The 68949-nt window shown below is 59.1% G+C and overlaps 3 long non-coding RNA genes across 3 annotated transcripts; all 3 read right to left on the reverse strand.

Annotated features, from left to right (window-relative positions):
• Positions 1–9580: 9580 nt before the first annotated feature.
• Positions 9581–10339, reverse strand: LOC141940095 (uncharacterized). Its single transcript, XR_012627871.1, has 3 exons — positions 10286–10339; positions 10042–10199; positions 9581–9670 (listed from the first exon to the last, which is right to left on the reverse strand). It is a non-coding gene; the product is annotated as an uncharacterized LOC141940095 (long non-coding RNA).
• A 23362-nt stretch (positions 10340–33701) lies between these two features.
• On the reverse strand, positions 33702–34460 carry LOC141940096 (uncharacterized). The gene is made up of 3 exons (XR_012627872.1): positions 34407–34460; positions 34163–34320; positions 33702–33791 (listed from the first exon to the last, which is right to left on the reverse strand). It is a non-coding gene; the product is annotated as an uncharacterized LOC141940096 (long non-coding RNA).
• A 16945-nt stretch (positions 34461–51405) lies between these two features.
• On the reverse strand, positions 51406–52164 carry LOC141940097 (uncharacterized). Its single transcript, XR_012627873.1, has 3 exons — positions 52111–52164; positions 51867–52024; positions 51406–51495 (listed from the first exon to the last, which is right to left on the reverse strand). It is a non-coding gene; the product is annotated as an uncharacterized LOC141940097 (long non-coding RNA).
• Between the last annotated feature and the right edge of the window lie 16785 nt (positions 52165–68949).

Genomic DNA, 68949 nt, shown 5'->3' on the forward strand with positions numbered 1-68949 from the left:
CCTGTCCCTCTGGCCCAGCTGCTGTGCTGGTGGAGGTGACTGGTACTGCCACTGCCTGTCACTCTGGCCCAGCTGTTGTGCTGGTGGGGGCGACTGCTACTGGCACTGCCTGTCACTCTGGCACAGCTGCTGTGCTGGTGGAGGTGACTGGTACTGGCACTGCCGGTCCCCCTGGCCCAGCTGCTGTGCTAGTGGAGGTGACTGGTATTGGCACTGCCTGTCCCTCTGGCCCAGCTGCAGTGCTAGTAGTGGCGACTGGTACTGGCACTGCCTGTCACTCTGGCCCAGCCACTGTGCTAGTGGAGGTGACTGGTACTGGCACTGCCTGTCCCTCTGGCCCAGCTCCTGTGCTGGTGGAGGTGACTGGTACTGCCACTGCCTGTCACTCTGGCCCAGCTGCAGTGCTAGTAGTGGCGACTGGTATTGGCACTGCCTGTCCCCCTTGCCCAGATGCTGTGCTAGTGGAGGCGACTGGTATTGGCACTGCCTGTCCCCCTGGCCCAGCTGCTCTGCTGGTGGTGGTGACTGGTACTGGCACTGCCTGTCCCCCTTGCCCAGCTGCTGTGCTAGTGGAGGCGACTGGTATTGGCACTGCCTGTCCCCCTGGCCCAGCTGCTCTGCTGGTGGTGGTGACTGGTTCTGGCACTGCCTGTCCCTCTGGCCCAGCTGCTGTGCTAGTGGAGGTGACTCGTACTGCCACTGCCTGTCACTCTGGCCCAGCTGCAGTGCTAGAAGAGGTGACTGGTACTGGCACTGCCTGTCCCTCTGGCCCAGCTGCTGTGCTGGTGGAGGTGACTGGTACTGGCACTGGCTGTCCCTCTGTCCCAGCTGCTGTGCTAGTGGAGGTGACTGGTACTGGCACTGCCTGTCCCTCTGACCCAGCTGCAGTGCTAGTAGTGGCGACTGGTACTGGCACTGCCTGTCCCCCTTGCCCAGCTGCTGTGCTAGTGGAGGTGACTGGTACTGGCACTGCCTGTCCCTCTGGCCCAGCTGCTGTGCTAGTGGAGGCGACTGCTACTGGTACTGCCTGTCCCCCTGGCCCAGCTGCTGTGCTGGTGGAGGTGACTGCTACTGGCACTGCCTGTCACTCTGGCCCAGCTGCTGTGCTAGTGGAGGCGACTGGTATTGGCACTGCCTGTCCCCATGGCCCAGCTGCTCTGCTGGTGGTGGTGACTGGTACTGGCACTGCCTGTCCCTCTGGCCCAGCTGCTGTGCTGGTGGAGGTGACTGGTACTGGCACTGCCTGTCCCCCTGTCCCAGCTGCTGTGCTAGTGGAGGTGACTGGTACTGCCACTGCCTGTCACTCTGGCCCAGCTGCAGTGCTAGTAGTGGCGACTGGTATTGGCACTGCCTGTCACTCTGGCCCAGCTGCTGTGCTGGTGGAGGTGACTGGTACTGCCACTGCCTGTCACTCTGGCCCAGCTGCTGTGCTAGTGGAGGCAACTAGTACTGGCACTGCCTGTCCCCCTGGCCCAGCTGCTGTGCTGGTGGAGGTGACTGGTATTGGCACTGCCTGTCCCTCTGGCCCAGCTGCTGTGCTGGTGGAGGTGACTGGTACTGGCACTGCCTGTCCCTCTGTCCCAGCTGCAGTGCTAGTAGTGGCGACTGGTACTGGCACTGCCTGTCCCTTGGCCCAGCTGCTGTGCTGGTGGAGGCGACTGGTACTGGCACTGCCTGTCCCCCTTGCCCAGCTGCTCTTCTAGTGGAGGCAACTGCTACTGGTACTGCCTGTCCCCCTGGCCCAGCTGCTGTGCTGTTGGAGGTGACTGGTACTGGCACTGGCTGTCCCTCTGTCCCAGCTGCTGTGCTAGTGGAGGTGACTGGTACTGCCACTGCCTCTCCCCCTGGCCCAGCTCCTGTGCTAGTGGAGGTGACTGGTATTGGCACTGGCTGTCCTTCTGTCCCAGCTGCTGTGCTAGTGGAGGTGACTCGTACTGGCACTGCCTGTCCCTCTGGCCCAGCTGCTGTGCTGGTGGAGGTGACTGGTACTGCCACTGCCTGTCCCTCTGGACGGGCTGCTGTGCTGATGGAGGTGATTGGTACTGCCACTGCCTGTCACTCTGGCCCAGCTGCAGTGCTAGTAGAGGTGACTGCTACTGGCACTGCCTGTCCCCCTGTCCCAGCTGCTGTGCTAGTGGAGGTGACTGGTACTGGCACTGCCTGTCCCTCTGGCCCAGCTGCTGTGCTAGTGGAGGCGACTGCTACTGGTACTGCCTGTCCCCCTCGCCCAGCTGCTGTGCTGGTGGAGGTGACTGCTACTGGCACTGCCTGTCACTCTGGCCCAGCTGCTGTGCTAGTGGAGGCGACTGGTATTGGCACTGCCTGTCCCCCTGGCCCAGCTGCTCTGCTGGTGGTGGTGACTGGTACTGGCACTGCCTGTCCCTCTGGCCCAGCTGCTGTGCTGGTGGAGGTGACTGGTACTGGCACTGCCTGTCCCCCTGTCCCAGCTGCTGTGCTAGTGGAGGTGACTGGTACTGCCACTGCCTGTCACTCTGGCCCAGCTGCAGTGCTAGTAGTGGCGACTGGTATTGGCACTGCCTGTCCCCCTTGCCCAGCTGCTGTGCTAGTGGAGGCGACTGGTATTGGCACTGCCTGTCCCCCTGGCCCAGCTGCTCTGCTGGTGGAGGTGACTGGTACTGCCACTGCCTGTCCCCCTTGCCCAGCTGCTGTGCTAGTGGAGGCGACTGGTATTGGCACTGCCTGTCCCCCTGGCCCAGCTGCTCTTCTAGTGGTGGTGACTCGTACTGGCACTGCCTGTCCCTCTGGCCCAGCTGCTGTGCTGGTGGAGGCAAGTAGTACTGGCACTGCCTGTCCCTCTTGCCCAGCTGCTGTGCTAGTGGAGGCGACTGGTATTGGCACTGCCTGTCCCCCTGGCCCAGCTGCTCTGCTGGTGGAGGTGACTGGTACTGCCACTGCCTGTCCCCCTTGCCCAGCTGCTGTGCTACTGGAGGCGACTGGTATTGGCACTGCCTGTCCCCCTGGCCCAGCTGCTCTTCTAGTGGCGGTGACTGGTACTGGCACTGCCTGTCCCTCTGGCCCAGCTGCTGTGCTGGTGGTGGCAACTAGTACTGGCACTGCCTGTCCCCCTTGCCCAGCTGCTGTGCTAGTGGAGGCGACTGGTATTGGCACTGCCTGTCCCCCTGGCCCAGCTGCTCTGCTGGTGGAGGTGACTGGTATTGGCACTGCCTGTCCCTCTGGCCCAGCTGCTGTGCTGGTGGAGGTGACTGGTACTGGCACTGCCTGTCCCTCTGGTCCAGCTGCAGTGCTAGTAGTGGCGACTGGTACTGGCACTGCCTGTCCCTTGGCCCAGCTGCTGTGCTGGTGGAGGCGACTGGTACTGGCACTGCCTGTCCCCCTTGCCCAGCTGCAGTTCTAGTGGAGGCGACTGCTACTGGTACTGCCTGTCCCCCTGGCCCAGCTGCTGTGCTAGTGGAGGCGACTGGTACTGGTACTGCCTGTCACTCTGGCCCAGCCGCTGTGCTGCTGGAGGTGACTGGTACTGCCACTGCCTGTCCCCCTGGCCCAGCTCCTGTGCTAGTGGAGGTGACTGGTATTGGCACTGGCTGTCCTTCTGTCCCAGCTGCTGTGCTAGTGGAGGTGACTCGTACTGGCACTGCCTGTCCCTCTGGCCCAGCTGCTGTGCTGGTGGAGGTGACTGGTACTGGCACTGCCTGTCCCTCTGGCCCAGCTGCTGTGCTAGTGGAGGCGACTGCTACTGGTACTGCCTGTGCCCCTGGCCCAGCTGCTGTGCTGGTGGAGGTGACTGCTACTGGCACTGCCTGTCACTCTGGCCCAGCTGCTGTGCTAGTGGAGGCAACTAGTACTGGCACTGCCTGTCCCTCTGGCCCAGCTGCTGTGCTGGTGGAGGTGACTGGTATTGGCACTGCCTGTCCCCCTGTCCCAGCTGCTGTGCTAGTGGAGGTGACTGGTACTGCCACTGCCTGTCACTCTGGCCCAGCTGCAGTGCTTTTAGTGGCGACTGGTATTGGCACTGCCTGTCCCCCTTGCCCAGCTGCTGTGCTAGTGGAGGCGACTGGTATTGGCACTGCCTGTCCCCCTGGCCCAGCTGCTCTGCTGGTGGAGGTGACTGGTACTGCCACTGCCTGTCCCTCTGGCCCAGCTGCTGTGCTAGTGGAGGCAATTGGTACTGGCACTGCCTGTCACTTTGGCCCAGCTGCTGTGCTAGTGGAGGAGACTGGTACTGGCAGTGCCTGTCCCCCTGGCCCAGCTGCTGTACCAGTATGTTCACTTTCAGATCCTGCAGCCCTTTCTCCCCCTTCAGGGCAGTGAACAGTAGTAAAGGTGACATGGTAAGCATGGGCAAGCCCCCAGCACATTGCAATGAGTTGTGTCTCCCGGGGTTTGTCAGATTGGCAACAGACCTTTTTCAGATACTCCACCAGTTTATCAGGACTCTGCACTTGTTCGGGAGTGAAATCCCAAACCGTTGGAGGTGACCACTGACTCAGGCACTTGCCCATCTTTTCCCACACACCTTGCCATTTATAACTATCTGCCCTCGGGGCAGGTTTCCGGGTGCTGCTCTCATTGGAGAAATACCGCATGGCCCAAAACAAGATCTGGCAGACATTCAGAAAGCATTGTGCCGCAAACACACTGGCCTGGGTGCTCCAAGGATAGCTAAAACTCTGAAAAACCGAGAGGATCTCTTCCCCTGGCTCACCCATAGAGGGGGTGAGACCCCTAACAAAAGCCCAGGCAGCAAACAGGTACCGGTTCACCCCCACAAGCACTGATGCAAGCCCATTATAAGCAGTCAGCAGCCAGTATAGCAAAATAAAACCCTTGACACATTTTCCACCGACAACAAACGCCAGCACTGGGAACACACAGCGGATATAAGGATTAATCCAGCCCCACCACGCAAGCAAGTTGGCCAGCATTGCAAATGTTCCTTATCAAACAATACAAATAAAAACAGAAAAATTGCACCTAACAGATTGCTCTAACACACCTTCTCCTTTTGTCCTTATCTCAACCCTCTCGTGCCCCATGCTGGGCGCCAAAAAGGCTGTGGTGGTTTAGGCCCCGCCGGGACCCGAGACCACGCTGCCGCTGCCCCTCCCCCACCCTCCGACCGGAACGGGGCAGGGAGTGAAATACAAACCCCGGGGTTGAGGTAAGGAGAGGTTTAATACCACAGTGCCACAGCAACAAACCGAACAACAGCAAGAACAAGAACAATAACAGTAATAACAAGAAACAGAACAAGGGATATAGCGATACAGCAGTGAGGAGAGCGACCCCACACCACGCGTTTACCAATCTTCCCGCGCTTGGGCGCCCGGACGTGAAGTCAGCATGGTATTGAATAACCCGGCTAGAGCTCCCTCCCCACTGCTGGGGAAACTTAACCCTATCCTAGCTGAACCAGGACACCTTGGGACAGACATTGGTGCATCCAGCACCAAGGGCCCAGGGCCTGGGGCTGGTGCCAGAGTGTCCCCGGCCTGGTGCCAGGGCCAGGGATGGGGGAAAGGCAGTGGGGCTCTGAGGGTCTTACCGCAACTTGGCGACGACCAGTTCCTCCTGGAGGAGGAGAAGGCGTCTCTCGCTCCTCCTGTGGCCCCGGGTCAGCCACACGTCCGTGCTCAGCACCGCCTCAGCGTCGGTGAGAGCCTCCCTGCGGAGCAGAGAGCGGTGGGCATGAGAAAGGCTGTGGCTGAGGGGCCCGGCCGTGCCCGCCCGTCCCCGAGCCCCGGGGGGAGCCTACCTGGAGTGCCAGCAGCAGTTGGCCTGGCCCATCCTGCCCGGGACAGGAGGACCCCTCGCTCTGCACCAAGGATGTGGCCCAGCTGGCCACAGCGAGGATGGGAAGCAGGGTGCCGGTGCCGGGAAGCGCTGTTCGGCCAGACCCTGCCTCCTCCCAGAGCTGCTCCGTGCCAGCACAGCCCCGTGCTGCCGGCTCTGGTGGCTGCTGGCTCCAAAATGGCCGACGCTGGGAGCCCAACGGAAAGTGGGCGGGGCCTCGTGCTGGGGGTTCTCTCCAGCATGGCCCTGGCTGTCTTGCCCTGGGGAGCCCAGAGCAGGGCAGAGCAGAGGGGAAGCACCCCCTCCCTCCGCCTGCTGCCAGTGGTCTGCCTGCTGCAGCCCGGGATGCAGTTCGCCCCCAATGCCCCAGGGGTACTTTGCTGGCTCCAGGTTGCTCAACTTCGGGTCCACCATCACCCCAGGGCTCTGCACAGCTGCTTTCCAGCTGGGTCTCCCCCAGCACATACAGCTCCAGGGGCTTGTTCCTCCCCAGGTCCAGGACTTTGCTCTTCCCTCTTCCCCTTCTTCAACGACAGGAAGCTCCTGGCAGCCCCTTTCTCCAGCCTGTCAAGGTCCCTCTGGTTGGCAACACAACTCTCGGCTGCAGGAGCCTCTCCTCCCAGTCATGTGCCTTCTGCAAGCTGTCTGAGGGTGTGCTCTGCCCCATCATCCGGATCACTGAATGTGGACAGGGCGCGCATCATGCCGCGCAGGGCTTTGTCACAGAATGATCAGAAATTGAGGGGGAAGATCCACTTTTGTGTGTGTGTGTGTGTGTGTGTGTGTATTATAAATATGGTGCTTCTCCCTGTCATCCCTTCAAGCCATTAAAAGGTGCACAGGCTCTCTCGTTTTTCATTTGAATGTCACACCTCTTCTTAGTACTGACCTTACGTGCAACGTTGTATCGGGCTGTACTCTCGCATAGACTGTTGGATAGTACCTAGCCTAGATTAGTAGAGAGCAGATTAATCTGCATTACCGGTGCTAACACCAGTGACGGGAGGTTGCATCTGGCTGTTCAGCCAAAGGATAAAAATCAAAGGTGTCTCTTGAACTCAGTGGGCTATTGACTGAATTCATCACGCTCAAAAAACAAAAGGTACAGGAGAAAGGCATATTCTATCTTGACTGCTACAATGCATGTTTTAGGAGGTATGAAGATAAACCCTCCATGCCCCTCCGCCCACCCCCTTCCAAGAAAAAGGACTAGAGAAAAAAGATGCAACTTCTAGAGCAATGAGGCTTTTAATAGCCAAGTAAATTTCCCTGTATCATGCCCATTCAATGAGCTACTTTGTCTGACACTCTGCCTTACTCGGTACCAGCATAAGACTCTTCCAGGAAATATTAAACAAAAAAAAAAAAATATATTGCTGTACAGCCAGTTGCCTGCGTTACGCTATGGAAGATGTAGAATTCCTCTCTGATCCACAACTTTCCACCTACAAGCAAAACCGTAGTGAAGCTTTCCTCCATTTCCAATGCGCTCTGATGGCTCTTCCCCAGGGAAAGCCTTTCCTCTGTCACTCTGGGGGCATAGCTGGTCATAGGCAAGGCAAGCCCCGAGCCTCACGCACCATCCGAGGCCACCACCGTCCTCCTGTAGCCATGAGCAAGATCTCAAACTCCTTTTCCGCTGCAGGAGAAGAGTTGTTAATAGAAATGGATGCACATGGCACAGTCTGTTCCAGAACAGTCACAGCTGTTCAAAGCTTTCCGTGCCCTGGATTGGGGGGTTTCAGGACCAGCTCCTGGGTCAGCTTGCACCGAGGCTAGCGACAGCTGTGCTTCATGCAGGTAACTCAGGTTTAACCCTTTGTCCCCTGACCATCCCCACAGGTCCAGCAGCACAGAAAGTCACAGTGGGCTGCGTTGGAGCAACCTGCTCCGCTGGACTTGTGGCAAATGTTGCGTCTGCATCCCTGCCCTTCTGTTCTCCCTGTAGGGTCCTGGTCAATACAACAAGCTGCTCTCCCTGGAAATGACCATCGTGGCGAAAGACAGGCTCCACTGTGAGCCACGACCTTCACCCACCGAGCAGCCAGCACAGCCAGGGACACGTTTGTGCGAAAGTCCCTTCTCATGGCAAAAAGGGGATCCATAGTCAGCTTTGGATGTCGTGTGTCTGGTGTAACTGTTGATACTGTGCAATGCCTTGGTTAAAATAGAAGCGACGAAGAGAGATAAAAACCTGCCCTTTTCAGGAAAAATGCAGGAAATCGGCATCTTTTGGCTATTTTACACTCCAACAAGAAAGATTGTGGGCCCGTGTTTTGCTGATTAGGGATACCAATCAAACTCAGACACCAGAGTGAAAAGAGCAGGCGTATTTTACTGGAAATAGCTAAATCATGTAACAGAATAATACAGAAAACATACAACAAGAAAAGACAGAATAGTGCACTTAAACAAACAGGAAAATACAGGGTAATGCATCAAATCGTTACTACACGAGAGAGAGAATAGTGATTAAGAAAGATCCATCACCACTTGCATATGTTACCATCATCCAGATCCGCAGTCGCCGGGGAGCCCCGGTTACAGCGAGGATTTGGAGAGCCTTTCCCGGCAAGTGGGAAACCCTACGCGGTGCGTCCACCCGTAGGTGAGGCTTCCAAAGTCGCTGTGAGCGGGTCCCGCCTTATATACCCCCAAATCAGCAAGCCAGAATAACTGGCACCTTTGTTTTGAGCGGAACATCTGGTTTCACTCTCACATTAGATTCCCCCGGAGCCTGGCCAGGGCTCAAGGGAGAAGCTAAGGGAGTTTCCCTGCTTATCTAATTTATTTATGTTCTTTTTAGAACAAGGCCACACGTCTGGTCCCAAGGCCGGACAGCTGGCTTCATGGCCTTGTTAACTTACCTGTACGCAAAAAAGAAGATACATACATTCAGGATAGACATGTTTTCATTACATTCATCATCAGTCAGGAGTCTATGATATCTAAGCTACATCTTTCATTAATGAGCATACATATTTCGTTAATGACTACATACTAAGTTAGCAGCTTTGGCTCGGGGCCTGTGGTTCAGGCTTCAATACTTCAACACTTTAGCACTTTTTACATCAGTATAGGCGGTTTGTTATAACCTAGTACAATACCTACTAGCACAACGGTTATCAGTTACAAAATATACAGGATTCATCTATAGGTCAACTCTGGCTTGGGCCTATTGTCCAAGCCTTAGCACTTCAGCCCGGTGGTTAATGCTTTAAGGGAAGTTCAGCACGTTGGGAAAAGGGATATAAGACCACTCTTCTGGACACTGTCTGGACTGGGCTAGGCTGGGCTTGGAGAGCCTGGGAGGGTCCCCGGGGTCCCAGCTTTCCTGCAGTGCTGACTGTGGCGGCTGCGGCCTGTTCTTTCCTGCAGTGCTGACTGCACCCACCTGGTGGGGCTGTCCTTGGGAAGGGCACCAGAGCTGAAAAAGCCCCTGGTAGAGGGGCGGGGAGAAGCTCTTCTCCAGAGATTTGCCAGAAACTCTCCAGAGCATCCCTTTTCCAGCGCATGAGATGCTCTGTGTGACAAGGGAAGGTGCCCATTAGTCCACAGTCCTGGGCAAGCGGGTCTAGGTGACCCTGCTTGAGCAGGCAGGTTGGACCAGAGGACCTTCACAGGTCCCTCCCAGCCTCAGCTGTTCTATGGGATTCTGTGCTTCGTTTGACTCCTCAAGCACCTGAACTCAGGCCCGATGCCTGCTGGAAAGGATTCTGGCGCAAGGGATGATGATCCCAAACTCCTCCACTAGGATTCATCCCAAAACAACTTCTACCTAGTCCAGAATATCGTATGGCACACACAGTCAGAAGGGAGAAAATGTCCTTTTATTGTGGACATCCAGTGCAGGAGCCCAGGAGTCACAGGGGTTCAACCAGTAACAAGAAATCAGCACCTACAACGACAGAGCCAGAAAGCACTGGTAAAGCCACAAAGGCAGGAACAGGCATGGCTTGGTTCCCCTTTCTTTGGGAAACACAGTTGACAAGGAATTGTTGATATCCCAGAAGAGAGCTACTGCTGGCCTTAGCTCCGGGGTGGCTCTGGCACCTTATCCCCTCTAAGGTAATGCCCTTAGAGAGCTGTGCACGTGCAGAGGTGCACAGTGCCCCTGTGCCACACAGCAGGGCTCCCCTGGGGAGCTGCCACGGGGTTATTTCCAAACCCTGCATAGCACCATCCCTCGCCGTCCCTTGCCAGTCAGTTGGACTGACTTAGAGCAGGGTGGAGAGTTGGCAAAGATAGGCAGCAAAGCCTGGTACACACCTGGGGCTTCCTGATCTTTCGCACCTCCCTGCTTTTCTTCTGTCCCCTTCTTTTCCTCTCTTCTCTTCTTTGCTTCGTGGCATGGCCTCTCCTCTGCCCAGGTCTCTTCTCTCTTTCGTTTCCTTTGGCCGTCGTCTTCCTGGCAGGAGCCTGCAAACCTTTCCATCCCACAGCATGGTTAGACAGGGAAAGCCAGGATCAACTGGAATCAGTTCTTGATTTAACCAAAGCTGACTCGTTTTACCTTCTGTGCTCCGAGAGGCTCTTCAGTTCTTCTGCGCATCCCAGGGATTCTACCACGGTCTCAGTGGTGGCTGGAGACAAAGCAACGGGTGCCTAAAACAGAAAGGTCGTCATTAGCAGGTGGCAAGGGATGCCCTGAAGTAGTAAGCAACTGCTTGGCACGTTGCTGCCTTAGCTCTACAGAGGAGATCTCTTTGGCTGGTTTGAGTCAGCCCTTTCTTCCAAGGTTCTCGCTCTGGAACACAGTGTTCACATGGGTGGGGGACAGTCCATCTGTGGGGGCCATTCAGCAGAGAGCCTGCGATCCCCTGCCAGGCAAGGAAAGGCTTGCCCACTTCCTTCTGCCAGCATTTCTTCTGCCCTCCCAAGACAGAGCTCTGCGGATGTCCATTTGGTGCAAGACAACCTTCTGTGGTGGGAGGCTTTGCTTTTGAAATCTATCTTTCTGTGGCGTTTTGTAGGTATTTCCTCTGATTAAGCACATGCCTAAGGCATAGGAGAAAAGACCTTTCCAGTTTTACTGACAGCGTATCATTCCATGGGGGGAAAAATAAAATGCAAAGCCACAAGAGACTGAACGCCAGGAAGAGGCACAGCAGCTACTTGGACTCAACAGCAACTGCCCTGCTCCTGCCTAAGACACATTGTTGCAGCGCTTGTGGAGCTGCCATACCTCCGCCCTTTCTGCTCCCACCACCGCCTCTCCCCCCGCTGCTCTCTGGAGGATGAGCAGAGAGGCTGGTGCATCCAGGCAGGCTTTTGCCTGGTGCTCGGCATCTGCTTCGCCTGGAGGGCCGTGCTGCTTTTCCAAAGGCAACTCTGGAAAGCAAAAGCGTGTGCAGCAAAGTGACTGGTTGGAAGTGGACAACAGCTAAAGCAAAACCCACAGGAAGCCCTACCCCAGCTGTCTGCTCAGGCTGTGACAGCCCTCAGTCCCTCCTCATACCTGTGGGTCTGTCCACGGGCTCAGGTGACGTCTGGCCAGCCATCTCCTCCCCAAAGATGTCGCTGCCGTTTTCAATCAGAAATTCCACCAGCAGCTTCACCTGCACACATCAAAGCCTTGGTTTCAGGGCAGGTGTCTGAAAACACGTCAAGCAGCCTTTCCCGCTCCTGAGCCTTGCTTCTGCGCAGAAGGCTGTGGCTGTGGGGCTGCTCTTCCAGGCAGCCACTCCACCGGCATTTGCGCAAGAGAGGAGCAAGCTCTGAGGGTCCAGGCAGGCTGCAGCCAGCCGGTCAGTACAGCGTACCTTCTCGGTCACCTCCAGCGCGGCCTCGAGGGGGAGCAGCTCCTCGTCAGGTGGGCCCAGCAGGTTTGGCCCCAGGCAGATGGCCAGGTTGCTGGAGGTCATTCTGCTGGTGGACACGTGGTGGCCAATGTTCTGCAGCAGGGAGAGCAGCCGCTGGAGGAGGAGGAGATGGGCTGCAGGCAACTTCTCGGCCACCCTGAGGGAGCAGGAACACAACGTTAAGGAAGCAGATGCTGCCCACAGCTGTCCCTGAAGCTTGCACAAGGCAGGCGGGAGCCAGTGCCTGTGCTGCGCCACTTTCCAGGTGCTCTCAGGCAGCGATCAGGAGGAAAACACACTGTTGCTTCCCAGCTCCTGGTTTCACCCAAGCCCACGCAAGGGAAGGCTCCCTGCCCACGCCCTTTCCCCCCGAAATGCAACCCCAGCCCAGCAAATGCAAGCTGCCAGAAAATGCAACCTTCTAAGGAGCCCGTCCCTTTTCAGGCAAGTCCCAGGACTCTGCCACTCCCTACTCAACAGGCAGGCTGCTGGCCACACTTACACTTTCAGCGCTTCCACCCTGGCCTCCTTGCTCGGCCTCTCCATGGCTTGCATCCAGTCCTGGTAGACGCCGACAACGAGGAGCTTGCCGGGGATGCTGCGTAGAAAGTCCTGCAAGGCCAAGGGCTTCAGGTGAGCCTTTGAAGATTCCAGGCCAGCCAGGAGCTCTTCCAGCTGCAGGGCAGAAGCGCTCACCTTCAAGATGGCAGCTAGCAGGATGACAGGCTGGTTTGCCAGGTCCACATCTGCGCCGCGGTCGAGGTCCTCCTTCAGCTTCTGGAGCGCTGTCCCCCTGTCGGATCTCCGGAATATCCCCTCCGTCGACGGTCCTCTCTGGTACAGGATGTCCAGGAGCTCCTGCGGGAGACGCAGGAGGACAGCTGCTTGGCTGAAGAAACAAGTGACAGCAGAGGCCAGAGCTCTGCCCCAGGCTGGGCTCCCCCCCGCCCCCGCAAAGGGTCTGGCGCCAGAAGCGGTGGCCGTGGGTGAAGAGCCCAGTGCCCCAGCCACCCCCGCAGACGCTGGGGACACTGCCTCTGGAGCAGCCGGAGGGAGGGCTGGGGCTCCCCTGTCCAGGCTGGCCTACCTGGATGGGCCGGGGCAGCGTGCCGGCCTCCTCGCAGAGGGCTGCCAGGGGCTGCCCAAAGAGCGCCCTGCTGCAGCCGGAGCCCGCCTGCCCTGGCGCCGGGGCAGCGGCCGGGCTCTGCCGCAGCGCAAAGGGCCAGGGCAGCCCCCTCCTCCTCCTGCTGCTGCTGCCGCCGCCGCTCCCTCCCGCTGCAAAGGGAAAGAGAGCAAGAGCCCGTCAGTGGGAACCGCCAGGCCAGCGCTCCCGGAGCCTGCCCTGCCCTGCCCTGCCCTGCCTGCAGCGCGGTGCTGAGTGCTGCGGCGGGACGGGACGGGACGGGACGGGCAGGGAGCCGGCAGCTGGAGCCAGGGCTCTGGCTCAGCGGCTCCGGCTCGCAGTCTCCTGAGAGCCAGCGGGACAGCGGGACAGCCCCGCCCAGCCCTCGCCCTGCCCTCCTCCAGGCTGCGAGCAGCAGCAGAGGGAGGCTCCCTGTCCCGCAGAATCACGTCCAGCGGCCGCTGCCCAGCGGGTGTCCTTGCTCGTCCGGGTGACGTCCGTCCTCCCTTGGGGTGCCCGACCTGCGGGGTGACACTCAGGGAACAAGGGAGCACGGCTCCTCCCGGCTCTGGCCGAGGAGCAGGGACCCATCTGCCCGGCTCTGGGGACAGAGCTCAGGCAGGCAGCACCTCGAGTGCTCAGCACTGTCGAAGGGTCCCGAGCACTCAGCTCTCTCCTGCTGCAGTGTGATGGGCACCGATTTCCTCTGGCCAAAGGGCAGCAGCAACAGCATCCTCAGTTGTGCAGACGTGCCGGTCCAGGAGAAAAGAAGGCCCTCCCTGCCCTTCGTTCCCAAACTTACCTGGTGAGTGGCAAAGTCCGCCTCCACTGGTAGACGGGGCTGTTGGAGGCCCTTGCTTGGGGTCAGCCTGCAAGAAGCAGGCTGCACTTAGAGAGCATCCCCGCGGCAGAAAGGGCCACCAGCAAGCGGCCACCCGGCACCAGCAGCCTGAGGGCGGCAGAGCGGGGACCCTCTGCCCTCCCACGCTCTCTACCTCACGTGGCAGGTTTCCTCCCAGCACCACCAGCAAGGACATGCGGCGTTCCTGGTAGCTCCCCAACCCTCTGTGCACCCAGGCTGGCACCGCGGGACCCTCCCTCCCTCCTGCACAGGCTCACCCCACTCGCCGCACAGCCCTGGCACCCCGGCACAGCCAGAGGTGGGTGAAAGGCAGCCGTTCTCACCTCTGTCTGGCCCTCCATCAGCCTCTCCAGGCTCCTGGCGCTGAATGTCCTCCACTGGGCAGGAGAGAAAGAGTGGAAGGAGGTGAGCAGCGATGCCTCTGCTGCTCGGCTGGAGGGCCAGTGCTCGGGGACAGCGGCCAGACTAGAGAGACACTCACTCCATGGCGTCGGCTCAGCTCCTTCTGCAGGAGTTTGATGGACGGGACGTTGGTCACTCGGGCTCCCGTGGCTCCTTCGGGTGTCCTGTCACCAGGAAAGGACAGGGAGAAAGCTGGCTGAGCCCCAAGCCACCTCTTTTCCCTTGTCAGGCAGCTCTGCCCGAGAGCTGCCCACAGCCGCAGCGGCAGCTCTCCCCACCTGGGGAGCTGTGTTCCCCCATCCGGCCGCGCCTGAAGCACCCCCCTAGCTTACCCCAGCAGCTTGCCCAGCCACAGCTGCTTCAGTGCCCGGGAGCTGCAGAAAGAGAGGAGAACCAGCATCAGGCCCCGCTGCCCCCCAGCCCCTGGGCCCCTGCACAGCCTTGCCCCTTGGGAAGGGCTGAGGGGCAGCACGAGGCCCCGTGGGGCAGGACAGGGGTGCTGCCCAAGCCCTGGCTCCCTCGTTGCTGCCAGAGCAGCTGCTCCTGCCCTTCCCTTCTGGGGACCAAAAGGTGACCAGGGGATGCAGGATGTGGGAACGCATCCCCATCCCTCCCTGCCCAGGCTCTGCATGGAGGGCAGAGGCCATTCACAGGGTGGCGTGGGCATGGTTGGGACCCTCTCCTGCCCAGCCGTGGGACGTGGCACCACGACTCACCCGAAAGTGGCAACACAGGTGCCGCTGGGCCAGATGAGGAGGATGGAGGTCCCGTCCTCATCGCTGCCTTCCTCCTCCTCCTCCGCTTTGATGTCCCCCGCTGTCTCCTTCCCGCTGCTCAGCACCCACAGCTGGTCCAGGGCCAGGCGGAGCTGTGGGCGCAGGGTGGTGCCACGTCTGTGGAGAAGAGAGACAGGCAGTGAGCCGGAGGTGGCCGCCTTGGGGTGCCCCCGGGCAGAGCCCTGCCCCCCACCTGCCCTTGTGTGGTGGTTTAGGCCCTGCCGGGACCCGAGACCACATTGCCACTGCCCCTCCCCCACCCTCCGACCGGAACGGGGCAGCGAGTGAAATACAAACCCCGGGGTTGCGATAACGAGACGTTTAATACAACAATGCAACAACAACAAACCAAACAACAACAAGAACGATAACAACAGCAATAACAGTAATAACAATAAACAGAACAAGGGATATAGCGATACAGCAGTGAGGAGAGCGACCCCACACCACGCGTTTACCAACTGAGCAATCCCACACCACTGAGGGATCTTCTGAGAGGCCGGGTAAGGGAGACAATTGCTCAACCTCCTCCAGGGCAGCTATACCAAAGGCTCACCAGTACTCTCTTGGGTCTTTAAATTACCCTCTCCTGAGGTAATCTATACCTAGGATGCACGGGGCATCTGGGCCAGTCACAATGGGGTGCTTACGCCAGTCCTTCCCAGTTAAGCTTACTTCAGCTTCTAATAGGGTCAGCTGTTGGGACCCCCCTGTCACTCCGGAGATACAGATGGGTTCAACCCCACTGTATGGCATCAGGGTGCACTGTGCACCAGTATCTACCAAGGCCTTATATTCTCGTGGGTCTGATGTGCCAGGCCATCGGATCCACACCGTCCAGTAAATCCAATTATCCCTTTCCTCCACCTGGCTGGAGGCAGGGCCCCTCTAATCCTGCTCACCATCACTCACTTGTTGTAAGAGTGACTCCTGCAAGAATGACTCACTTGTCCCCTCAAGACGGTCAGACATAATGTTGGCCATTCTATTCTGTCTGGGGGATTTCCGACTGGACACTGGAGCTGCGTCTCTCTTGGAAGACTCCCCTTTCATGGTGGTCTTCCCTTTCAGCTGCTGTACTCGTGCAGCTAGGGCGAGAGTGGGCTGTCCATCCCACCTCCTCGTGTTTTCCCCATGGTCGCGGAGGAAGAACCACAGGGTGCCCTGTGGTGTGTACCTTCCACTGCCCTTCTCTTGGGTGGGGAAACGCCTGCTTCTAATGGCTGAGACATCGGCCCGTGCAGGTGGAATGTAGGACATGTCCTCTTCCACTTTCTGGAGCCTCTGAGACAGTTCCCTTACAGCTGAAACCCAGGCATGTTGGGAGGAAGGGAGATTTCCCTCATATTGCTGGAGCTGGCCAATCACTTCGTCCACTGTTTCAGTCTGGGTGTCTTGCCACCAGGACGCTACTGCTAGTGCTTTGGAATGTGCCTCTGGTGCACTTTGCAGGAACTTCCGCCACATCAGCTGTGTGCAAGGGGCCTGATCTGGATCCGTGGGTGACCGCTCATCATTCAGATCACCATAAACCATGTCAAACACAGCCAATTCCCTGAGGTTCTGAATGCCTTTCTCCATGTTGGTCCCCTTGCCTAACCGACATAGAACATCATCCTTGTAGGGGTACCTCTCCCTTACACTGAGCAGGAGTCGCCTCCAAAGGCTGAGGGTATGAGCCTGTATCCCTATTGCCTTGTCAATACCAGCCTCCCTGGCTAAAGATCCCAGCTGCTTGGCCTCTCTCCCCTCCAATTCCAAAACACCAGCTCCACGATGCCAGCATCGGAGCAGACAGGTTCAAATTTGCTCGCCTGGAAGGCAGCTGAAATCCTTCCGCATATCTCGCAACTCACTCAGGGATAGAGATCGGATGGTTACCTCCGGCTCTTCCTCCTGTTCTCGTGATGGGCCTGGTTCATCATCACCCTGTACACTGCGAGGGGATTTTTTGGTATATTTGGTTTTCTGTATCGGGGCGAATCATATTGGCAGTGTTTGTCCCTCTGGCCCAGCTGCTGTGCTAGTGGAGGCGACTGGTACTGGCACTGCCTGTCCCTCTGGCCCAGCTGCTGTGCTAGTGGAGGCGATTGGTACTGGCACTGCCTGTCCCTCTGGCCCAGCTGCTGTGCTGGTGGAGGTGACTGGTACTGGCACTGCCTGTCACTCTGGCCCAGCTGCTGTGCTGGTGGAGGTGACTGGTACTGGCACTGGCTGTCCCTCTGTCCCAGCTGCTGTGCTGGTGGAGGTGACTGGTACTGGCACTGCCTGTCCCTCTGGCCCAGCTGCTGTGCTGGTGGAGGTGACTGGTACTGGCACTGCCTGTCCCTCTGGCCCAGCTGCTGTGCTAGTGGAGGTGACTGGTACTGGCACTGCCTGTCCCTCTGGCCCAGCTGCTGTGCTGGTGGAGGTGACTGGTACTGGCACTGCCTGTCCCCCTGGCCCAGCTGCTGTGTTAGTGGAGGCGACTGGTACTGGTACTGCCTGTCACTCTGGCCCAGCTGCTGTGCTGGTGGAAGTGACTGGTACTGGCACTGCTTGTCCCTCTGGCCCAGCTGCTGTGCTGGTGGAGGTGACTGGTACTGGCACTGCCTGTCACTCTGGCCCAGCCACTGTGATAGTGGAGGTGACTGGTACTGGCACTGCCGGTCCCCCTGGCCCAGCTGCTGTGCTAGTGGAGGTGACTGGTACTGGCACTGCCTGTCCCTCTGGCCCAGCTGCTGTGCTGGTGGAGGTGACTGGTACTGGCACTGCCTGTCACTCTGGCCCAGCTGTTGTGCTGGTGGGGGCGACTGCTACTGGCACTGCCTGTCCCCCTGGCCCAGCTGCTGTGCTGGTGGAGGCGACTGGTACTGGCACTGCCTGTCCCTCTGGCACAGCTGCTGTGCTGGTGGAGGTGACTGGTACTGGCACTGGCTGTCCCTCTATCCCAGCTGCTGTGATAGTAGAGGCGACTGGTACTGGCACTGCTTGTCCCCCTGGCCCAGCTGCTGTGCTGGTGGAGGCGACTGGTACTGCCACTGCCTGTCACTTTGGCCCAGCTGCAGTGCTAGTAGAGGTGACTGCTACTGGCACTGCCTGTCCCCCTGGCCCAGCTGCTGTGCTGGTGGAGGCGACTGGTACTGGTATTGCCTGTCCCCCTGGCCCAGATGCTGTGCTAGTGGAGGTGACTGGTACTGGTACTGCCTGTCACTCTGGCCCAGCTGCTGTGCTGGTGGAGGTGACTGGTACTGCCACTGCCTGTCACTCTGGCCCAGCTGCAGTGCTAGTAGTGGCGACTGGTACTGGCACTGCCTGTCCCTTGGCCCAGCTGCTGTGCTAGTGGAGGTGACTGGTACTGGCACTGCCTGTCACTCTGGCCCAGCTGCTGTGCTGGTGGAGGTGACTGGTACTGGCACTGCCTGTCCGTCTGGCCCAGCTGCTGTTCTAGTGGAGGCAACTGCTACTGGTACTGCCTGACCCCTGGACCAGCTGCTGTGCTGGTGGAGGTGACTGGTACTGGCACTGCCTGTCCCTCTGGCCCAGATGCTGTGCTAGTGGAGGTGACTGCTACTGGCACTGCCTGTCACTCTGGCCCAGCCGCTGTGCTGCTGGAGGTGACTGGTACTGCCACTGCCTGTCCCCCTGTCCCAGCTCCTGTGCTAGTGGAGGTGACTGGTACTGGCACTGGCTGTCCTTCTGTCCCAGCTGCTGTGCTAGTGGAGGTGACTCGTACTGGCACTGCCTGTCCCTCTGGCCCAGCTGCTGTGCTGGTGGAGGTGACTGGTACTGGCACTGCCTGTCCCTCTGGCCCAGCTGCTGTGCTAGTGGAGGCAACTAGTACTGGCACTACCTGTCCCCCTGGCCCAGCTGCTGTGCTAGTGGAGGCGACTGGTATTGGCACTGCCTGTCCCCCTGGCCCAGCTGCTCTGCTGGTGGTGGTGACTGGTACTGGCACTGCCTGTCCCCCTGGCCCAGCTGCTGTGCTGGTGGAGGTGACTGCTACTGGCACTGCCTGTCCCCCTGTCCCAGCTGCTGTGCTAGTGGAGGTGACTGGTATTGGCACTGCCTGTCCCTCTGGTCCAGCTGCTGTGCTAGTGGAGGCGACTGGTATTGGCACTGCCTGTCCCCCTGGCCCAGCTGCTGTGCTAGTGGAGGCGACTGGTATTGGCACTGCCTGTCCCCCTGGCCCAGCTGCTGTGCTAGTGGAGGCGACTGGTATTGGCACTGCCTGTCCCCCTGGCCCAGCTGCTCTGCTGGTGGTGGTGACTGGTTCTGGCACTGCCTGTCCCTCTGGCCCAGCTGCTGTGTTAGTGGAGGCAATTGGTACTGGCACTGCCTGTCACTTTGGCCCAGCTGCTGTGCTGGTGGAGGTGACTGGTACTGCCACTGCCTGTCACTCTGGCCCAGCTGCAGTGCTAGTAGTGGCGACTGGTACTGGCACTGCCTGTCCCTTGGCCCAGCTGCTGTGCTAGTGGAGGTGACTGGTACTGGCACTGCCTGTCCCCCTGGCCCAGCTGCTGTGCTGGTGGAGGCGACTGGTACTGGCACTGCCTGTCCCTCTGGCCCAGCTGCTGTTCTAGTGGAGGCGACTGCTACTGGTACTGCCTGTCCCCCTGGCCCAGCTGCTGTGCTGGTGGAGGTGACTGCTACTGGCACTGCCTGTCACTCTGGCCCAGCTGCTGTGCTAGTGGAGGTGACTGGTACTGGCACTGGCTGTCCCCCTTGCCCAGTTGCTGTGCTAGTGGAGGTGACTGGTACTGGCACTGCCTGTCACTCTGGCCCAGCTGCTGTGCTGGTGGAGGCAACTAGTACTGGCACTGCCTGTCCCCCTTGCCCAGCTGCTGTGCTAGTGGAGGCGACTGGTATTGGCACTGCCTGTCCCCCTGGCCCAGCTGCTCTGCTGGTGGTGGTGACTGGTACTGGCACTGCCTGTCCCTCTGGCCCAGCTGCTGTGCTGGTGGAGGTGACTGGTACTGGCACTGCCTGTCCCCCTGTCCCAGCTGCTGTGCTAGTGGAGGTGACTGGTACTGCCACTGCCTGTCCCTCTGGCCCAGCTGCTGTGTTAGTGGAGGCAATTGGTACTGGCACTGCCTGTCACTCTGGCCCAGCTGCTGTGCTGGTGGAGGTGACTGGTAGTGGCACTGCCTGTCCCCCTGGCCCAGATGCTGTGCTAGTGGAGGTGACTGGTACTGGCACTGGCTGTCCCTCTGTCCCAGCTGCTGTGCTGGTGGAGGTGACTGGTACTGGCACTGGCTGTCCCTCTGTCCCAGCTGCTGTGCTGGTGGAGGTGACTGGTACTGGCACTGGCTGTCCCTCTGTCCCAGCTGCTGTGCTGGTGGAGGTGACTGGTACCGGCACTGCCTGTCACTCTGGCCCAGCTGCAGTGCTAGTAGTGGCGACTGGTACTGGCACTGCCTGTCCCCCTTGCCCAGCTGCTGTGCTAGTGGAGGTGACTGGTACTGGCACTGCCTGTCACTCTGGCCCAGCTGCTGTGCTGGTGGAGGTGACTGGTACTGCCACTGGCTGTCCTTCTGTCCCAGCTGCTGTGCTAGTGGAGGTGACTGGTACTGGCACTGCCTGTCACTCTGGCCCAGCTGCAGTGCTGGTGGAGGTGACTGGTACTGGCACTGCCTGTCCCCCTGGCCCAGATGCTGTGCTGGTGGAGGCGACTGGTACTGGCACTGGCTGTCCCCCTGGCCCAGCTGCTGTGCTAGTGGAGGCGCCTGGTACTGGTACTGCCTGTCACTCTGGCCCAGCTGCTGTGCTGGTGGAGGTGACTGGTACTGGCACTGCCTGTCCCCCTGGCCCAGATGCTGTGCTAGTGGATGTGACTGGTACTGGCACTGGCTGTCCCTCTGTCCCAGCTGCTGTGCTGGTGGAGGTGACTGGTACTGGCACTGGCTGTCCCTCTGTCCCAGCTGCTGTGCTAGTGGAGGTGACTGGTACTGGCACTGCATGTCCCTCTGGCCCAGCTGCTGTGCTGGTGGAGGCAACTAGTACTGGCACGGCCTGTCCCCCTGACCCAGCTGCTGTGCTGGTGGAGGTGACTGGTACTGGCACTGCCTGTCACTCTGGCCCAGCTGCAGTGCTAGTAGTGGCGACTGGTACTGGCACTGCCTGTCCCCCTGGCCCAGCTGCTGTGCTAGTGGAGGTGACTGGTACTGGCACTGCCTGTCCCTCTGGCCCAGCTGCTGTGCTAGTGGAGGCGACTGCTACTGGTACTGCCTGTCCCCCTGGCCCAGCTGCTGTGCTGGTGGAGGTGACTGCTACTGGCACTGCCTGTCCCTCTGGCCCAGCTGCTGTGCTAGTGGAGGCGACTGGTATTGGCACTGCCTGTCCCCCTGGCCCAGCTGCTCTGCTGGTGGTGGTGACTGGTACTGGCACTGCCTGTCCCTCTGGCCCAGCTGCTGTGCTGGTGGAGGTGACTGGTACTGGCACTGCCTGTCCCCCTGTCCCAGCTGCTGTGCTAGTGGAGGTGACTGGTACTGCCACTGCCTGTCACTCTGGCCCAGCTGCAGTGCTAGTAGTGGCGACTGGTATTGGCACTGCCTGTCCCCCTGGCCCAGCTGCTCTGCTGGTGGAGGTGACTGGTATTGGCACTGCCTGTCCCTCTGGCCCAGCTGCTGTGCTGGTGGAGGTGACTGGTACTGGCACTGCCTGTCCCTCTGGCCCAGCTGCAGTGCTAGTAGTGGCGACTGGTACTGGTACTGCCTGTCACTCTGGCCCAGCCGCTGTGCTGCTGGAGGTGACTGGTACTGCCACTGCCTGTCCCCCTGGCCCAGCTCCTATGCTAGTGGAGGTGACTGGTATTGGCACTGCCTGTCCCTCTGGCCCAGCTGCTGTGCTAGTGGAGGCGACTGCTACTGGTACTGCCTGTGCCCCTGGCACAGCTGCTGTGCTGGTGGAGGTGACTGCTACTGGCACTGCCTGTCACTCTGGCCCAGCTGCTGTGCTAGTGGAGGCAACTAGTACTGGCACTGCCTGTCCCCCTGGCCCAGCTGCTCTGCTGGTGGTGGTGACTGGTACTGGCACTGCCTGTCCCCCTGGCCCAGCTGCTGTGCTGGTGGAGGTGACTGGTATTGGCACTGCCTGTCCCCCTGGCCCAGCTGCTGTGCTAGTGGAGGTGACTGGTATTGGCACTGCCTGTCCCCCTGGCCCAGCTGCTGTGCTGGTGGAGGTGACTGCTACTGGCACTGCCTGTCACTCTGGCCCAGCCGCTGTGCTGCTGGAGGTGACTGGTACTGCCACTGCCTGTCCCCCTGGCCCAGCTGCTCTGCTAGTGGAGGTGACTGGTACTGGCACTGGCTGTCCTTCTGTCCCAGCTGCTGTGCTAGTGGAGGTGACTCGTACTGGCACTGCCTGTCCCTCTGGCCCAGCTGCTGTGCTGGTGGAGGTGACTGGTACTGGCACTGCCTGTCACTCTGGCCCAGCTGCTGTGCTGGTGGAGGTGACTGGTACTGCCACTGCCTGTCACTCTGGCCCAGCTGCAGTGCTAGTAGAGGTGACTGCTACTGGCACTGCCTGTCCCCCTGGCCCAGCTGCTCTGCTGGTGGAGGCAACTAGTACTGGCACTGCCGGTCCCCCTGGCCCAGCTGCTGTGCTGGTGGAGGTGACTGGTACTGGCACTGCCTGTCCCTCTGGCCCAGCTGCAGTGCTAGTAGTGGCGACTGGTACTGGCACTGCCTGTCCCTTGGCCCAGCTGCTGTGCTAGTGGAGGCGACTGGTACTGGTACTGCCTGTCACTCTGGCCCAGCCGCTGTGCTGCTGGAGGTGACTGGTACTGCCACTGCCTGTCCCCCTGGCCCAGCTCCTGTGCTAGTGGAGGTGACTGGTATTGGCACTGGCTGTCCTTCTGTCCCAGCTGCTGTGCTAGTGGAGGTGACTCGTACTGGCACTGCCTGTCCCTCTGGCCCAGCTGCTGTGCTGGTGGAGGTGACTGGTACTGGCACTGCCTGTCCCCCTGGCCCAGCTGCTCTGCTGGTGGTGGTGACTGGTACTGGCACTGCCTGTCCCCCTGGCCCAGCTGCTGTGCTGGTGGAGGTGACTGGTATTGGCACTGCCTGTCCCCCTGTCCCAGCTGTTGTGCTAGTGGAGGTGACTGGTACTGCCACTGCCTGTCACTCTGGCCCAGCTGTTGTGCTGGTGGGGGCGACTGCTACTGGCACTGCCTGTCCCCCTGGCCCAGCTGCTGTGCTGGTGGAGGCGACTGGTACTGGCACTGCCTGTCCCTCTGGCACAGCTGCTGTGCTGGTGGAGGTGACTGGTACTGGCACTGGCTGTCCCTCTGTCCCAGCTGCTGTGATAGTAGAGGCGACTGGTACTGGCACTGCTTGTCCCCCTGGCCCAGCTGCTGTGCTGGTGGAGGCGACTGGTACTGCCACTGCCTGTCACTTTGGCCCAGCTGCAGTGCTAGTAGAGGTGACTGCTACTGGCACTGCCTGTCCCCCTGGCCCAGCTGCTGTGCTGGTGGAGGCGACTGGTACTGGTATTGCCTGTCCCCCTGGCCCAGATGCTGTGCTAGTGGAGGTGACTGGTACTGGTACTGCCTGTCACTCTGGCCCAGCTGCTGTGCTGGTGGAGGTGACTGGTACTGCCACTGCCTGTCACTCTGGCCCAGCTGCAGTGCTAGTAGTGGCGACTGGTACTGGCACTGCCTGTCCCTTGGCCCAGCTGCTGTGCTAGTGGAGGTGACTGGTACTGGCACTGCCTGTCACTCTGGCCCAGCTGCTGTGCTGGTGGAGGTGACTGGTACTGGCACTGCCTGTCCGTCTGGCCCAGCTGCTGTTCTAGTGGAGGCAACTGCTACTGGTACTGCCTGACCCCTGGACCAGCTGCTGTGCTGGTGGAGGTGACTGGTACTGGCACTGCCTGTCCCTCTGGCCCAGATGCTGTGCTAGTGGAGGTGACTGCTACTGGCACTGCCTGTCACTCTGGCCCAGCCGCTGTGCTGCTGGAGGTGACTGGTACTGCCACTGCCTGTCCCCCTGTCCCAGCTCCTGTGCTAGTGGAGGTGACTGGTACTGGCACTGGCTGTCCTTCTGTCCCAGCTGCTGTGCTAGTGGAGGTGACTCGTACTGGCACTGCCTGTCCCTCTGGCCCAGCTGCTGTGCTGGTGGAGGTGACTGGTACTGGCACTGCCTGTCCCTCTGGCCCAGCTGCTGTGCTAGTGGAGGCAACTAGTACTGGCACTACCTGTCCCCCTGGCCCAGCTGCTGTGCTAGTGGAGGCGACTGGTATTGGCACTGCCTGTCCCCCTGGCCCAGCTGCTCTGCTGGTGGTGGTGACTGGTACTGGCACTGCCTGTCCCCCTGGCCCAGCTGCTGTGCTGGTGGAGGTGACTGCTACTGGCACTGCCTGTCCCCCTGTCCCAGCTGCTGTGCTAGTGGAGGTGACTGGTATTGGCACTGCCTGTCCCTCTGGTCCAGCTGCTGTGCTAGTGGAGGCGACTGGTATTGGCACTGCCTGTCCCCCTGGCCCAGCTGCTGTGCTAGTGGAGGCGACTGGTATTGGCACTGCCTGTCCCCCTGGCCCAGCTGCTGTGCTAGTGGAGGCGACTGGTATTGGCACTGCCTGTCCCCCTGGCCCAGCTGCTCTGCTGGTGGTGGTGACTGGTTCTGGCACTGCCTGTCCCTCTGGCCCAGCTGCTGTGTTAGTGGAGGCAATTGGTACTGGCACTGCCTGTCACTTTGGCCCAGCTGCTGTGCTGGTGGAGGTGACTGGTACTGCCACTGCCTGTCACTCTGGCCCAGCTGCAGTGCTAGTAGTGGCGACTGGTACTGGCACTGCCTGTCCCTTGGCCCAGCTGCTGTGCTAGTGGAGGTGACTGGTACTGGCACTGCCTGTCCCCCTGGCCCAGCTGCTGTGCTGGTGGAGGCGACTGGTACTGGCACTGCCTGTCCCTCTGGCCCAGCTGCTGTTCTAGTGGAGGCGACTGCTACTGGTACTGCCTGTCCCCCTGGCCCAGCTGCTGTGCTGGTGGAGGTGACTGCTACTGGCACTGCCTGTCACTCTGGCCCAGCTGCTGTGCTAGTGGAGGTGACTGGTACTGGCACTGGCTGTCCCCCTTGCCCAGCTGCTGTGCTAGTGGAGGTGACTGGTACTGGCACTGCCTGTCACTCTGGCCCAGCTGCTGTGCTGGTGGAGGCAACTAGTACTGGCACTGCCTGTCCCCCTTGCCCAGCTGCTGTGCTAGTGGAGGCGACTGGTATTGGCACTGCCTGTCCCCCTGGCCCAGCTGCTCTGCTGGTGGTGGTGACTGGTTCTGGCACTGCCTGTCCCTCTGGCCCAGCTGCTGTGTTAGTGGAGGCAATTGGTACTGGCACTGCCTGTCACTCTGGCCCAGCTGCTGTGCTGGTGGAGGTGACTGGTAGTGGCACTGCCTGTCCCCCTGGCCCAGATGCTGTGCTAGTGGAGGTGACTGGTACTGGCACTGGCTGTCCCTCTGTCCCAGCTGCTGTGCTGGTGGAGGTGACTGGTACTGGCACTGCCTGTCCCTCTGTCCCAGCTGCTGTGCTGGTGGAGGTGACTGGTACTGGCACTGGCTGTCCCTCTGGCCCAGCTGCTGTGCTGGTGGAGGTGACTGGTACCGGCACTGCCTGTCACTCTGGCCCAGCTGCAGTGCTAGTAGTGGCGACTGGTACTGGCACTGCCTGTCCCCCTTGCCCAGCTGCTGTGCTAGTGGAGGTGACTGGTACTGGCACTGCCTGTCACTCTGGCCCAGCTGCTGTGCTGGTGGAGGTGACTGGTACTGCCACTGGCTGTCCTTCTGTCCCAGCTGCTGTGCTAGTGGAGGTGACTGGTACTGGCACTGCCTGTCACTCTGGCCCAGCTGCAGTGCTGGTGGAGGTGACTGGTACTGGCACTGCCTGTCCCCCTGGCCCAGATGCTGTGCTGGTGGAGGCGACTGGTACTGGCACTGGCTGTCCCCCTGTCCCAGCTGCTGTGCTAGTGGAGGCGCCTGGTACTGGTACTGCCTGTCACTCTGGCCCAGCTGCTGTGCTGGTGGAGGTGACTGGTACTGGCACTGCCTGTCCCCCTGGCCCAGATGCTGTGCTAGTGGATGTGACTGGTACTGGCACTGGCTGTCCCTCTGTCCCAGCTGCTGTGCTGGTGGAGGTGACTGGTACTGGCACTGGCTGTCCCTCTGTCCCAGCTGCTGTGCTAGTGGAGGTGACTGGTACTGGCACTGCATGTCCCTCTGGCCCAGCTGCTGTGCTGGTGGAGGCAACTAGTACTGGCACGGCCTGTCCCCCTGACCCAGCTGCTGTGCTGGTGGAGGTGACTGGTACTGGCACTGCCTGTCACTCTGGCCCAGCTGCAGTGCTAGTAGTGGCGACTGGTACTGGCACTGCCTGTCCCCCTGGCCCAGCTGCTGTGCTAGTGGAGGTGACTGGTACTGGCACTGCCTGTCCCTCTGGCCCAGCTGCTGTGCTAGTGGAGGTGACTGCTACTGGCACTGCCTGTCACTCTGGCCCAGCTGCTGTGCTAGTGGAGGCGACTGGTATTGGCACTGCCTGTCCCCCTGGCCCAGCTGCTCTGCTGGTGGTGGTGACTGGTACTGGCACTGCCTGTCCCTCTGGCCCAGCTGCTGTGCTGGTGGAGGTGACTGGTACTGGCACTGCCTGTCCCCCTGTCCCAGCTGCTGTGCTAGTGGAGGTGACTGGTACTGCCACTGCCTGTCACTCTGGCCCAGCTGCAGTGCTAGTAGTGGCGACTGGTATTGGCACTGCCTGTCCCCCTGGCCCAGCTGCTCTGCTGGTGGAGGTGACTGGTATTGGCACTGCCTGTCCCTCTGGCCCAGCTGCTGTGCTGGTGGAGGTGACTGGTACTGGCACTGCCTGTCCCTCTGGCCCAGCTGCAGTGCTAGTAGTGGCGACTGGTACTGGTACTGCCTGTCACTCTGGCCCAGCCGCTGTGCTGCTGGAGGTGACTGGTACTGCCACTGCCTGTCCCCCTGGCCCAGCTCCTATGCTAGTGGAGGTGACTGGTATTGGCACTGGCTGTCCTTCTGTCCCAGCTGCTGTGCTAGTGGAGGTGACTCGTACTGGCACTGCCTGTCCCTCTGGCCCAGCTGCTGTGCTAGTGGAGGTGACTGCTACTGGTACTGCCTGTGCCCCTGGCACAGCTGCTGTGCTGGTGGAGGTGACTGCTACTGGCACTGCCTGTCACTCTGGCCCAGCTGCTGTGCTAGTGGAGGCAACTAGTACTGGCACTGCCTGTCCCCCTGGCCCAGCTGCTCTGCTGGTGGTGGTGACTGGTACTGGCACTGCCTGTCCCCCTGGCCCAGCTGCTGTGCTGGTGGAGGTGACTGGTATTGGCACTGCCTGTCCCCCTGGCCCAGCTGCTGTGCTAGTGGAGGTGACTGGTATTGGCACTGCCTGTCCCCCTGGCCCAGCTGCTGTGCTGGTGGAGGTGACTGCTACTGGCACTGCCTGTCACTCTGGCCCAGCCGCTGTGCTGCTGGAGGTGACTGGTACTGCCACTGCCTGTCCCCCTGGCCCAGCTGCTCTGCTAGTGGAGGTGACTGGTACTGGCACTGGCTGTCCTTCTGTCCCAGCTGCTGTGCTAGTGGAGGTGACTCGTACTGGCACTGCCTGTCCCTCTGGCCCAGCTGCTGTGCTGGTGGAGGTGACTGGTACTGGCACTGCCTGTCACTCTGGCCCAGCTGCTGTGCTGGTGGAGGTGACTGGTACTGCCACTGCCTGTCACTCTGGCCCAGCTGCAGTGCTGGTAGAGGTGACTGCTACTGGCACTGCCTGTCCCCCTGGCCCAGCTGCTCTGCTGGTGGAGGCAACTAGTACTGGCACTGCCGGTCCCCCTGGCCCAGCTGCTGTGCTGGTGGAGGTGACTGGTACTGGCACTGCCTGTCCCTCTGGCCCAGCTGCAGTGCTAGTAGTGGCGACTGGTACTGGCACTGCCTGTCCCTTGGCCCAGCTGCTGTGCTAGTGGAGGCGACTGGTACTGGTACTGCCTGTCACTCTGGCCCAGCCGCTGTGCTGCTGGAGGTGACTGGTACTGCCACTGCCTGTCCCCCTGGCCCAGCTCCTGTGCTAGTGGAGGTGACTGGTATTGGCACTGGCTGTCCTTCTGTCCCAGCTGCTGTGCTAGTGGAGGTGACTCGTACTGGCACTGCCTGTCCCTCTGGCCCAGCTGCTGTGCTGGTGGAGGTGACTGGTACTGGCACTGCCTGTCCCCCTGGCCCAGCTGCTCTGCTGGTGGTGGTGACTGGTACTGGCACTGCCTGTCCCTCTGGCCCAGCTGCTGTGCTGGTGGAGGTGACTGGTATTGGCACTGCCTGTCCCCCTGTCCCAGCTGTTGTGCTAGTGGAGGTGACTGGTACTGCCACTGCCTGTCACTCTGGCCTAGCTGCAGTGCTAGTAGTGGCGACTGCTACTGGCACTGCCTGTCCCCCTTGCCCAGCTGCTGTGCTAGTGGAGGCGACTGGTATTGGCACTGCCTGTCCCCCTGGCCCAGCTGCTCTGCTGGTGGAGGTGACTGGTACTGCCACTGCCTGTCCCTCTGGCCCAGCTGCTGTGCTAGTGGAGGCAATTGGTACTGGCACTGCCTGTCACTTTGGCCCAGCTGCTGTGCTAGTGGAGGAGACTGGTACTGGCAGTGCCTGTCCCCCTGGCCCAGCTGCTGTACCAGTATGTTCACTTTCAGATCCTGCAGCCCTTTCTCCCCCTTCAGGGCAGTGAACAGTAGTAAAGGTGACATGGTAAGCATGGGCAAGCCCCCAGCACATTGCAATGAGTTGTGTCTCCCGGGGTTTGTCAGATTGGCAACAGACCTTTTTCAGATACTCCACCAGTTTATCAGGACTCTGCACTTGTTCGGGAGTGAAATCCCAAACCGTTGGAGGTGACCACTGACTCAGGCACTTGCCCATCTTTTCCCACACACCTTGCCATTTATAACTATCTGCCCTCGGGGCAGGTTTCCGGGTGCTGCTCTCATTGGAGAAATACCGCATGGCCCAAAACAAGATCTGGCAGACATTCAGAAAGCATTGTGCCGCAAACACACTGGCCTGGGTGCTCCAAGGATAGCTAAAACTCTGAAAAACCGAGAGGATCTCTTCCCCTGGCTCACCCATAGAGGGGGTGAGACCCCTAACAAAAGCCCAGGCAGCAAACAGGTACCGGTTCACCCCCACAAGCACTGATGCAAGCCCATTATAAGCAGTCAGCAGCCAGTATAGCAAAATAAAACCCTTGACACATTTTCCACCGACAACAAACGCCAGCACTGGGAACACACAGCGGATATAAGGATTAATCCAGCCCCACCACGCAAGCAAGTTGGCCAGCATTGCAAATGTTCCTTATCAAACAATACAAATAAAAACAGAAAAATTGCACCTAACAGATTGCTCTAACACACCTTCTCCTTTTGTCCTTATCTCAACCCTCTCGTGCCCCATGCTGGGCGCCAAAAAGGCTGTGGTGGTTTAGGCCCCGCCGGGACCCGAGACCACGCTGCCGCTGCCCCTCCCCCACCCTCCGACCGGAACGGGGCAGGGAGTGAAATACAAACCCCGGGGTTGAGGTAAGGAGAGGTTTAATACCACAGTGCCACAGCAACAAACCGAACAACAGCAAGAACAAGAACAATAACAGTAATAACAAGAAACAGAACAAGGGATATAGCGATACAGCAGTGAGGAGAGCGACCCCACACCACGCGTTTACCAATCTTCCCGCGCTTGGGCGCCCGGACGTGAAGTCAGCATGGTATTGAATAACCCGGCTAGAGCTCCCTCCCCACTGCTGGGGAAACTTAACCCTATCCTAGCTGAACCAGGACACCTTGGGACAGACATTGGTGCATCCAGCACCAAGGGCCCAGGGCCTGGGGCTGGTGCCAGAGTGTCCCCGGCCTGGTGCCAGGGCCAGGGATGGGGGAAAGGCAGTGGGGCTCTGAGGGTCTTACCGCAACTTGGCGACGACCAGTTCCTCCTGGAGGAGGAGAAGGCGTCTCTCGCTCCTCCTGTGGCCCCGGGTCAGCCACACGTCCGTGCTCAGCACCGCCTCAGCGTCGGTGAGAGCCTCCCTGCGGAGCAGAGAGCGGTGGGCATGAGAAAGGCTGTGGCTGAGGGGCCCGGCCGTGCCCGCCCGTCCCCGAGCCCCGGGGGGAGCCTACCTGGAGTGCCAGCAGCAGTTGGCCTGGCCCATCCTGCCCGGGACAGGAGGACCCCTCGCTCTGCACCAAGGATGTGGCCCAGCTGGCCACAGCGAGGATGGGAAGCAGGGTGCCGGTGCCGGGAAGCGCTGTTCGGCCAGACCCTGCCTCCTCCCAGAGCTGCTCCGTGCCAGCACAGCCCCGTGCTGCCGGCTCTGGTGGCTGCTGGCTCCAAAATGGCCGACGCTGGGAGCCCAACGGAAAGTGGGCGGGGCCTCGTGCTGGGGGTTCTCTCCAGCATGGCCCTGGCTGTCTTGCCCTGGGGAGCCCAGAGCAGGGCAGAGCAGAGGGGAAGCACCCCCTCCCTCCGCCTGCTGCCAGTGGTCTGCCTGCTGCAGCCCGGGATGCAGTTCGCCCCCAATGCCCCAGGGGTACTTTGCTGGCTCCAAGTTGCTCAACTTCGGGTCCACCATCACCCCAGGGCTCTGCACAGCTGCTTTCCAGCTGGGTCTCCCCCAGCACATACAGCTCCAGGGGCTTGTTCCTCCCCAGGTCCAGGACTTTGCTCTTCCCTCTTCCCCTTCTTCAACGACAGGAAGCTCCTGGCAGCCCCTTTCTCCAGCCTGTCAAGGTCCCTCTGGTTGGCAACACAACTCTCGGCTGCAGGAGCCTCTCCTCCCAGTCATGTGCCTTCTGCAAGCTGTCTGAGGGTGTGCTCTGCCCCATCATCCGGATCACTGAATGTGGACAGGGCGCGCATCATGCCGCGCAGGGCTTTGTCACAGAATGATCAGAAATTGAGGGGGAAGATCCACTTTTGTGTGTGTGTGTGTGTGTGTGTATTATAAATATGGTGCTTCTCCCTGTCATCCCTTCAAGCCATTAAAAGGTGCACAGGCTCTCTCGTTTTTCATTTGAATGTCACACCTCTTCTTAGTACTGACCTTACGTGCAACGTTGTATCGGGCTGTACTCTCGCATAGACTGTTGGATAGTACCTAGCCTAGATTAGTAGAGAGCAGATTAATCTGCATTACCGGTGCTAACACCAGTGACGGGAGGTTGCATCTGGCTGTTCAGCCAAAGGATAAAAATCAAAGGTGTCTCTTGAACTCAGTGGGCTATTGACTAAATTCATCACGCTCAAAAAACAAAAGGTACAGGAGAAAGGCATATTCTATCTTGACTGCTACAATGCATGTTTTAGGAGGTATGAAGATAAACCCTCCATGCCCCTCCGCCCACCCCCTTCCAAGAAAAAGGACTAGAGAAAAAAGATGCAACTTCTAGAGCAATGAGGCTTTTAATAGCCAAGTAAATTTCCCTGTATCATGCCCATTCAATGAGCTACTTTGTCTGACACTCTGCCTTACTCGGTACCAGCATAAGACTCTTCCAGGAAATATTAAACAAAAAAAAAAAAATATATTGCTGTACAGCCAGTTGCCTGCGTTACGCTATGGAAGATGTAGAATTCCTCTCTGATCCACAACTTTCCACCTACAAGCAAAACCGTAGTGAAGCTTTCCTCCATTTCCAATGCGCTCTGATGGCTCTTCCCCAGGGAAAGCCTTTCCTCTGTCACTCTGGGGGCATAGCTGGTCATAGGCAAGGCAAGCCCCGAGCCTCACGCACCATCCGAGGCCACCACCGTCCTCCTGTAGCCATGAGCAAGATCTCAAACTCCTTTTCCGCTGCAGGAGAAGAGTTGTTAATAGAAATGGATGCACATGGCACAGTCTGTTCCAGAACAGTCACAGCTGTTCAAAGCTTTCCGTGCCCTGGATTGGGGGGTTTCAGGACCAGCTCCTGGGTCAGCTTGCACCGAGGCTAGCGACAGCTGTGCTTCATGCAGGTAACTCAGGTTTAACCCTTTGTCCCCTGACCATCCCCACAGGTCCAGCAGCACAGAAAGTCACAGTGGGCTGCGTTGGAGCAACCTGCTCCGCTGGACTTGTGGCAAATGTTGCGTCTGCATCCCTGCCCTTCTGTTCTCCCTGTAGGGTCCTGGTCAATACAACAAGCTGCTCTCCCTGGAAATGACCATCGTGGCGAAAGACAGGCTCCACTGTGAGCCACGACCTTCACCCACCGAGCAGCCAGCACAGCCAGGGACACGTTTGTGCGAAAGTCCCTTCTCATGGCAAAAAGGGGATCCATAGTCAGCTTTGGATGTCGTGTGTCTGGTGTAACTGTTGATACTGTGCAATGCCTTGGTTAAAATAGAAGCGACGAAGAGAGATAAAAACCTGCCCTTTTCAGGAAAAATGCAGGAAATCGGCATCTTTTGGCTATTTTACACTCCAACAAGAAAGATTGTGGGCCCGTGTTTTGCTGATTAGGGATACCAATCAAACTCAGACACCAGAGTGAAAAGAGCAGGCGTATTTTACTGGAAATAGCTAAATCATGTAACAGAATAATACAGAAAACATACAACAAGAAAAGACAGAATAGTGCACTTAAACAAACAGGAAAATACAGGGTAATGCATCAAATCGTTACTACACGAGAGAGAGAATAGTGATTAAGAAAGATCCATCACCACTTGCATATGTTACCATCATCCAGATCCGCAGTCGCCGGGGAGCCCCGGTTACAGCGAGGATTTGGAGAGCCTTTCCCGGCAAGTGGGAAACCCTACGCGGTGCGTCCACCCGTAGGTGAGGCTTCCAAAGTCGCTGTGAGCGGGTCCCGCCTTATATACCCCCAAATCAGCAAGCCAGAATAACTGGCACCTTTGTTTTGAGCGGAACATCTGGTTTCACTCTCACATTAGATTCCCCCGGAGCCTGGCCAGGGCTCAAGGGAGAAGCTAAGGGAGTTTCCCTGCTTATCTAATTTATTTATGTTCTTTTTAGAACAAGGCCACACGTCTGGTCCCAAGGCCGGACAGCTGGCTTCATGGCCTTGTTAACTTACCTGTACGCAAAAAAGAAGATACATACATTCAGGATAGACATGTTTTCATTACATTCATCATCAGTCAGGAGTCTATGATATCTAAGCTACATCTTTCATTAATGAGCATACATATTTCGTTAATGACTACATACTAAGTTAGCAGCTTTGGCTCGGGGCCTGTGGTTCAGGCTTCAATACTTCAACACTTTAGCACTTTTTACATCAGTATAGGCGGTTTGTTATAACCTAGTACAATACCTACTAGCACAACGGTTATCAGTTACAAAATATACAGGATTCATCTATAGGTCAACTCTGGCTTGGGCCTATTGTCCAAGCCTTAGCACTTCAGCCCGGTGGTTAATGCTTTAAGGGAAGTTCAGCACGTTGGGAAAAGGGATATAAGACCACTCTTCTGGACACTGTCTGGACTGGGCTAGGCTGGGCTTGGAGAGCCTGGGAGGGTCCCCGGGGTCCCAGCTTTCCTGCAGTGCTGACTGTGGCGGCTGCGGCCTGTTCTTTCCTGCAGTGCTGACTGCACCCACCTGGTGGGGCTGTCCTTGGGAAGGGCACCAGAGCTGAAAAAGCCCCTGGTAGAGGGGCGGGGAGAAGCTCTTCTCCAGAGATTTGCCAGAAACTCTCCAGAGCATCCCTTTTCCAGCGCATGAGATGCTCTGTGTGACAAGGGAAGGTGCCCATTAGTCCACAGTCCTGGGCAAGCGGGTCTAGGTGACCCTGCTTGAGCAGGCAGGTTGGACCAGAGGACCTTCACAGGTCCCTCCCAGCCTCAGCTGTTCTATGGGATTCTGTGCTTCGTTTGACTCCTCAAGCACCTGAACTCAGGCCCGATGCCTGCTGGAAAGGATTCTGGCGCAAGGGATGATGATCCCAAACTCCTCCACTAGGATTCATCCCAAAACAACTTCTACCTAGTCCAGAATATCGTATGGCACACACAGTCAGAAGGGAGAAAATGTCCTTTTATTGTGGACATCCAGTGCAGGAGCCCAGGAGTCACAGGGGTTCAACCAGTAACAAGAAATCAGCACCTACAACGACAGAGCCAGAAAGCACTGGTAAAGCCACAAAGGCAGGAACAGGCATGGCTTGGTTCCCCTTTCTTTGGGAAACACAGTTGACAAGGAATTGTTGATATCCCAGAAGAGAGCTACTGCTGGCCTTAGCTCCGGGGTGGCTCTGGCACCTTATCCCCTCTAAGGTAATGCCCTTAGAGAGCTGTGCACGTGCAGAGGTGCACAGTGCCCCTGTGCCACACAGCAGGGCTCCCCTGGGGAGCTGCCACGGGGTTATTTCCAAACCCTGCATAGCACCATCCCTCGCCGTCCCTTGCCAGTCAGTTGGACTGACTTAGAGCAGGGTGGAGAGTTGGCAAAGATAGGCAGCAAAGCCTGGTACACACCTGGGGCTTCCTGATCTTTCGCACCTCCCTGCTTTTCTTCTGTCCCCTTCTTTTCCTCTCTTCTCTTCTTTGCTTCGTGGCATGGCCTCTCCTCTGCCCAGGTCTCTTCTCTCTTTCGTTTCCTTTGGCCGTCGTCTTCCTGGCAGGAGCCTGCAAACCTTTCCATCCCACAGCATGGTTAGACAGGGAAAGCCAGGATCAACTGGAATCAGTTCTTGATTTAACCAAAGCTGACTCGTTTTACCTTCTGTGCTCCGAGAGGCTCTTCAGTTCTTCTGCGCATCCCAGGGATTCTACCACGGTCTCAGTGGTGGCTGGAGACAAAGCAACGGGTGCCTAAAACAGAAAGGTCGTCATTAGCAGGTGGCAAGGGATGCCCTGAAGTAGTAAGCAACTGCTTGGCACGTTGCTGCCTTAGCTCTACAGAGGAGATCTCTTTGGCTGGTTTGAGTCAGCCCTTTCTTCCAAGGTTCTCGCTCTGGAACACAGTGTTCACATGGGTGGGGGACAGTCCATCTGTGGGGGCCATTCAGCAGAGAGCCTGCGATCCCCTGCCAGGCAAGGAAAGGCTTGCCCACTTCCTTCTGCCAGCATTTCTTCTGCCCTCCCAAGACAGAGCTCTGCGGATGTCCATTTGGTGCAAGACAACCTTCTGTGGTGGGAGGCTTTGCTTTTGAAATCTATCTTTCTGTGGCGTTTTGTAGGTATTTCCTCTGATTAAGCACATGCCTAAGGCATAGGAGAAAAGACCTTTCCAGTTTTACTGACAGCGTATCATTCCATGGGGGGAAAAATAAAATGCAAAGCCACAAGAGACTGAACGCCAGGAAGAGGCACAGCAGCTACTTGGACTCAACAGCAACTGCCCTGCTCCTGCCTAAGACACATTGTTGCAGCGCTTGTGGAGCTGCCATACCTCCGCCCTTTCTGCTCCCACCACCGCCTCTCCCCCCGCTGCTCTCTGGAGGATGAGCAGAGAGGCTGGTGCATCCAGGCAGGCTTTTGCCTGGTGCTCGGCATCTGCTTCGCCTGGAGGGCCGTGCTGCTTTTCCAAAGGCAACTCTGGAAAGCAAAAGCGTGTGCAGCAAAGTGACTGGTTGGAAGTGGACAACAGCTAAAGCAAAACCCACAGGAAGCCCTACCCCAGCTGTCTGCTCAGGCTGTGACAGCCCTCAGTCCCTCCTCATACCTGTGGGTCTGTCCACGGGCTCAGGTGACGTCTGGCCAGCCATCTCCTCCCCAAAGATGTCGCTGCCGTTTTCAATCAGAAATTCCACCAGCAGCTTCACCTGCACACATCAAAGCCTTGGTTTCAGGGCAGGTGTCTGAAAACACGTCAAGCAGCCTTTCCCGCTCCTGAGCCTTGCTTCTGCGCAGAAGGCTGTGGCTGTGGGGCTGCTCTTCCAGGCAGCCACTCCACCGGCATTTGCGCAAGAGAGGAGCAAGCTCTGAGGGTCCAGGCAGGCTGCAGCCAGCCGGTCAGTACAGCGTACCTTCTCGGTCACCTCCAGCGCGGCCTCGAGGGGGAGCAGCTCCTCGTCAGGTGGGCCCAGCAGGTTTGGCCCCAGGCAGATGGCCAGGTTGCTGGAGGTCATTCTGCTGGTGGACACGTGGTGGCCAATGTTCTGCAGCAGGGAGAGCAGCCGCTGGAGGAGGAGGAGATGGGCTGCAGGCAACTTCTCGGCCACCCTGAGGGAGCAGGAACACAACGTTAAGGAAGCAGATGCTGCCCACAGCTGTCCCTGAAGCTTGCACAAGGCAGGCGGGAGCCAGTGCCTGTGCTGCGCCACTTTCCAGGTGCTCTCAGGCAGCGATCAGGAGGAAAACACACTGTTGCTTCCCAGCTCCTGGTTTCACCCAAGCCCACGCAAGGGAAGGCTCCCTGCCCACGCCCTTTCCCCCCGAAATGCAACCCCAGCCCAGCAAATGCAAGCTGCCAGAAAATGCAACCTTCTAAGGAGCCCGTCCCTTTTCAGGCAAGTCCCAGGACTCTGCCACTCCCTACTCAACAGGCAGGCTGCTGGCCACACTTACACTTTCAGCGCTTCCACCCTGGCCTCCTTGCTCGGCCTCTCCATGGCTTGCATCCAGTCCTGGTAGACGCCGACAACGAGGAGCTTGCCGGGGATGCTGCGTAGAAAGTCCTGCAAGGCCAAGGGCTTCAGGTGAGCCTTTGAAGATTCCAGGCCAGCCAGGAGCTCTTCCAGCTGCAGGGCAGAAGCGCTCACCTTCAAGATGGCAGCTAGCAGGATGACAGGCTGGTTTGCCAGGTCCACATCTGCGCCGCGGTCGAGGTCCTCCTTCAGCTTCTGGAGCGCTGTCCCCCTGTCGGATCTCCGGAATATCCCCTCCGTCGACGGTCCTCTCTGGTACAGGATGTCCAGGAGCTCCTGCGGGAGACGCAGGAGGACAGCTGCTTGGCTGAAGAAACAAGTGACAGCAGAGGCCAGAGCTCTGCCCCAGGCTGGGCTCCCCCCCGCCCCCGCAAAGGGTCTGGCGCCAGAAGCGGTGGCCGTGGGTGAAGAGCCCAGTGCCCCAGCCACCCCCGCAGACGCTGGGGACACTGCCTCTGGAGCAGCCGGAGGGAGGGCTGGGGCTCCCCTGTCCAGGCTGGCCTACCTGGATGGGCCGGGGCAGCGTGCCGGCCTCCTCGCAGAGGGCTGCCAGGGGCTGCCCAAAGAGCGCCCTGCTGCAGCCGGAGCCCGCCTGCCCTGGCGCCGGGGCAGCGGCCGGGCTCTGCCGCAGCGCAAAGGGCCAGGGCAGCCCCCTCCTCCTCCTGCTGCTGCTGCCGCCGCCGCTCCCTCCCGCTGCAAAGGGAAAGAGAGCAAGAGCCCGTCAGTGGGAACCGCCAGGCCAGCGCTCCCGGAGCCTGCCCTGCCCTGCCCTGCCCTGCCTGCAGCGCGGTGCTGAGTGCTGCGGCGGGACGGGACGGGACGGGACGGGCAGGGAGCCGGCAGCTGGAGCCAGGGCTCTGGCTCAGCGGCTCCGGCTCGCAGTCTCCTGAGAGCCAGCGGGACAGCGGGACAGCCCCGCCCAGCCCTCGCCCTGCCCTCCTCCAGGCTGCGAGCAGCAGCAGAGGGAGGCTCCCTGTCCCGCAGAATCACGTCCAGCGGCCGCTGCCCAGCGGGTGTCCTTGCTCGTCCGGGTGACGTCCGTCCTCCCTTGGGGTGCCCGACCTGCGGGGTGACACTCAGGGAACAAGGGAGCACGGCTCCTCCCGGCTCTGGCCGAGGAGCAGGGACCCATCTGCCCGGCTCTGGGGACAGAGCTCAGGCAGGCAGCACCTCGAGTGCTCAGCACTGTCGAAGGGTCCCGAGCACTCAGCTCTCTCCTGCTGCAGTGTGATGGGCACCGATTTCCTCTGGCCAAAGGGCAGCAGCAACAGCATCCTCAGTTGTGCAGACGTGCCGGTCCAGGAGAAAAGAAGGCCCTCCCTGCCCTTCGTTCCCAAACTTACCTGGTGAGTGGCAAAGTCCGCCTCCACTGGTAGACGGGGCTGTTGGAGGCCCTTGCTTGGGGTCAGCCTGCAAGAAGCAGGCTGCACTTAGAGAGCATCCCCGCGGCAGAAAGGGCCACCAGCAAGCGGCCACCCGGCACCAGCAGCCTGAGGGCGGCAGAGCGGGGACCCTCTGCCCTCCCACGCTCTCTACCTCACGTGGCAGGTTTCCTCCCAGCACCACCAGCAAGGACATGCGGCGTTCCTGGTAGCTCCCCAACCCTCTGTGCACCCAGGCTGGCACCGCGGGACCCTCCCTCCCTCCTGCACAGGCTCACCCCACTCGCCGCACAGCCCTGGCACCCCGGCACAGCCAGAGGTGGGTGAAAGGCAGCCGTTCTCACCTCTGTCTGGCCCTCCATCAGCCTCTCCAGGCTCCTGGCGCTGAATGTCCTCCACTGGGCAGGAGAGAAAGAGTGGAAGGAGGTGAGCAGCGATGCCTCTGCTGCTCGGCTGGAGGGCCAGTGCTCGGGGACAGCGGCCAGACTAGAGAGACACTCACTCCATGGCGTCGGCTCAGCTCCTTCTGCAGGAGTTTGATGGACGGGACGTTGGTCACTCGGGCTCCCGTGGCTCCTTCGGGTGTCCTGTCACCAGGAAAGGACAGGGAGAAAGCTGGCTGAGCCCCAAGCCACCTCTTTTCCCTTGTCAGGCAGCTCTGCCCGAGAGCTGCCCACAGCCGCAGCGGCAGCTCTCCCCACCTGGGGAGCTGTGTTCCCCCATCCGGCCGCGCCTGAAGCACCCCCCTAGCTTACCCCAGCAGCTTGCCCAGCCACAGCTGCTTCAGTGCCCGGGAGCTGCAGAAAGAGAGGAGAACCAGCATCAGGCCCCGCTGCCCCCCAGCCCCTGGGCCCCTGCACAGCCTTGCCCCTTGGGAAGGGCTGAGGGGCAGCACGAGGCCCCGTGGGGCAGGACAGGGGTGCTGCCCAAGCCCTGGCTCCCTCGTTGCTGCCAGAGCAGCTGCTCCTGCCCTTCCCTTCTGGGGACCAAAAGGTGACCAGGGGATGCAGGATGTGGGAACGCATCCCCATCCCTCCCTGCCCAGGCTCTGCATGGAGGGCAGAGGCCATTCACAGGGTGGCGTGGGCATGGTTGGGACCCTCTCCTGCCCAGCCGTGGGACGTGGCACCACGACTCACCCGAAAGTGGCAACACAGGTGCCGCTGGGCCAGATGAGGAGGATGGAGGTCCCGTCCTCATCGCTGCCTTCCTCCTCCTCCTCCGCTTTGATGTCCCCCGCTGTCTCCTTCCCGCTGCTCAGCACCCACAGCTGGTCCAGGGCCAGGCGGAGCTGTGGGCGCAGGGTGGTGCCACGTCTGTGGAGAAGAGAGACAGGCAGTGAGCCGGAGGTGGCCGCCTTGGGGTGCCCCCGGGCAGAGCCCTGCCCCCCACCTGCCCTTGTGTGGTGGTTTAGGCCCTGCCGGGACCCGAGACCACATTGCCACTGCCCCTCCCCCACCCTCCGACCGGAACGGGGCAGCGAGTGAAATACAAACCCCGGGGTTGCGATAACGAGACGTTTAATACAACAATGCAACAACAACAAACCAAACAACAACAAGAACGATAACAACAGCAATAACAGTAATAACAATAAACAGAACAAGGGATATAGCGATACAGCAGTGAGGAGAGCGACCCCACACCACGCGTTTACCAACTGAGCAATCCCACACCACTGAGGGATCTTCTGAGAGGCCGGGTAAGGGAGACAATTGCTCAACCTCCTCCAGGGCAGCTATACCAAAGGCTCACCAGTACTCTCTTGGGTCTTTAAATTACCCTCTCCTGAGGTAATCTATACCTAGGATGCACGGGGCATCTGGGCCAGTCACAATGGGGTGCTTACGCCAGTCCTTCCCAGTTAAGCTTACTTCAGCTTCTAATAGGGTCAGCTGTTGGGACCCCCCTGTCACTCCGGAGATACAGATGGGTTCAACCCCACTGTATGGCATCAGGGTGCACTGTGCACCAGTATCTACCAAGGCCTTATATTCTCGTGGGTCTGATGTGCCAGGCCATCGGATCCACACCGTCCAGTAAATCCAATTATCCCTTTCCTCCACCTGGCTGGAGGCAGGGCCCCTCTAATCCTGCTCACCATCACTCACTTGTTGTAAGAGTGACTCCTGCAAGAATGACTCACTTGTCCCCTCAAGACGGTCAGACATAATGTTGGCCATTCTATTCTGTCTGGGGGATTTCCGACTGGACACTGGAGCTGCGTCTCTCTTGGAAGACTCCCCTTTCATGGTGGTCTTCCCTTTCAGCTGCTGTACTCGTGCAGCTAGGGCGAGAGTGGGCTGTCCATCCCACCTCCTCGTGTTTTCCCCATGGTCGCGGAGGAAGAACCACAGGGTGCCCTGTGGTGTGTACCTTCCACTGCCCTTCTCTTGGGTGGGGAAACGCCTGCTTCTAATGGCTGAGACATCGGCCCGTGCAGGTGGAATGTAGGACATGTCCTCTTCCACTTTCTGGAGCCTCTGAGACAGTTCCCTTACAGCTGAAACCCAGGCATGTTGGGAGGAAGGGAGATTTCCCTCATATTGCTGGAGCTGGCCAATCACTTCGTCCACTGTTTCAGTCTGGGTGTCTTGCCACCAGGACGCTACTGCTAGTGCTTTGGAATGTGCCTCTGGTGCACTTTGCAGGAACTTCCGCCACATCAGCTGTGTGCAAGGGGCCTGATCTGGATCCGTGGGTGACCGCTCATCATTCAGATCACCATAAACCATGTCAAACACAGCCAATTCCCTGAGGTTCTGAATGCCTTTCTCCATGTTGGTCCCCTTGCCTAACCGACATAGAACATCATCCTTGTAGGGGTACCTCTCCCTTACACTGAGCAGGAGTCGCCTCCAAAGGCTGAGGGTATGAGCCTGTATCCCTATTGCCTTGTCAATACCAGCCTCCCTGGCTAAAGATCCCAGCTGCTTGGCCTCTCTCCCCTCCAATTCCAAAACACCAGCTCCACGATGCCAGCATCGGAGCAGACAGGTTCAAATTTGCTCGCCTGGAAGGCAGCTGAAATCCTTCCGCATATCTCGCAACTCACTCAGGGATAGAGATCGGATGGTTACCTCCGGCTCTTCCTCCTGTTCTCGTGATGGGCCTGGTTCATCATCACCCTGTACACTGCGAGGGGATTTTTTGGTATATTTGGTTTTCTGTATCGGGGCGAATCATATTGGCAGTGTTTGTCCCTCTGGCCCAGCTGCTGTGCTAGTGGAGGCGACTGGTACTGGCACTGCCTGTCCCTCTGGCCCAGCTGCTGTGCTAGTGGAGGCGATTGGTACTGGCACTGCCTGTCCCTCTGGCCCAGCTGCTGTGCTGGTGGAGGTGACTGGTACTGGCACTGCCTGTCCCTCTGGCCCAGCTGCTGTGCTGGTGGAGGTGACTGGTACTGGCACTGCCTGTCCCTCTGGCCCAGCTGCTGTGCTAGTGGAGGTGACTGGTACTGGCACTGCCTGTCCCTCTGGCCCAGCTGCTGTGCTGGTGGAGGTGACTGGTACTGGCACTGCCTGTCCCCCTGGCCCAGCTGCTGTGTTAGTGGAGGCGACTGGTACTGGTACTGCCTGTCACTCTGGCCCAGCTGCTGTGCTGGTGGAAGTGACTGGTACTGGCACTGCTTGTCCCTCTGGCCCAGCTGCTGTGCTGGTGGAGGTGACTGGTACTGGCACTGCCTGTCACTCTGGCCCAGCCACTGTGATAGTGGAGGTGACTGGTACTGGCACTGCCGGTCCCCCTGGCCCAGCTGCTGTGCTAGTGGAGGTGACTGGTATTGGCACTGCCTGTCCCTCTGGCCCAGCTGCTGTGCTGGTGGAGGTGACTGGTACTGCCACTGCCTGTCACTCTGGCCCAGCTGCAGTGCTAGTAGAGGTGACTGGTACTGGCACTGCCTGTCCCCCTGGCCCAGCTGCTGTGCTGGTGGAGGTGACTGGTACTGGCACTGCCTGTCACTCTGGCCCAGCTGTTGTGCTGGTGGGGGCGACTGCTACTGGCACTGCCTGTCCCTCTGGCACAGCTGCTGTGCTGGTGGAGGTGACTGGTACTGGCACTGCCGGTCCCCCTGGCCCAGCTGCTGTGCTAGTGGAGGTGACTGGTATTGGCACTGCCTGTCCCTCTGGCCCAGCTGCAGTGCTAGTAGTGGCGACTGGTACTGGCACTGCCTGTCACTCTGGCCCAGCCACTGTGCTAGTGGAGGTGACTGGTACTGGCACTGCCTGTCCCTCTGGCCCAGCTCCTGTGCTGGTGGAGGTGACTGGTACTGCCACTGCCTGTCACTCTGGCCCAGCTGCAGTGCTAGTAGTGGCGACTGGTATTGGCACTGCCTGTCCCCCTTGCCCAGATGCTGTGCTAGTGGAGGCGACTGGTATTGGCACTGCCTGTCCCCCGGCCCAGCTGCTCTGCTGGTGGAGGTGACTGGTACTGCCACTGCCTGTCCCCCTTGCCCAGCTGCTGTGCTAGTGGAGGCGACTGGTATTGGCACTGCCTGTCCCCCTGGCCCAGCTGCTCTGCTGGTGGTGGTGACTGGTTCTGGCACTGCCTGTCCCTCTGGCCCAGCTGCTGTGCTAGTGGAGGTGACTCGTACTGCCACTGCCTGTCACTCTGGCCCAGCTGCAGTGCTAGAAGAGGTGACTGGTACTGGCACTGCCTGTCCCTCTGGCCCAGCTGCTGTGCTGGTGGAGGTGACTGGTACTGGCACTGGCTGTCCCTCTGTCCCAGCTGCTGTGCTAGTAGTGGCGACTGGTACTGGCACTGCCTGTCCCCCTTGCCCAGCTGCTGTGCTAGTGGAGGTGACTGGTACTGGCACTGCCTGTCCCTCTGGCCCAGCTGCTGTGCTAGTGGAGGCGACTGCTACTGGTACTGCCTGTCCCCCTGGCCCAGCTGCTGTGCTGGTGGAGGTGACTGCTACTGGCACTGCCTGTCACTCTGGCCCAGCTGCTGTGCTAGTGGAGGCGACTGGTATTGGCACTGCCTGTCCCCATGGCCCAGCTGCTCTGCTGGTGGTGGTGACTGGTACTGGCACTGCCTGTCCCTCTGGCCCAGCTGCTGTGCTGGTGGAGGTGACTGGTACTGGCACTGCCTGTCCCCCTGTCCCAGCTGCTGTGCTAGTGGAGGTGACTGGTACTGCCACTGCCTGTCACTCTGGCCCAGCTGCAGTGCTAGTAGTGGCGACTGGTATTGGCACTGCCTGTCCCCCTTGCCCAGCTGCTGTGCTAGTGGATGCGACTGGTATTGGCACTGCCTGTCCCCCTGGCCCAGCTGCTCTGCTGGTGGAGGTGACTGGTACTGCCACTGCCTGTCCCCCTTGCCCAGCTGCTGTGCTAGTGGAGGCGACTGGTATTGGCACTGCCTGTCCCCCTGGCCCAGCTGCTCTTCTAGTGGTGGTGACTCGTACTGGCACTGCCTGTCCCTCTGGCCCAGCTGCTGTGCTGGTGGTGGCAACTAGTACTGGCACTGCCTGTCCCTCTTGCCCAGCTGCTGTGCTAGTGGAGGCAACTGCTACTGGCACTGCCTGTCCCCCTGGCCCAGCTGCTGTGCTAGTGGAGGTGACTGGTATTGGCACTGCCTGTCCCTCTGGTCCAGCTGCAGTGCTAGTAGTGGCGACTGGTACTGGCACTGCCTGTCACTCTGTCCCAGCCACTGTGCTAGTGGAGGTGACTGGTACTGGCACTGCCTGTCCCTCTGGCCCAGCTGCTGTGCTGGTGGAGGTGACTGGTACTGCCACTGCCTGTCACTCTGGCCCAGCTGCAGTGCTAGTAGAGGTGACTGCTACTGGAACTGCCTGTCCCCCTGTCCCAGCTGCTGTGCTAGTGGAGGTGACTGGTATTGGCACTGCCTGTCCCCCTGGCCCAGCTGCTTTTCTAGTGGTGGTGACTGGTACTGGCACTGCCTGTCCCTCTGGCCCAGCTGCTGTGCTTGTGGTGGCAACTAGTACTGGCACTGCCTGTCCCCCTTGCCCAGCTGCTGTGCTAGTGGAGGCGACTGGTATTGGCACTGCCTGTCCCCCTGGCCCAGCTGCTCTGCTGGTGGTGGTGACTGGTTCTGGCACTGCCTGTCCCTCTGGCCCAGCTGCTGTGCTGGTGGAGGTGACTGGTACTGCCACTGCCTGTCACTCTGGCCCAGCTGCAGTGCTAGTAGAGGTGACTGCTACTGGCACTGCCTGTCCCTCTGGCCCAGCTGCTGTGCTGGTGGAGGCGACTGGTATTGGTACTGCCTGTCCCCCTGGCCCAGCTGCTGTGCTAGTGGAGGTGACTGGTACTGGCACTGCCTGTCCCTCTGGCCCAGCTGCTGTGCTAGTGGAGGCGACTGCTACTGGTACTGCCTGTCCCCCTGGCCCAGCTGCTGTGCTGGTGGAGGTGACTGGTACTGGCACTGCCTGTCACTCTGGCCCAGCTGCTGTGCTAGTGGAGGCGACTGGTATTGGCACTGCCTGTCCCCCTGGCCCAGCTGCTCTGCTGGTGGAGGTGACTGGTACTGGCACTGCCTGTCCCTCTGGCCCAGCTGCAGTGCTAGTAGTGGCGACTGGTACTGGTACTGCCTGTCACTCTGGCCCAGCCGCTGTGCTGCTGGAGGTGACTGGTACTGCCACTGCCTGTCCCCCTGGCCCAGCTCCTATGCTAGTGGAGGTGACTGGTATTGGCACTGGCTGTCCTTCTGTCCCAGCTGCTGTGCTAGTGGAGGTGACTCGTACTGGCACTGCCTGTCCCTCTGGCCCAGCTGCTGTGCTAGTGGAGGCGACTGCTACTGGTACTGTCTGTGCCCCTGGCACAGCTGCTGTGCTGGTGGAGGTGACTGCTACTGGCACTGCCTGTCACTCTGGCCCAGCTGCTGTGCTAGTGGAGGCAACTAGTACTGGCACTGCCTGTCCCCCTGGCCCAGCTGCTCTGCTGGTGGTGGTGACTGGTACTGGCACTGCCTGTCCCCCTGGCCCAGCTGCTGTGCTGGTGGAGGTGACTGGTATTGGCACTGCCTGTCCCCCTGTCCCAGCTGCTGTGCTAGTGGAGGTGACTGGTATTGGCACTGCCTGTCCCCCTGGCCCAGCTGCTGTGCTGGTGGAGGTGACTGCTACTGGCACTGCCTGTCACTCTGACCCAGCCGCTGTGCTGCTGGAGGTGACTGGTACTGCCACTGCCTGTCCCCCTGGCCCAGCTGCTCTGCTAGTGGAGGTGACTGGTACTGGCACTGGCTGTCCTTCTGTCCCAGCTGCTGTGCTAGTGGAGGTGACTCGTACTGGCACTGCCTGTCCCTCTGGCCCAGCTGCTGTGCTGGTGGAGGTGACTGGTACTGGCACTGCCTGTCACTCTGGCCCAGCTGCTGTGCTGGTGGAGGTGACTGGTACTGCCACTGCCTGTCACTCTGGCCCAGCTGCAGTGCTAGTAGAGGTGACTGCTACTGGCACTGCCTGTCCCCCTGTCCCATCTGCTGTGCTAGTGGAGGTGACTGGTACTGGCACTGCCTGTCCCTCTGGCCCAGCTGCTGTGCTGGTGGAGGCAACTAGTACTGGCACTGCTGGTCCCCCTGGCCCAGCTGCTGTGCTGGTGGAGGTGACTGGTACTGGCACTGCCTGTCACTCTGGCCCAGCTGCTGTGCTAGTGGAGGCGACTGGTACTGGCACTGCCTGTCACTCTGGCCCAGCTGCTGTTCTGGTGGAGGCGACAGGTACTGGCACTGCCTGTCCTTCTGTCCCAGCTGCTGTGCTAGTGGAGGTGACTCGTACTGGCACTGCCTGTCCCTCTGGCCCAGCTGCTGTGCTGGTGGAGGTGACTGGTACTGGCACTGCCTGTCCCTCTGGCCCAGCTGCTGTGCTAGTGGAGGCGACTGCTACTGGTACTGCCTGTCCCCCTGGCCCAGCTGCTGTGCTGGTGGAGGTGACTGCTACTGGCACTGCCTGTCACTCTGGCCCAGCTGCTGTGCTAGTGGAGGTGACTGGTACTGCCACTGCCTGTCCCCCTGGCCCAGCTTCTCTGCTGGTGGTGGTTACTTGTACTGGCACTGCCTGTCCCTCTGGCCCAGCTGCTGTGCTGGTGGAGGTGACTGGTACTGGCACTGACTGTCCCCCTGTCCCAGCTGCTGTGCTAGTGGAGGTGACTGGTACTGCCACTGCCTGTCACTCTGGCCCAGCTGCAGTGCTAGTAGTGGCGACTGGTATTGGCACTGCCGGTCCCCCTTGCCCAGCTGCTGTGCTAGTGGAGGCGACTGGTATTGGCACTGCCTGTCCCCCTGGCCCAGCTGCTCTGCTGGTGGAGGTGACTGGTACTGCCACTGCCTGTCCCCCTTGCCCAGCTGCTGTGCTAGTGGAGGCAATTGGTACTGGCACTGCCTGTCACTTTGGCCCAGCTGCTGTGCTAGTGGAGGAGACTGGTACTGGCAGTGCCTGTCCCCCTGGCCCAGCTGCTGTACCAGTATGTTCACTTTCAGATCCTGCAGCCCTTTCTCCCCCTTCAGGGCAGTGAACAGTAGTAAAGGTGACACGGTAAGCATGGGCAAGCCCCCAGCACATTGCAATGAGTTGTGTCTCCCGGGGTTTGTCAGATTGGCAACAGACCTTTTTCAGATACTCCACCAGTTTATCAGGACTCTGCACTTGTTCGGGAGTGAAATCCCAAACCGTTGGAGGTGACCACTGACTCAGGCACTTGCCCATCTTTTCCCACACACCTTGCCATTTATAACTATCTGCCCTCGGGGCAGGTTTCCGGGTGCTGCTCTCATTGGAGAAATACCGCATGGCCCAAAACAAGATCTGGCAGACATTCAGAAAGCATTGTGCCGCAAACACACTGGCCTGGGTGCTCCAAGGATAGCTAAAACTCTGAAAAACCGAGAGGATCTCTTCCCCTGGCTCACCCATAGAGGGGGTGAGACCCCTAACAAAAGCCCAGGCAGCAAACAGGTACCGGTTCACCCCCACAAGCACTGATGCAAGCCCATTATAAGCAGTCAGCAGCCAGTATAGCAAAATAAAACCCTTGACACATTTTCCACCGACAACAAACGCCAGCACTGGGAACACACAGCGGATATAAGGATTAATCCAGCCCCACCACGCAAGCAAGTTGGCCAGCATTGCAAATGTTCCTTATCAAACAATACAAATAAAAACAGAAAAATTGCACCTAACAGATTGCTCTAACACACCTTCTCCTTTTGTCCTTATCTCAACCCTCTCGTGCCCCATGCTGGGCGCCAAAAAGGCTGTGGTGGTTTAGGCCCCGCCGGGACCCGAGACCACGCTGCCGCTGCCCCTCCCCCACCCTCCGACCGGAACGGGGCAGGGAGTGAAATACAAACCCCGGGGTTGAGGTAAGGAGAGGTTTAATACCACAGTGCCACAGCAACAAACCGAACAACAGCAAGAACAAGAACAACAACAGTAATAACAAGAAACAGAACAAGGGATATAGCGATACAGCAGTGAGGAGAGCGACCCCACACCACGCGTTTACCAATCTTCCCGCGCTTGGGCGCCCAGACGTGAAGTCAGCATGGTATTGAATAACCCGGCTAGAGCTCCCTCCCCACTGCTGGGGAAACTTAACCCTATCCTAGCTGAACCAGGACACCTTGGGACAGACATTGGTGCATCCAGCACCAAGGGCCCAGGGCCTGGGGCTGGTGCCAGAGTGTCCCCGGCCTGGTGCCAGGGCCAGGGATGGGGGAAAGGCAGTGGGGCTCTGAGGGTCTTACCGCAACTTGGCGACGACCAGTTCCTCCTGGAGGAGGAGAAGGCGTCTCTCGCTCCTCCTGTGGCCCCGGGTCAGCCACACGTCCGTGCTCAGCACCGCCTCAGCGCCGGTGAGAGCCTCCCTGCGGAGCAGAGAGCGGTGGGCATGAGAAAGGCTGTGGCTGAGGGGCCCGGCCGTGCCCGCCCGTCCCCGAGCCCCGGGGGGAGCCTACCTGGAGTGCCAGCAGCAGTTGGCCTGGCCCATCCTGCCCGGGACAGGAGGACCCCTCGCTCTGCACCAAGGATGTGGCCCAGCTGGCCACAGCGAGGATGGGAAGCAGGGTGCCGGTGCCGGGAAGCGCTGTTCGGCCAGACCCTGCCTCCTCCCAGAGCTGCTCCGTGCCAGCACAGCCCCGTGCTGCCGGCTCTGGTGGCTGCTGGCTCCAAAATGGCCGACGCTGGGAGCCCAACGGAAAGTGGGCGGGGCCTCGTGCTGGGGGTTCTCTCCAGCATGGCCCTGGCTGTCTTGCCCTGGGGAGCCCAGAGCAGGGCAGAGCAGAGGGGAAGCACCCCCTCCCTCCGCCTGCTGCCAGTGGTCTGCCTGCTGCAGCCCGGGATGCAGTTCGCCCCCAATGCCCCAGGGGTACTTTGCTGGCTCCAAGTTGCTCAACTTCGGGTCCACCATCACCCCAGGGCTCTGCACAGCTGCTTTCCAGCTGGGTCTCCCCCAGCACATACAGCTCCAGGGGCTTGTTCCTCCCCAGGTCCAGGACTTTGCTCTTCCCTCTTCCCCTTCTTCAACGACAGGAAGCTCCTGGCAGCCCCTTTCTCCAGCCTGTCAAGGTCCCTCTGGTTGGCAACACAACTCTCGGCTGCAGGAGCCTCTCCTCCCAGTCATGTGCCTTCTGCAAGCTGTCTGAGGGTGTGCTCTGCCCCATCATCCGGATCACTGAATGTGGACAGGGCGCGCATCATGCCGCGCAGGGCTTTGTCACAGAATGATCAGAAATTGAGGGGGAAGATCCACTTTTGTGTGTGTGTGTGTGTGTGTGTGTATTATAAATATGGTGCTTCTCCCTGTCATCCCTTCAAGCCATTAAAAGGTGCACAGGCTCTCTCGTTTTTCATTTGAATGTCACACCTCTTCTTAGTACTGACCTTACGTGCAACGTTGTATCGGGCTGTACTCTCGCATAGACTGTTGGATAGTACCTAGCCTAGATTAGTAGAGAGCAGATTAATCTGCATTACCGGTGCTAACACCAGTGACGGGAGGTTGCATCTGGCTGTTCAGCCAAAGGATAAAAATCAAAGGTGTCTCTTGAACTCAGTGGGCTATTGACTGAATTCATCACGCTCAAAAAACAAAAGGTACAGGAGAAAGGCATATTCTATCTTGACTGCTACAATGCATGTTTTAGGAGGTATGAAGATAAACCCTCCATGCCCCTCCGCCCACCCCCTTCCAAGAAAAAGGACTAGAGAAAAAAGATGCAACTTCTAGAGCAATGAGGCTTTTAATAGCCAAGTAAATTTCCCTGTATCATGCCCATTCAATGAGCTACTTTGTCTGACACTCTGCCTTACTCGGTACCAGCATAAGACTCTTCCAGGAAATATTAAACAAAAAAAAAAAAATATATTGCTGTACAGCCAGTTGCCTGCGTTACGCTATGGAAGATGTAGAATTCCTCTCTGATCCACAACTTTCCACCTACAAGCAAAACCGTAGTGAAGCTTTCCTCCATTTCCAATGCGCTCTGATGGCTCTTCCCCAGGGAAAGCCTTTCCTCTGTCACTCTGGGGGCATAGCTGGTCATAGGCAAGGCAAGCCCCGAGCCTCACGCACCATCCGAGGCCACCACCGTCCTCCTGTAGCCATGAGCAAGATCTCAAACTCCTTTTCCGCTGCAGGAGAAGAGTTGTTAATAGAAATGGATGCACATGGCACAGTCTGTTCCAGAACAGTCACAGCTGTTCAAAGCTTTCCGTGCCCTGGATTGGGGGGTTTCAGGACCAGCTCCTGGGTCAGCTTGCACCGAGGCTAGCGACAGCTGTGCTTCATGCAGGTAACTCAGGTTTAACCCTTTGTCCCCTGACCATCCCCACAGGTCCAGCAGCACAGAAAGTCACAGTGGGCTGCGTTGGAGCAACCTGCTCCGCTGGACTTGTGGCAAATGTTGCGTCTGCATCCCTGCCCTTCTGTTCTCCCTGTAGGGTCCTGGTCAATACAACAAGCTGCTCTCCCTGGAAATGACCATCGTGGCGAAAGACAGGCTCCACTGTGAGCCACGACCTTCACCCACCGAGCAGCCAGCACAGCCAGGGACACGTTTGTGCGAAAGTCCCTTCTCATGGCAAAAAGGGGATCCATAGTCAGCTTTGGATGTCGTGTGTCTGGTGTAACTGTTGATACTGCGCAATGCCTTGGTTAAAATAGAAGCGACGAAGAGAGATAAAAACCTGCCCTTTTCAGGAAAAATGCAGGAAATCGGCATCTTTTGGCTATTTTACACTCCAACAAGAAAGATTGTGGGCCCGTGTTTTGCTGATTAGGGATACCAATCAAACTCAGACACCAGAGTGAAAAGAGCAGGCGTATTTTACTGGAAATAGCTAAATCATGTAACAGAATAATACAGAAAACATACAACAAGAAAAGACAGAATAGTGCACTTAAACAAACAGGAAAATACAGGGTAATGCATCAAATCGTTACTACACGAGAGAGAGAATAGTGATTAAGAAAGATCCATCACCACTTGCATATGTTACCATCATCCAGATCCGCAGTCGCCGGGGAGCCCCGGTTACAGCGAGGATTTGGAGAGCCTTTCCCGGCAAGTGGGAAACCCTACGCGGTGCGTCCACCCGTAGGTGAGGCTTCCAAAGTCGCTGTGAGCGGGTCCCGCCTTATATACCCCCAAATCAGCAAGCCAGAATAACTGGCACCTTTGTTTTGAGCGGAACATCTGGTTTCACTCTCACATTAGATTCCCCCGGAGCCTGGCCAGGGCTCAAGGGAGAAGCTAAGGGAGTTTCCCTGCTTATCTAATTTATTTATGTTCTTTTTAGAACAAGGCCACACGTCTGGTCCCAAGGCCGGACAGCTGGCTTCATGGCCTTGTTAACTTACCTGTACGCAAAAAAGAAGATACATACATTCAGGATAGACATGTTTTCATTACATTCATCATCAGTCAGGAGTCTATGATATCTAAGCTACATCTTTCATTAATGAGCATACATATTTCGTTAATGACTACATACTAAGTTAGCAGCTTTGGCTCGGGGCCTGTGGTTCAGGCTTCAATACTTCAACACTTTAGCACTTTTTACATCAGTATAGGCGGTTTGTTATAACCTAGTACAATACCTACTAGCACAACGGTTATCAGTTACAAAATATACAGGATTCATCTATAGGTCAACTCTGGCTTGGGCCTATTGTCCAAGCCTTAGCACTTCAGCCCGGTGGTTAATGCTTTAAGGGAAGTTCAGCACGTTGGGAAAAGGGATATAAGACCACTCTTCTGGACACTGTCTGGACTGGGCTAGGCTGGGCTTGGAGAGCCTGGGAGGGTCCCCGGGGTCCCAGCTTTCCTGCAGTGCTGACTGTGGCGGCTGCGGCCTGTTCTTTCCTGCAGTGCTGACTGCACCCACCTGGTGGGGCTGTCCTTGGGAAGGGCACCAGAGCTGAAAAAGCCCCTGGTAGAGGGGCGGGGAGAAGCTCTTCTCCAGAGATTTGCCAGAAACTCTCCAGAGCATCCCTTTTCCAGCGCATGAGATGCTCTGTGTGACAAGGGAAGGTGCCCATTAGTCCACAGTCCTGGGCAAGCGGGTCTAGGTGACCCTGCTTGAGCAGGCAGGTTGGACCAGAGGACCTTCACAGGTCCCTCCCAGCCTCAGCTGTTCTATGGGATTCTGTGCTTCGTTTGACTCCTCAAGCACCTGAACTCAGGCCCGATGCCTGCTGGAAAGGATTCTGGCGCAAGGGATGATGATCCCAAACTCCTCCACTAGGATTCATCCCAAAACAACTTCTACCTAGTCCAGAATATCGTATGGCACACACAGTCAGAAGGGAGAAAATGTCCTTTTATTGTGGACATCCAGTGCAGGAGCCCAGGAGTCACAGGGGTTCAACCAGTAACAAGAAATCAGCACCTACGACGACAGAGCCAGAAAGCACTGGTAAAGCCACAAAGGCAGGAACAGGCATGGCTTGGTTCCCCTTTCTTTGGGAAACACAGTTGACAAGGAATTGTTGATATCCCAGAAGAGAGCTACTGCTGGCCTTAGCTCCGGGGTGGCTCTGGCACCTTATCCCCTCTAAGGTAATGCCCTTAGAGAGCTGTGCATGTGCAGAGGTGCACAGTGCCCCTGTGCCACACAGCAGGGCTCCCCTGGGGAGCTGCCACGGGGTTATTTCCAAACCCTGCATAGCACCATCCCTCGCCGTCCCTTGCCAGTCAGTTGGACTGACTTAGAGCAGGGTGGAGAGTTGGCAAAGATAGGCAGCAAAGCCTGGTACACACCTGGGGCTTCCTGATCTTTCGCACCTCCCTGCTTTTCTTCTGTCCCCTTCTTTTCCTCTCTTCTCTTCTTTGCTTCGTGGCATGGCCTCTCCTCTGCCCAGGTCTCTTCTCTCTTTCGTTTCCTTTGGCCGTCGTCTTCCTGGCAGGAGCCTGCAAACCTTTCCATCCCACAGCATGGTTAGACAGGGAAAGCCAGGATCAACTGGAATCAGTTCTTGATTTAACCAAAGCTGACTCGTTTTACCTTCTGTGCTCCGAGAGGCTCTTCAGTTCTTCTGCGCATCCCAGGGATTCTACCACGGTCTCAGTGGTGGCTGGAGACAAAGCAACGGGTGCCTAAAACAGAAAGGTCGTCATTAGCAGGTGGCAAGGGATGCCCTGAAGTAGTAAGCAACTGCTTGGCACGTTGCTGCCTTAGCTCTACAGAGGAGATCTCTTTGGCTGGTTTGAGTCAGCCCTTTCTTCCAAGGTTCTCGCTCTGGAACACAGTGTTCACATGGGTGGGGGACAGTCCATCTGTGGGGGCCATTCAGCAGAGAGCCTGCGATCCCCTGCCAGGCAAGGAAAGGCTTGCCCACTTCCTTCTGCCAGCATTTCTTCTGCCCTCCCAAGACAGAGCTCTGCGGATGTCCATTTGGTGCAAGACAACCTTCTGTGGTGGGAGGCTTTGCTTTTGAAATCTATCTTTCTGTGGCGTTTTGTAGGTATTTCCTCTGATTAAGCACATGCCTAAGGCATAGGAGAAAAGACCTTTCCAGTTTTACTGACAGCGTATCATTCCATGGGGGGAAAAATAAAATGCAAAGCCACAAGAGACTGAACGCCAGGAAGAGGCACAGCAGCTACTTGGACTCAACAGCAACTGCCCTGCTCCTGCCTAAGACACATTGTTGCAGCGCTTGTGGAGCTGCCATACCTCCGCCCTTTCTGCTCCCACCACCGCCTCTCCCCCCGCTGCTCTCTGGAGGATGAGCAGAGAGGCTGGTGCATCCAGGCAGGCTTTTGCCTGGTGCTCGGCATCTGCTTCGCCTGGAGGGCCGTGCTGCTTTTCCAAAGGCAACTCTGGAAAGCAAAAGCGTGTGCAGCAAAGTGACTGGTTGGAAGTGGACAACAGCTAAAGCAAAACCCACAGGAAGCCCTACCCCAGCTGTCTGCTCAGGCTGTGACAGCCCTCAGTCCCTCCTCATACCTGTGGGTCTGTCCACGGGCTCAGGTGACGTCTGGCCAGCCATCTCCTCCCCAAAGATGTCGCTGCCGTTTTCAATCAGAAATTCCACCAGCAGCTTCACCTGCACACATCAAAGCCTTGGTTTCAGGGCAGGTGTCTGAAAACACGTCAAGCAGCCTTTCCCGCTCCTGAGCCTTGCTTCTGCGCAGAAGGCTGTGGCTGTGGGGCTGCTCTTCCAGGCAGCCACTCCACCGGCATTTGCGCAAGAGAGGAGCAAGCTCTGAGGGTCCAGGCAGGCTGCAGCCAGCCGGTCAGTACAGCGTACCTTCTCGGTCACCTCCAGCGCGGCCTCGAGGGGGAGCAGCTCCTCGTCAGGTGGGCCCAGCAGGTTTGGCCCCAGGCAGATGGCCAGGTTGCTGGAGGTCATTCTGCTGGTGGACACGTGGTGGCCAATGTTCTGCAGCAGGGAGAGCAGCCGCTGGAGGAGGAGGAGATGGGCTGCAGGCAACTTCTCGGCCACCCTGAGGGAGCAGGAACACAACGTTAAGGAAGCAGATGCTGCCCACAGCTGTCCCTGAAGCTTGCACAAGGCAGGCGGGAGCCAGTGTCTGTGCTGCGCCACTTTCCAGGTGCTCTCAGGCAGCGATCAGGAGGAAAACACACTGTTGCTTCCCAGCTCCTGGTTTCACCCAAGCCCACGCAAGGGAAGGCTCCCTGCCCACGCCCTTTCCCCCCGAAATGCAACCCCAGCCCAGCAAATGCAAGCTGCCAGAAAATGCAACCTTCTAAGGAGCCCGTCCCTTTTCAGGCAAGTCCCAGGACTCTGCCACTCCCTACTCAACAGGCAGGCTGCTGGCCACACTTACACTTTCAGCGCTTCCACCCTGGCCTCCTTGCTCGGCCTCTCCATGGCTTGCATCCAGTCCTGGTAGACGCCGACAACGAGGAGCTTGCCGGGGATGCTGCGTAGAAAGTCCTGCAAGGCCAAGGGCTTCAGGTGAGCCTTTGAAGATTCCAGGCCAGCCAGGAGCTCTTCCAGCTGCAGGGCAGAAGCGCTCACCTTCAAGATGGCAGCTAGCAGGATGACAGGCTGGTTTGCCAGGTCCACATCTGCGCCGCGGTCGAGGTCCTCCTTCAGCTTCTGGAGCGCTGTCCCCCTGTCGGATCTCCGGAATATCCCCTCCGTCGACGGTCCTCTCTGGTACAGGATGTCCAGGAGCTCCTGCGGGAGACGCAGGAGGACAGCTGCTTGGCTGAAGAAACAAGTGACAGCAGAGGCCAGAGCTCTGCCCCAGGCTGGGCTCCCCCCCGCCCCCGCAAAGGGTCTGGCGCCAGAAGCGGTGGCCGTGGGTGAAGAGCCCAGTGCCCCAGCCACCCCCGCAGACGCTGGGGACACTGCCTCTGGAGCAGCCGGAGGGAGGGCTGGGGCTCCCCTGTCCAGGCTGGCCTACCTGGATGGGCCGGGGCAGCGTGCCGGCCTCCTCGCAGAGGGCTGCCAGGGGCTGCCCAAAGAGCGCCCTGCTGCAGCCGGAGCCCGCCTGCCCTGGCGCCGGGGCAGCGGCCGGGCTCTGCCGCAGCGCAAAGGGCCAGGGCAGCCCCCTCCTCCTCCTGCTGCTGCTGCCGCCGCCGCTCCCTCCCGCTGCAAAGGGAAAGAGAGCAAGAGCCCGTCAGTGGGAACCGCCAGGCCAGCGCTCCCGGAGCCTGCCCTGCCCTGCCCTGCCCTGCCTGCAGCGCGGTGCTGAGTGCTGCGGCGGGACGGGACGGGACGGGACGGGCAGGGAGCCGGCAGCTGGAGCCAGGGCTCTGGCTCAGCGGCTCCGGCTCGCAGTCTCCTGAGAGCCAGCGGGACAGCGGGACAGCCCCGCCCAGCCCTCGCCCTGCCCTCCTCCAGGCTGCGAGCAGCAGCAGAGGGAGGCTCCCTGTCCCGCAGAATCACGTCCAGCGGCCGCTGCCCAGCGGGTGTCCTTGCTCGTCCGGGTGACGTCCGTCCTCCCTTGGGGTGCCCGACCTGCGGGGTGACACTCAGGGAACAAGGGAGCACGGCTCCTCCCGGCTCTGGCCGAGGAGCAGGGACCCATCTGCCCGGCTCTGGGGACAGAGCTCAGGCAGGCAGCACCTCGAGTGCTCAGCACTGTCGAAGGGTCCCGAGCACTCAGCTCTCTCCTGCTGCAGTGTGATGGGCACCGATTTCCTCTGGCCAAAGGGCAGCAGCAACAGCATCCTCAGTTGTGCAGACGTGCCGGTCCAGGAGAAAAGAAGGCCCTCCCTGCCCTTCGTTCCCAAACTTACCTGGTGAGTGGCAAAGTCCGCCTCCACTGGTAGACGGGGCTGTTGGAGGCCCTTGCTTGGGGTCAGCCTGCAAGAAGCAGGCTGCACTTAGAGAGCATCCCCGCGGCAGAAAGGGCCACCAGCAAGCGGCCACCCGGCACCAGCAGCCTGAGGGCGGCAGAGCGGGGACCCTCTGCCCTCCCACGCTCTCTACCTCACGTGGCAGGTTTCCTCCCAGCACCACCAGCAAGGACATGCGGCGTTCCTGGTAGCTCCCCAACCCTCTGTGCACCCAGGCTGGCACCGCGGGACCCTCCCTCCCTCCTGCACAGGCTCACCCCACTCGCCGCACAGCCCTGGCACCCCGGCACAGCCAGAGGTGGGTGAAAGGCAGCCGTTCTCACCTCTGTCTGGCCCTCCATCAGCCTCTCCAGGCTCCTGGCGCTGAATGTCCTCCACTGGGCAGGAGAGAAAGAGTGGAAGGAGGTGAGCAGCGATGCCTCTGCTGCTCGGCTGGAGGGCCAGTGCTCGGGGACAGCGGCCAGACTAGAGAGACACTCACTCCATGGCGTCGGCTCAGCTCCTTCTGCAGGAGTTTGATGGACGGGACGTTGGTCACTCGGGCTCCCGTGGCTCCTTCGGGTGTCCTGTCACCAGGAAAGGACAGGGAGAAAGCTGGCTGAGCCCCAAGCCACCTCTTTTCCCTTGTCAGGCAGCTCTGCCCGAGAGCTGCCCACAGCCGCAGCGGCAGCTCTCCCCACCTGGGGAGCTGTGTTCCCCCATCCGGCCGCGCCTGAAGCACCCCCCTAGCTTACCCCAGCAGCTTGCCCAGCCACAGCTGCTTCAGTGCCCGGGAGCTGCAGAAAGAGAGGAGAACCAGCATCAGGCCCCGCTGCCCCCCAGCCCCTGGGCCCCTGCACAGCCTTGCCCCTTGGGAAGGGCTGAGGGGCAGCACGAGGCCCCGTGGGGCAGGACAGGGGTGCTGCCCAAGCCCTGGCTCCCTCGTTGCTGCCAGAGCAGCTGCTCCTGCCCTTCCCTTCTGGGGACCAAAAGGTGACCAGGGGATGCAGGATGTGGGAACGCATCCCCATCCCTCCCTGCCCAGGCTCTGCATGGAGGGCAGAGGCCATTCACAGGGTGGCGTGGGCATGGTTGGGACCCTCTCCTGCCCAGCCGTGGGACGTGGCACCACGACTCACCCGAAAGTGGCAACACAGGTGCCGCTGGGCCAGATGAGGAGGATGGAGGTCCCGTCCTCATCGCTGCCTTCCTCCTCCTCCTCCGCTTTGATGTCCCCCGCTGTCTCCTTCCCGCTGCTCAGCACCCACAGCTGGTCCAGGGCCAGGCGGAGCTGTGGGCGCAGGGTGGTGCCACGTCTGTGGAGAAGAGAGACAGGCAGTGAGCCGGAGGTGGCCGCCTTGGGGTGCCCCCGGGCAGAGCCCTGCCCCCCACCTGCCCTTGTGTGGTGGTTTAGGCCCTGCCGGGACCCGAGACCACATTGCCACTGCCCCTCCCCCACCCTCCGACCGGAACGGGGCAGCGAGTGAAATACAAACCCCGGGGTTGCGATAACGAGACGTTTAATACAACAATGCAACAACAACAAACCAAACAACAACAAGAACGATAACAACAGCAATAACAGTAATAACAATAAACAGAACAAGGGATATAGCGATACAGCAGTGAGGAGAGCGACCCCACACCACGCGTTTACCAACTGAGCAATCCCACACCACTGAGGGATCTTCTGAGAGGCCGGGTAAGGGAGACAATTGCTCAACCTCCTCCAGGGCAGCTATACCAAAGGCTCACCAGTACTCTCTTGGGTCTTTAAATTACCCTCTCCTGAGGTAATCTATACCTAGGATGCACGGGGCATCTGGGCCAGTCACAATGGGGTGCTTACGCCAGTCCTTCCCAGTTAAGCTTACTTCAGCTTCTAATAGGGTCAGCTGTTGGGACCCCCCTGTCACTCCGGAGATACAGATGGGTTCAACCCCACTGTATGGCATCAGGGTGCACTGTGCACCAGTATCTACCAAGGCCTTATATTCTCGTGGGTCTGATGTGCCAGGCCATCGGATCCACACCGTCCAGTAAATCCAATTATCCCTTTCCTCCACCTGGCTGGAGGCAGGGCCCCTCTAATCCTGCTCACCATCACTCACTTGTTGTAAGAGTGACTCCTGCAAGAATGACTCACTTGTCCCCTCAAGACGGTCAGACATAATGTTGGCCATTCTATTCTGTCTGGGGGATTTCCGACTGGACACTGGAGCTGCGTCTCTCTTGGAAGACTCCCCTTTCATGGTGGTCTTCCCTTTCAGCTGCTGTACTCGTGCAGCTAGGGCGAGAGTGGGCTGTCCATCCCACCTCCTCGTGTTTTCCCCATGGTCGCGGAGGAAGAACCACAGGGTGCCCTGTGGTGTGTACCTTCCACTGCCCTTCTCTTGGGTGGGGAAACGCCTGCTTCTAATGGCTGAGACATCGGCCCGTGCAGGTGGAATGTAGGACATGTCCTCTTCCACTTTCTGGAGCCTCTGAGACAGTTCCCTTACAGCTGAAACCCAGGCATGTTGGGAGGAAGGGAGATTTCCCTCATATTGCTGGAGCTGGCCAATCACTTCGTCCACTGTTTCAGTCTGGGTGTCTTGCCACCAGGACGCTACTGCTAGTGCTTTGGAATGTGCCTCTGGTGCACTTTGCAGGAACTTCCGCCACATCAGCTGTGTGCAAGGGGCCTGATCTGGATCCGTGGGTGACCGCTCATCATTCACATCACCATAAACCATGTCAAACACAGCCAATTCCCTGAGGTTCTGAATGCCTTTCTCCATGTTGGTCCCCTTGCCTAACCGACATAGAACATCATCCTTGTAGGGGTACCTCTCCCTTACACTGAGCAGGAGTCGCCTCCAAAGGCTGAGGGTATGAGCCTGTATCCCTATTGCCTTGTCAATACCAGCCTCCCTGGCTAAAGATCCCAGCTGCTTGGCCTCTCTCCCCTCCAATTCCAAAACACCAGCTCCACGATGCCAGCATCGGAGCAGACAGGTTCAAATTTGCTCGCCTGGAAGGCAGCTGAAATCCTTCCGCATATCTCGCAACTCACTCAGGGATAGAGATCGGATGGTTACCTCCGGCTCTTCCTCCTGTTCTCGTGATGGGCCTGGTTCATCATCACCCTGTACACTGCGAGGGGATTTTTTGGTATATTTGGTTTTCTGTATCGGGGCGAATCATATTGGCAGTGCTTGTCCCTCTGGCCCAGCTGCTGTGCTAGTGGAGGCGACTGGTACTGGCACTGCCTGTCCCTCTGGCCCAGCTGCTGTGCTAGTGGAGGTGACTCGTACTTGCACTGCCTGTCCCTCTGGCCCAGCTGCTGTGCTGGTGGAGGTGACTGGTACTGGCACTGCCTGTCCCTCTGGCCCAGCTGCTGTGCTAGTGGAGGTGACTGGTACTGGCACTGGCTGTCCCTCTGTCCCAGCTGCTGTGCTGGTGGAGGCGACTGCTACTGGCACTGCCTGTCCCTCTGGCCCAGCTGCTGTGCTGGTGGAAGTGACTGGTACTGGCACTGCTTGTCCCTCTGGCCCAGCTGCTGTGCTGGTGGAGGTGACTGGTACTGGCACTGCCTGTCACTCTGGCCCAGCCACTGTGATAGTGGAGGTGACTGGTACTGGCACTGCCGGTCCCCCTGGCCCAGCTGCTGTGCTAGTGGAGGTGACTGGTATTGGCACTGCCTGTCCCCCTGGCCCAGCTGCTGTGCTGGTGGAGGTGACTGGTACTGCCACTGCCTGTCACTCTGGCCCAGCTGCAGTGCTAGTAGAGGTGACTGGTACTGGCACTGCCTGTCCCCCTGGCCCAGCTGCTGTGCTGGTGGAGGTGACTGGTACTGGCACTGCCTGTCACTCTGGCCCAGCTGTTGTGCTGGTGGGGGCGACTGCTACTGGCACTGCCTGTCCCTCTGGCACAGCTGCTGTGCTGGTGGAGGTGACTGGTACTGGCACTGCCGGTCCCCCTGGCCCAGCTGCTGTGCTAGTGGAGGTGACTGGTATTGGCACTGCCTGTCCCTCTGGCCCAGCTGCAGTGCTAGTAGTGGCGACTGGTACTGGCACTGCCTGTCACTCTGGCCCAGCCACTGTGCTAGTGGAGGTGACTGGTAGTGGCACTGCCTGTCCCTCTGGCCCAGCTCCTGTGCTGGTGGAGGTGACTGGTACTGCCACTGCCTGTCACTCTGGCCCAGCTGCAGTGCTAGTAGTGGCGACTGGTATTGGCACTGCCTGTCCCCCTTGCCCAGATGCTGTGCTAGTGGAGGCGACTGGTATTGGCACTGCCTGTCCCCCTGGCCCAGCTGCTCTGCTGGTGGAGGTGACTGGTACTGCCACTGCCTGTCCCCCTTGCCCAGCTGCTGTGCTAGTGGAGGCGACTGGTATTGGCACTGCCTGTCCCCCTGGCCCAGCTGCTCTGCTGGTGGTGGTGACTGGTTCTGGCACTGCCTGTCCCTCTGGCCCAGCTGCTGTGCTAGTGGAGGTGACTCGTACTGCCACTGCCTGTCACTCTGGCCCAGCTGCAGTGCTAGAAGAGGTGACTGCTACTGGCACTGCCTGTCCCTCTGGCCCAGCTGCTGTGCTGGTGGAGGCAACTAGTACTGGCACTGCCGGTCCCCCTGACCCAGCTGCTGTGCTGGTGGAGGTGACTGGTACTGGCACTGCCTGTCACTCTGGCCCAGCTGCAGTGCTAGTAGTGGCGACTGGTACTGGCACTGCCTGTCCCCCTTGCCCAGCTGCTGTGCTAGTGGAGGTGACTGGTACTGGCACTGCCTGTCCCTCTGGCCCAGCTGCTGTGCTAGTGGAGGCGACTGCTACTGGTACTGCCTGTCCCCCTGGCCCAGCTGCTGTGCTGGTGGAGGTGACTGCTACTGGCACTGCCTGTCACTCTGGCCCAGCTGCTGTGCTAGTGGAGGCGACTGGTATTGGCACTGCCTGTCCCCATGGCCCAGCTGCTCTGCTGGTGGTGGTGACTGGTACTGGCACTGCCTGTCCCTCTGGCCCAGCTGCTGTGCTGGTGGTGGCAACTAGTACTGGCACTGCCTGTCCCTCTTGCCCAGCTGCTGTGCTAGTGGAGGCAACTGCTACTGGTACTGCCTGTCCCCCTGGCCCAGCTTCTGTGCTGGTGGAGGTGACTGCTACTGGCACTGCCTGTCCCCCTGGCCCAGCTGCTGTGCTAGTGGAGGTGACTGGTATTGGCACTGCCTGTCCCTCTGGCCCAGCTGCAGTGCTAGTAGTGGCGACTGGTACTGGCACTGCCTGTCACTCTGTCCCAGCCACTGTGCTAGTGGAGGTGACTGGTACTGGCACTGCCTGTCCCTCTGGCCCAGCTGCTGTGCTGGTGGAGGTGACTGGTACTGCCACTGCCTGTCACTCTGGCCCAGCTGCAGTGCTAGTAGAGGTGACTGCTACTGGAACTGCCTGTCCCCCTGTCCCAGCTGCTGTGCTAGTGGAGGTGACTGGTATTGGCACTGCCTGTCCCCCTGTCCCAGCTGCTTTTCTAGTGGTGGTGACTGGTACTGGCACTGCCTGTCCCTCTGGCCCAGCTGCTGTGCTTGTGGTGGCAACTAGTACTGGCACTGCCTGTCCCCCTTGCCCAGCTGCTGTGCTAGTGGAGGCGACTGGTATTGGCACTGCCTGTCCCCCTGGCCCAGCTGCTCTGCTGGTGGTGGTGACTGGTTCTGGCACTGCCTGTCCCTCTGGCCCAGCTGCTGTGCTGGTGGAGGTGACTGCTACTGGCACTGCCTGTCCCTCTGGCCCAGCTGCTGTGCTAGTGGAGGCGACTGGTACTGGTACTGCCTGTCACTCTGGCCCAGCTGCTGTGCTGGTGGAGGTGACTGGTACTGGCACTGCCTGTCCCCCTGGCCCAGATGCTGTGCTAGTGGAGGTGACTGGTACTGGCACTGGCTGTCCCTCTGTCCCAGCTGCTGTGCTGGTGGAGGTGACTGGTACTGGCACTGGCTGTCCCTCTGTCCCAGCTGCTGTGCTGGTGGAGGTGACTGGTACTGGCACTGCCTGTCACTCTGGCCCAGCTGCAGTGCTAGTAGTGGCGACTGGTACTGGCACTGCCTGTCCCCCTTGCCCAGCTGCTGTGCTAGTGGAGGTGACTGGTACTGGCACTGCCTGTCCCTCTGGCCCAGCTGCTGTGCTGGTGGAGTTGACTGGTACTGCCACTGGCTGTCCTTCTGTCCCAGCTGCTGTGCTAGTGGAGGTGACTGGTACTGGCACTGCCTGTCCCTCTGGCCCAGCTGCTGTGCTAGTGGAGGCGACTGCTACTGGTACTGCCTGTCCCCCTGGCCCAGCTGCTGTGCTGGTGGAGGTGACTGCTACTGGCACTGCCTGTCACTCTGGCCCAGCTGCTGTGCTAGTGGAGGCGACTGGTATTGGCACTGCCTGTCCCCCTGGCCCAGCTGCTCTGCTGGTGGAGGTGACTGGTACTGGCACTGCCTGTCCCTCTGGCCCAGCTGCAGTGCTAGTAGTGGCGACTGGTACTGGTACTGCCTGTCACTCTGGCCCAGCCGCTGTGCTGCTGGAGGTGACTGGTACTGCCACTGCCTGTCCCCCTGGCCCAGCTCCTATGCTAGTGGAGGTGACTGGTATTGGCACTGGCTGTCCTTCTGTCCCAGCTGCTGTGCTAGTGGAGGTGACTCGTACTGGCACTGCCTGTCCCTCTGGCCCAGCTGCTGTGCTAGTGGAGGCGACTGCTACTGGTACTGTCTGTGCCCCTGGCACAGCTGCTGTGCTGGTGGAGGTCACTGCTACTGGCACTGCCTGTCACTCTGGCCCAGCTGCTGTGCTAGTGGAGGCAACTAGTACTGGCACTGCCTGTCCCCCTGGCCCAGCTGCTCTGCTGGTGTTGGTGACTGGTACTGGCACTGCCTGTCCCCCTGGCCCAGCTGCTGTGCTGGTGGAGGTGACTGGTATTGGCACTGCCTGTCCCCCTGTCCCAGCTGCTGTGCTAGTGGAGGTGACTGGTATTGGCACTGCCTGTCCCCCTGGCCCAGCTGCTGTGCTGGTGGAGGTGACTGCTACTGGCACTGCCTGTCACTCTGACCCAGCCGCTGTGCTGCTGGAGGTGACTGGTACTGCCACTGCCTGTCCCCCTGGCCCAGCTGCTCTGCTAGTGGAGGTGACTGGTACTGGCACTGGCTGTCCTTCTGTCCCAGCTGCTGTGCTAGTGGAGGTGACTCGTACTGGCACTGCCTGTCCCTCTGGCCCAGCTGCTGTGCTGGTGGAGGTGACTGGTACTGGCACTGCCTGTCACTCTGGCCCAGCTGCTGTGCTGGTGGAGGTGACTGGTACTGCCACTGCCTGTCACTCTGGCCCAGCTGCTGTGCTGGTGGAGGCAACTAGTACTGGCACTGCTGGTCCCCCTGGCCCAGCTGCTGTGCTGGTGGAGGTGACTGGTACTGGCACTGCCTGTCACTCTGGCCCAGCTGCTGTGCTAGTGGAGGCGACTGGTACTGGCACTGCCTGTCACTCTGGCCCAGCTGCTGTTCTGGTGGAGGCGACAGGTACTGGCACTGCCTGTCCTTCTGTCCCAGCTGCTGTGCTAGTGGAGGTGACTCGTACTGGCACTGCCTGTCCCTCTGGCCCAGCTGCTGTGCTGGTGGAGGTGACTGGTACTGGCACTGCCTGTCCCTCTGGCCCAGCTGCTGTGCTAGTGGAGGCGACTGCTACTGGTACTGCCTGTCCCCCTGGCCCAGCTGCTGTGCTGGTGGAGGTGACTGCTACTGGCACTGCCTGTCACTCTGGCCCAGCTGCTGTGCTAGTGGAGGTGACTGGTACTGCCACTGCCTGTCCCCCTGGCCCAGCTTCTCTGCTGGTGGTGGTTACTTGTACTGGCACTGCCTGTCCCTCTGGCCCAGCTGCTGTGCTGGTGGAGGTGACTGGTACTGGCACTGCCTGTCCCCCTGTCCCAGCTGCTGTGCTAGTGGAGGTGACTGGTACTGCCACTGCCTGTCACTCTGGCCCAGCTGCAGTGCTAGTAGTGGCGACTGGTATTGGCACTGCCGGTCCCCCTTGCCCAGCTGCTGTGCTAGTGGAGGCGACTGGTATTGGCACTGCCTGTCCCCCTGGCCCAGCTGCTCTGCTGGTGGAGGTGACTGGTACTGCCACTGCCTGTCCCCCTTGCCCAGCTGCTGTGCTAGTGGAGGCAATTGGTACTGGCACTGCCTGTCACTCTGGCCCAGCTGCTGTGCTAGTGGAGGCAACTAGTACTGGCACTGCCTGTCCCCCTGGCCCAGCTGCTCTGCTGGTGGTGGTGACTGGTACTGGCACTGCCTGTCCCCCTGGCCCAGCTGCTGTGCTGGTGGAGGTGACTGGTATTGGCACTGCCTGTCCCCCTGTCCCAGCTGCTGTGCTAGTGGAGGTGACTGGTATTGGCACTGCCTGTCCCCCTGGCCCAGCTGCTGTGCTGGTGGAGGTGACTGCTACTGGCACTGCCTGTCACTCTGACCCAGCCGCTGTGCTGCTGGAGGTGACTGGTACTGCCACTGCCTGTCCCCCTGGCCCAGCTGCTCTGCTAGTGGAGGTGACTGGTACTGGCACTGGCTGTCCTTCTGTCCCAGCTGCTGTGCTAGTGGAGGTGACTCGTACTGGCACTGCCTGTCCCTCTGGCCCAGCTGCTGTGCTGGTGGAGGTGACTGGTACTGGCACTGCCTGTCACTCTGGCCCAGCTGCTGTGCTGGTGGAGGTGACTGGTACTGCCACTGCCTGTCACTCTGGCCCAGCTGCAGTGCTAGTAGAGGTGACTGCTACTGGCACTGCCTGTCCCCCTTGCCCAGCTGCTGTGCTGGTGGAGGCAACTAGTACTGGCACTGCTGGTCCCCCTGGCCCAGCTGCTGTGCTGGTGGAGGTGACTGGTACTGGCACTGCCTGTCACTCTGGCCCAGCTGCTGTGCTAGTGGAGGCGACTGGTACTGGCACTGCCTGTCACTCTGGCCCAGCTGCTGTTCTGGTGGAGGCGACAGGTACTGGCACTGCCTGTCCTTCTGTCCCAGCTGCTGTGCTAGTGGAGGTGACTCGTACTGGCACTGCCTGTCCCTCTGGCCCAGCTGCTGTGCTGGTGGAGGTGACTGGTACTGGCACTGCCTGTCCCTCTGGCCCAGCTGCTGTGCTAGTGGAGGCGACTGCTACTGGTACTGCCTGTCCCCCTGGCCCAGCTGCTGTGCTGGTGGAGGTGACTGCTACTGGCACTGCCTGTCACTCTGGCCCAGCTGCTGTGCTAGTGGAGGTGACTGGTACTGCCACTGCCTGTCCCCCTGGCCCAGCTTCTCTGCTGGTGGTGGTTACTTGTACTGGCACTGCCTGTCCCTCTGGCCCAGCTGCTGTGCTGGTGGAGGTGACTGGTACTGGCACTGCCTGTCCCCCTGTCCCAGCTGCTGTGCTAGTGGAGGTGACTGGTACTGCCACTGCCTGTCACTCTGGCCCAGCTGCAGTGCTAGTAGTGGCGACTGGTATTGGCACTGCCGGTCCCCCTTGCCCAGCTGCTGTGCTAGTGGAGGCGACTGGTATTGGCACTGCCTGTCCCCCTGGCCCAGCTGCTCTGCTGGTGGAGGTGACTGGTACTGCCACTGCCTGTCCCCCTTGCCCAGCTGCTGTGCTAGTGGAGGCAATTGGTACTGGCACTGCCTGTCACTTTGGCCCAGCTGCTGTGCTAGTGGAGGAGACTGGTACTGGCAGTGCCTGTCCCCCTGGCCCAGCTGCTGTACCAGTATGTTCACTTTCAGATCCTGCAGCCCTTTCTCCCCCTTCAGGGCAGTGAACAGTAGTAAAGGTGACATGGTAAGCATGGGCAACCCCCCAGCACATTGCAATGAGTTGTGTCTCCCGGGGTTTGTCAGATTGGCAACAGACCTTTTTCAGATACTCCACCAGTTTATCAGGACTCTGCACTTGTTCGGGAGTGAAATCCCAAACCGTTGGAGGTGACCACTGACTCAGGCACTTGCCCATCTTTTCCCACACACCTTGCCATTTATAACTATCTGCCCTCGGGGCAGGTTTCCGGGTGCTGCTCTCATTGGAGAAATACCGCATGGCCCAAAACAAGATCTGGCAGACATTCAGAAAGCATTGTGCCGCAAACACACTGGCCTGGGTGCTCCAAGGATAGCTAAAACTCTGAAAAACCGAGAGGATCTCTTCCCCTGGCTCACCCATAGAGGGGGTGAGACCCCTAACAAAAGCCCAGGCAGCAAACAGGTACCGGTTCACCCCCACAAGCACTGATGCAAGCCCATTATAAGCAGTCAGCAGCCAGTATAGCAAAATAAAACCCTTGACACATTTTCCACCGACAACAAACGCCAGCACTGGGAACACACAGCGGATATAAGGATTAATCCAGCCCCACCACGCAAGCAAGTTGGCCAGCATTGCAAATGTTCCTTATCAAACAATACAAATAAAAACAGAAAAATTGCACCTAACAGATTGCTCTAACACACCTTCTCCTTTTGTCCTTATCTCAACCCTCTCGTGCCCCATGCTGGGCGCCAAAAAGGCTGTGGTGGTTTAGGCCCCGCCGGGACCCGAGACCACGCTGCCGCTGCCCCTCCCCCACCCTCCGACCGGAACGGGGCAGGGAGTGAAATACAAACCCCGGGGTTGAGGTAAGGAGAGGTTTAATACCACAGTGCCACAGCAACAAACCGAACAACAGCAAGAACAAGAACAACAACAGTAATAACAAGAAACAGAACAAGGGATATAGCGATACAGCAGTGAGGAGAGCGACCCCACACCACGCGTTTACCAATCTTCCCGCGCTTGGGCGCCCGGACGTGAAGTCAGCATGGTATTGAATAACCCGGCTAGAGCTCCCTCCCCACTGCTGGGGAAACTTAACCCTATCCTAGCTGAACCAGGACACCTTGGGACAGACATTGGTGCATCCAGCACCAAGGGCCCAGGGCCTGGGGCTGGTGCCAGAGTGTCCCCGGCCTGGTGCCAGGGCCAGGGATGGGGGAAAGGCAGTGGGGCTCTGAGGGTCTTACCGCAACTTGGCGACGACCAGTTCCTCCTGGAGGAGGAGAAGGCGTCTCTCGCTCCTCCTGTGGCCCCGGGTCAGCCACACGTCCGTGCTCAGCACCGCCTCAGCGTCAGTGAGAGCCTCCCTGCGGAGCAGAGAGCGGTGGGCATGAGAAAGGCTGTGGCTGAGGGGCCCGGCCGTGCCCGCCCGTCCCCGAGCCCCGGGGGGAGCCTACCTGGAGTGCCAGCAGCAGTTGGCCTGGCCCATCCTGCCCGGGACAGGAGGACCCCTCGCTCTGCACCAAGGATGTGGCCCAGCTGGCCACAGCGAGGATGGGAAGCAGGGTGCCGGTGCCGGGAAGCGCTGTTCGGCCAGACCCTGCCTCCTCCCAGAGCTGCTCCGTGCCAGCACAGCCCCGTGCTGCCGGCTCTGGTGGCTGCTGGCTCCAAAATGGCCGACGCTGGGAGCCCAACGGAAAGTGGGCGGGGCCTCGTGCTGGGGGTTCTCTCCAGCATGGCCCTGGCTGTCTTGCCCTGGGGAGCCCAGAGCAGGGCAGAGCAGAGGGGAAGCACCCCCTCCCTCCGCCTGCTGCCAGTGGTCTGCCTGCTGCAGCCCGGGATGCAGTTCGCCCCCAATGCCCCAGGGGTACTTTGCTGGCTCCAAGTTGCTCAACTTCGGGTCCACCATCACCCCAGGGCTCTGCACAGCTGCTTTCCAGCTGGGTCTCCCCCAGCACATACAGCTCCAGGGGCTTGTTCCTCCCCAGGTCCAGGACTTTGCTCTTCCCTCTTCCCCTTCTTCAATGACAGGAAGCTCCTGGCAGCCCCTTTCTCCAGCCTGTCAAGGTCCCTCTGGTTGGCAACACAACTCTGGGCTGCAGGAGCCTCTCCTCCCAGTCATGTGCCTTCTGCAAGCTGTCTGAGGGTGTGCTCTGCCCCATCATCCGGATCACTGAATGTGGACAGGGCGCGCATCATGCCGCGCAGGGCTTTGTCACAGAATGATCAGAAATTGAGGGGGAAGATCCACTTTTGTGTGTGTGTGTGTGTGTGTGTATTATAAATATGGTGCTTCTCCCTGTCATCCCTTCAAGCCATTAAAAGGTGCACAGGCTCTCTCGTTTTTCATTTGAATGTCACACCTCTTCTTAGTACTGACCTTACGTGCAACGTTGTATCGGGCTGTACTCTCGCATAGACTGTTGGATAGTACCTAGCCTAGATTAGTAGAGAGCAGATTAATCTGCATTACCGGTGCTAACACCAGTGACGGGAGGTTGCATCTGGCTGTTCAGCCAAAGGATAAAAATCAAAGGTGTCTCTTGAACTCAGTGGGCTATTGACTGAATTCATCACGCTCAAAAAACAAAAGGTACAGGAGAAAGGCATATTCTATCTTGACTGCTACAATGCATGTTTTAGGAGGTATGAAGATAAACCCTCCATGCCCCTCCGCCCACCCCCTTCCAAGAAAAAGGACTAGAGAAAAAAGATGCAACTTCTAGAGCAATGAGGCTTTTAATAGCCAAGTAAATTTCCCTGTATCATGCCCATTCAATGAGCTACTTTGTCTGACACTCTGCCTTACTCGGTACCAGCATAAGACTCTTCCAGGAAATATTAAACAAAAAAAAAAAAATATATTGCTGTACAGCCAGTTGCCTGCGTTACGCTATGGAAGATGTAGAATTCCTCTCTGATACACAACTTTCCACCTACAAGCAAAACCGTAGTGAAGCTTTCCTCCATTTCCAATGCGCTCTGATGGCTCTTCCCCAGGGAAAGCCTTTCCTCTGTCACTCTGGGGGCATAGCTGGTCATAGGCAAGGCAAGCCCCGAGCCTCACGCACCATCCGAGGCCACCACCGTCCTCCTGTAGCCATGAGCAAGATCTCAAACTCCTTTTCCGCTGCAGGAGAAGAGTTGTTAATAGAAATGGATGCACATGGCACAGTCTGTTCCAGAACAGTCACAGCTGTTCAAAGCTTTCCGTGCCCTGGATTGGGGGGTTTCAGGACCAGCTCCTGGGTCAGCTTGCACCGAGGCTAGCGACAGCTGTGCTTCATGCAGGTAACTCAGGTTTAACCCTTTGTCCCCTGACCATCCCCACAGGTCCAGCAGCACAGAAAGTCACAGTGGGCTGCGTTGGAGCAACCTGCTCCGCTGGACTTGTGGCAAATGTTGCGTCTGCATCCCTGCCCTTCTGTTCTCCCTGTAGGGTCCTGGTCAATACAACAAGCTGCTCTCCCTGGAAATGACCATCGTGGCGAAAGACAGGCTCCACTGTGAGCCACGACCTTCACCCACCGAGCAGCCAGCACAGCCAGGGACACGTTTGTGCGAAAGTCCCTTCTCATGGCAAAAAGGGGATCCATAGTCAGCTTTGGATGTCGTGTGTCTGGTGTAACTGTTGATACTGCGCAATGCCTTGGTTAAAATAGAAGCGACGAAGAGAGATAAAAACCTGCCCTTTTCAGGAAAAATGCAGGAAATCGGCATCTTTTGGCTATTTTACACTCCAACAAGAAAGATTGTGGGCCCGTGTTTTGCTGATTAGGGATACCAATCAAACTCAGACACCAGAGTGAAAAGAGCAGGCGTATTTTACTGGAAATAGCTAAAT

Source organism: Strix uralensis, chromosome 2 (assembly GCF_047716275.1).
Source record: "Strix uralensis isolate ZFMK-TIS-50842 chromosome 2, bStrUra1, whole genome shotgun sequence".
Lineage (NCBI taxonomy): Eukaryota > Metazoa > Chordata > Aves > Strigiformes > Strigidae > Strix > Strix uralensis.